Source organism: Cydia strobilella, chromosome 8 (assembly GCF_947568885.1).
Source record: "Cydia strobilella chromosome 8, ilCydStro3.1, whole genome shotgun sequence".
Taxonomy (NCBI): domain Eukaryota; kingdom Metazoa; phylum Arthropoda; class Insecta; order Lepidoptera; family Tortricidae; genus Cydia; species Cydia strobilella.
In genome coordinates, this window is record NC_086048.1 from 16,492,540 (window position 1) to 16,564,628 (window position 72,089).

At 35.8% G+C, this 72,089-nt stretch overlaps 1 protein-coding gene across 1 annotated transcript; it reads left to right on the forward strand.

Annotated features, from left to right (window-relative positions):
- Positions 1-9,906: 9,906 nt before the first annotated feature.
- On the forward strand, positions 9,907-42,712 carry LOC134743726 (protein artichoke). The gene is made up of 5 exons (XM_063677338.1): positions 9,907-10,115; positions 36,519-36,738; positions 37,055-40,177; positions 40,406-40,698; positions 41,012-42,712. The coding sequence occupies exons 2-5, from the start codon at positions 36,588-36,590 to the stop codon at positions 41,582-41,584; spliced, it is 4,140 nt and encodes a 1,379-aa protein (XP_063533408.1). The 5' UTR covers positions 9,907-10,115; positions 36,519-36,587; the 3' UTR covers positions 41,585-42,712.
- Positions 42,713-72,089: the final 29,377 nt, after the last annotated feature.

Consider the following 72,089-nt stretch of genomic DNA (forward strand, 5'->3'; position numbering starts at 1 on the left):
TAAAAAAAAAAACAAAAAAAAAACAGGAAAAAAAACTTTATAGAGCTGTATCTCCTAAACCGTGCGTGGTACCGCAAAAACAATAAAATTTTCGTTCCCCTTTATGCAACCCATAATTTATATTTAAAAAAAAAACCGCAAAATTTTAAAAAAAATCTTTATAGGGCTGTATCTCCTAAACCATGCGTCGTAGCGCAAAAATAATAAAATTTTCGTTCCCCTTTATGCAACCCATAAATTATATTTAAAAAAAAAACGCAAAATTAAAAAAAAAAAAACATTATAGTGCTGTATCTCTTAAACCATGCGTCGTAGCGCAAAAATAATTTAAAAAACCCCTTTAAGAAACCCGTAATTAATACTTAAAAAAAAAAACTAAAAAAACCAGGAAAAAAAACTTTATAGAGCTGTATCTCCTAAACCGTGCGTGGTACCGCAAAAACAATAAAATTTTCGTTCCCCTTTATGTAACCCATAATTTATATTTAAAAAAACGCAAAATTTAAAAAAAAAAATCTTTATAGGGCTGTATCTCCTAAACCATGTGTCGTAGCGCAAAAATAATAAAATTTTCGTTCCCCTTTATGAAACCCCAAAGTAATATACAAAAAACACAATGTAAAATAGAAAAAAAGAAAAAAAAACAATAAAAAAATCTTTATAGGGCTGTATCTCCTAAACCATGCGTCGTAGCGCAAAAATAATAAAATTTTCGTTCCCCTTTATGCAACCCATAATTTATATTTAAAAAAAAACCGCAATATTTAAAAAAAAATCATTATAGGGCTGTATCTCTTAAACCATGCGTCGTAGCGCAAAAATAATTTAAAAAACCCCTTTAAGAAACCCGTAATTAATACTTAAAAAAAAAACAAAAAAAAAACCAGAAAAAAAAACTTTATAGAGCTGTATCTCCTAAACCGTGCGTGGTACCGCAAAAACAATAAAATTTTCGTTCCCCTTTATGCAACCCATAATTTATATTTAAAAAAACGCAAAATTTAAAAAATAAATCTTTATAGGGCTGTATCTCCTAAACCATGCGTCGTAGCGCAAAAATAATAAAATTTTCGGTCCCCTTTATGAAGCCCCAAAATAATATACAAAAACACAAGAAAAAGAAAGAAAAAAATAATAACAAAAAAACTTTATAGGGCTGTATCTCCTAAACCGTGCATCGTAGCGCAAAAATAATCAATATCCGTTCCCCTTTAAGAAGCCCCTAATTAAGATTTAAAAACGCAAAAAAGAAAAAGAGAAAAAAATCATTTTAGGGCTGTATCTCCTAAACCGTGCGTCGTAGCGCAAAAATAATAAAATTTTCGTTCCCTTTTATGAAACCCCAAAGTAATAACAAAAAACGCAATGACAAAAAAAAAAAAAAAAAACAACAAAAAAAACTTTAGGGATGTATCTCCTAAACCGTGCATGGTAGCGAAAAATAATCAAATTTTCGTTCCCCTTAAGAAGCCCTTAATTAAGATTTAGAAACGTAAAAAAGAAAAAGAAAAAAATCTATATAGGGCTGTATCTCCTAAACCGTGCGTCGTAGCGCAAAAATAATCAACTTTTCGGTCCCCTTTATGTAACCATTAATTTATACAAAAAAAAACGCAAAAAAAAAAGTTTTTTTTTTATAGGGCTTGATCTCCTAAACCATGCGTCGTAGCGCAAAAATAATTAAATTTTCGTTCCCCTTTATGAAACCCCAAAGTAATATACAAAAAACACAATGTAAAAAAGAAAAAAACAATAAAAAAAACTTTATAGGGCTGTATCTCCTAAACCGTGCGTCGTAGCGCAAAAATAATCAAATTTTCTTTCCTCTTTATTCAACTCTTAATTTATATTTAAAAAAAAAACGCTTTCACTAAACTGCTGTAACTCGGAAACTTAGAATCCACAAAGGGGACTTTACTAAATTATGACACATATTAAAGCCTGACCAGTAATATATGATCATTGTCAAGAGGGCGCTGTTCATTCTCATGTATAGGGTGACAGTTCAGTATAGTATGAAAAAATATTGTATTTAATGAACATCATCATCAATGTAATTAATGTTGCTTGCCACGCTTAAACATAACAAAAATCACAATAAATTGCGTCTTAAAATAAACTTAAAAAGTCTACTAAAAATCGAAACAAAAGTAATTTTTAAGTCGCTGTTGTGACATTCTCAATCAAAAGGTAGGTACCACTTTGTCGTTTACCATAAAGACGAAATTTGATTATATCTTTATACAAATAACCTGTCTGAGAAAGTGGTACCTTTTGATTAGGAACGTCACAAATGTTGGTCAGTATGAGGAGTGCAACCTACAGTTTATTTTTAATTATATTTATATACCTACTACGGTAAGATTGATAAGACAATGTAATTATGCCTCCGAATGAAATAAATACACTGTATCGCAAAACTAAGTGGCGAGACAGCTCATAATGCCATCTCTTTCACTCTTGGTTGGTCTTAACAAGGGTAAAGGAGATAGTATTAAGATCTCAATCGCAAGCTGATATTGCGGCAAGTATAATAAGCACCCCACCCGCGTAGGTACCCTTCCCCGCGCACGCCCTTCTTGCTCAATTGAGTTTTATTTTGCCAGATAGTAAAAAAACCGTGAATCAAAATGACCCAAATTATGAATGATGTCTCAATGTGGTATTATAATATTGTAGACGTAAACTTAATAATATGAATTTTTTTTTGTGGCAGATACAGTGTGTTAATTAGAAAAAAATTTTTTTAAATAAAAGCGGTGGATGAATTTGACACAGATTTGTTTGAATAACATATAACAATGTTCTGTAAAGTACAACACTTCACTTACCGACTCTAATATTTTTTTAGGCGTTTTAGGATCAATATTAGGTATTTATTAAATGCCATTATACCCGTGGATGAAAATGACACAAAATGCGTGTGTACGTCGGAAGCCACTTTGCCTTTACAGGGAAACAAAGAATTTCGTCTCGAATATTTTTTTTACAGAATGCTGATTGAAAAAAGAAATACCTAAATTTCTACCTAAGCAAATACCTAGGATGACACAAAATATTATTTTTAGGTTTAGTATATGGTCTGGAAACTATATATAAAAAATAAGCAACATTAATATTCTTATAACCTCAGAAGTTATTGGTACAGGTCTATATGACCAATTTTATTTAAATACCTAAATAAAAACCTTAAGTTCGCATATGTAACGCGTATTAGTTTTTCTTTTACTAATGAGCTGTAGTTTGTTATTATAATCACTATAAAAATTCTTCCTGATGTGGTATAGAGGACATAATTATATGAGTTCAGATATTATGATACGAAACAGCTGTAAATACCAGTCAATTTAAAAAAAAACCACGGAAGCACGGTGTAGCGAAGGTGTATTTATCCATTAGGTACCTACTTATCTAATCTCTCTTATATAATTGTTGACAAAAAGATAATTATTTAACTTCACACTCCTGAGTAAATTTCTAACAGTGTAAACGTTACAACTCAGTTACTTTATTATTGCCAAGTTACTGTAATTTTCCAAGAGTTTTATGTCAATATCGGTTTGCGAGTCAAGAAAGGAGTTAATAAACAGTTACACGGAAAATAAACGCAGTAGTGTGGGTAAAGACGAGTAAATAATACAGATTTTTAATTATGTTGTACGTACCAACATAATTAAAAATCTGTATTATTTAGCCATGTATATTTGTTTCAAATGTTTCCAATGTTTTCACGCAGACAGAGTCTTCATGAAAATGGGGGTTTGCAATAGTGCCGAAATATCGGTAACTTATTGAAACAAATATACGTAATTATATCGTATATACCTCGCTTCTTAAAGTTATTATACCTACCGTTTAAGCTCCATATTTTATACCTGAGTAGACTAAGTTGCATTTCCCATCATAGTTGTGGAATTTTCCACATGGGTGAGATCTTATTTCCATAGGTGACCTTTGGTTTAGGACACTTGCAAGTAATCGAGCCAAGCGTCATCAGCGTGAAATCTGTTCGCCACAGGCACATTAAACCTGCCAGGCTTGTGGTCGTGTTTTCTGCTCCCGAATTGGCTCATACAGCCATGAAAAACGTTGTTGCCCTACTGGCACTGCTTGTATATTATTATTTATTTTAAACTTTATTGCACAAGAACAAGTACAAAAGGCGGACTTAATGCCTTGAGGTATTCTCTACCAGTCAACCACTGGGCCGAACAGAAATTAGTTAAGGTGGGTGCAGTGCGATGCGAAAAAAATATGTTCTAAATATAAATGCTAATACTAACGCCAATATACAAACTAGTAATATTTATATACTATAATACCTTTATAAACTATTATTGTATTAGTCTGTAATAGACTCGAAAGCCATTGATGATGATACCGTCATACCGTGGGACCTAGTTAAGTTAAGGCACTTCGAGGATTCTGATAAATAATACTAAAATAAGCCTTCACTCATGAGGAAAATAATACTACTGTTATTTATTTATTTCATAAAACAAAATAGGGTAAGCTAAATTAAATGGACGTATTTTATTTTTGTCAATAACCTACGGCTTTATTATAAAATGATGATAAACGCAACATGGTATGGTCTTTATAATTGGCTTGTCTTCGATGCGGGTAATTCCTTGGTACTCGTACAAAATGGAGTAATGGAGTGCGCCCGGATGTTTGCGGAGCCGAGTACCTAGTTTTTATCGACGTCGATGGCTGTTCCCCTGTTGCAACGTCGCGTTAGCGGCGACCGTTTTATAATTTGTCCATTCGATTACTTCGTAGCGACTTGTTCAAAGTTGCTTGTTGGAAATGCCGATAGAGAATGCAATTAATATACCTAGTTGTTTCAACTTCTATTGTGTATAGTTTAAGGGGAACATATTTAATCTACTTTAAAGACCTATGTGTATAGTAAGTGGGTTACATTGTTCGAAGATGGGCGCTGGAGCAGGATGGTCGTTGAATGGCAACCACGCACCAAAAAAAGCAGCGTGCAAAAGTTCTCAACACGGTAGACCGACGATCTGGTTGAGACTGTACGGAACCCTTAATGAGAGCAGCAGCATATTATTATTTGTGGTGGTAAGTTAGTAAACCTTTGTTTAGTAGTAATCGTAACTTAAATATGCTCGCTGTTATGACGACGACGATGACTATTATTTTCTATTTCTTTTCGTTGTGAGTAATTTTCCTATCACTTTTTATAAGAAGACGTAAGTTATGTAATTAACGCACTAAACGTACAGCCAGCTCCGATATATATATGATGATATCGGAGCTGCCAAGGTGCTCAAAAATATCTGATAATGCACTTAAACTTCCTGATAATAAATAGAGGCTTTCTTCAGATATTTGGCCACTCCGATATATCTGATGGCTGTACTTACATAATTACCCAGTTATTTTGCCAGGTAACGTACAGATAAAGTAATAGTTATTAAAAACCGGCCAAGTGCGAGTCATCGCGCACCGAGGGTTCCGTACTTTTTGAATTTGTTGTTATAGCGGCAACAGAAATACATCATCTGTGAAAATTTCAACATTTCGGACAGCGGAGTCTTAGTAATAGCAAAGATTATATAATACTATACTAGTGTAATAGGGTCCCGTTTTTACCCTTTGGGTACGGAACCCTAAAAACTGATATTCCATGAGTCATACAAACAAATAAGCATCCACTAAAAAACAATATTGGTAGGTACTCCGGACGTAAAGATAGTTGAAAGATTAATTGACTTGAATGAATAATTTTTGTCGAGAACTGTATCACTGTACCCCGGTTAACGCTCGAACAGTCGGATACGGCACGAATGGACCTATAATATTTATTTGCCTTCGGCGTACCTACATTCAGAACAAACGACTGTAAAACAGATTTTATAACCACGCATCACTAAAAAAGGACAATAGAATAAAATTGTTCAAGTGAAATCTTCGTGAGAGCATACGGCTGTAGTGAGGAATAAAACTTGAGGAGATATTTTGCATGAGTTCTCAGGCGTATTTCCTGCTTTGCCTTATTTCCCTAGGGATAAGTCAACTTATAGAGGACATAAGTTGTGCCGATATCGGGCCAGGTATACGTACACAATACAAGAATTTCATGTTTGGATATTCTTCCAAGGTCTGACCGTGCAATATTTTGCCTCAGTTCCAGTGATTGCCTCTAAATATTTGATGATTCTGTTCTATAAAGATTGCATTCCAGTCAATTTTGTTGATAGATTACTTTTGTATTGTTTGACCGAGCTGTAAATAGGAGGAATGTTATAAATTTAACTTGTGTATCTGAGTGTTTGTGGAACCAGAAACAAATCACACACGGTTTTTAAATTTAACCGGTTTGAACGTATGTAAGACCTAGGTATATTCGATATAGATGTGCGCCCATTGCTGGCCCCAACGTGAAGGCTGTCACACTTAATTAGGTACCCCGCAGCCACACTTACTCGTATTGACTTAATCACTTTACATACATAAATATTGTGTACAATTATTGTTAGTAATCTTATGCCGCTCAGCTTATAAACCGCAAATGAATGCAAACAAAATTACTTACACTAGTTAATGACTTTTACTGTATCGTAGTAACAAACTTGTTTGATTAACTAACATCGAAACGGCCACTCAAGCCAATGACAATGGCCCTCGTGATCCACTTAAATGGAGCATGCAAATATGTGCCGATGCACCCTGATGGGTTCGGTTCAATGAGTGTGTTTAGGCGATCGTAATACTGACACGCCAAGCCCATTATATCACTGTGGTACTAGGGCTGCTTAGCACACAAAGCAATTAGTCGTCCTTAAATAAGCGCTTTGCTAGAGCGAACAACTCGCGAACGCGAAGTGAAGCGGCGCGGCGTGGCGCGGCGGGCCCACGGCGTTCCATCGCATCCAAAATTTGACGAAAAGATGCACTGCATTCATATCCAAAATTAGATACAGGGAACTGATATTTAAGAACGTGTTTTTAGGTAGTTGCCGCGTTATGGTATAATAAATCTCATAGCTTTTATTACACGCCTTTTACTACGCATAATGAGTACAGTGGCGAACCAGAGTTCTCGGCCGAGCGCTAGCGAGTGGGGTCGTGTAAACACACTATCGAGTTTGCCAAGTACTCGCTGAGAAGATGACCGAGACAGCCACTCAGTCCCCAATCTTTTTAACCGACTTTCAAAAATAGGAGGTTTTAAAATTCATCGGAATCTTTTTTTTACCAGCTTTTTGAAGAATGTTTTCTGATTTATCGCAGACGGCGGGCCGATTTTAAATCTTTTTCTTTTTAGGGTTCCACATCTCAAAAGGAAAAAAAAAAACGTCTGTCCGTTTGTCCATCCGTCCGTCCGTCTGTCTGTCTGTTACGCGTGGAGGTATCGAGTTGAAATTATAACCATATACTCAACTAAGGAATTAGGCAAGTCTTACACTAAAAGTACAGGCAAAAATCTGAAAATTCAATTCGTACAAAAAAATGTGAAATTTGTACGAAACCCTTTGTAGGCGGTTTTTTTTATTTGTAACTCACGAGGATTTGATAAGCGTGCAAAGTACCGTGTTCCTACCCACAAATGTACCTAATAAAAAAAACTGTTACTTTACCTATTCTCTAATCCATCCATTCCAACAGTTAGTTACTCCTCTGGCGCAGCGACCCAAAGTGTGTCTTGGCCTCCAACACGACTGCTCGCCACTGATCCCGGTCCTGTGCAGTTTCTCGCCAGTCTTGAACCTGGAGCTCGCGCAGATCAGCGTCCACCACATCCGCCCATCGATACCTAGGTCGACGTGCTGTCGGTTTTCCCTAACACGCTCTTTTCACCGCCCGATCGCCTCCCATTCGCTCATCCATCCTAATATTCACTTCAAAACACACACACACCAAATTCAGAAATGAGAGCAGGATTCTGATTTTAATTTCTTATTTTGAAACTTATGGATTTGGTCTGTCTGCTATCAACAGTAAAATTTGCGGACCTGCACCGGTATCGTGGTCGCGTTTTTGTCACTTGTCATATCATGCGTCACTTTCGCGCTTACGTACTTGTTAGAGCGTGACAGGTATGGTGACAAATGATAGACAGCCGTCCATCTTAGCCTCGCAAGTGGCCTAGACAAGATGATAAACGTTGATAAAAAATGCCAATCGAAAATTAAAAAATGTATGGAAATAGTCACGTGACTTTTCATAGCATCTGTCATCCCGATATATTTTTTCTATTCGCTTGGCTCTTGTCAATATACAACCAAATCCATAACAGTTTCAGTACAAGAAAATAAAATCAGAATCCGTCTCATGGTCTACGCAGAAAGAAACTTGTAGTTCGCAACATCCTAAGCCGGCCCGAAAGAGCTTTGCAAATAACCCGTTTTGCATTATGAAAATACAAGAGATGAAACAAAAACATGTGCCCAAAGTGTATCAAAAGGCCACCGGGGCCCGTTCGTAAGCCTTTATTATCCCATTTTAAATTAACGAAATGGCAAATTTCAATGGCTGCCATTTATCTCCATGATTTCATACGTAGTTATGACCGTCGATACAAAACGATTTAGGAGTGAACTCGAAACAATAAGTTTGTAATTTGTTACGGACGAGTATATCTTTCGGATTAATTTTATTGAGGAGGGTTCGTTTGGTGTATTGTATGGTGTTGGTTAATTTGCAACAGTAAAATAGATTGTGTATTTTTAGGAATATTCAATGGTCACAGAGTATGCGATATTGATTGCATTGTGTAACATAATTTTATTACAGTATCTATATGGTTACACAATTTTATTCGTTTGTTGACATTTGATTATAAAACCGTGGTCGCTTCATTGTTTACGCATATTCAACACCAGGCCGCGTAGCCAACATGACCATCGCTTACGCTCCGTAGCGATCGAAACGCAACTGTCACTGTCGCACAGTGCGACTCGCACTTATATGGAAGAGTGATATAAGAGAGACACAAATCGTTTCGAAGCGATAGCGATTGTCAGCTTGGCTAGGCCGGCAGTACCCCTAGTGTAAATTTCATTCGAAAGCGTGACGTGACGCGCATTTGCGTTAAGTAATTTTCTATGGGATTTTGAGGTAATAAAACGTCGCGCAATACCATAAAATAAGATGAATGAAATTAAACGTATTCGTACGTTTACAGATCGGTTTGCAACGTAATACGTGTTATTCCTTTTCAGAATTTTACTATTTTATATTGTCATGTATAGATTAAATTTTCTCTACTGAGCTCGTTCACTTACCTGTACTAACAATGGCATTCTGTTAAACAAAAGCCATTATTTCTTTTGTGTGCGCGCGTGACCATTGTGCCTGAGGCTCACACTCAATGGCCACGCGCTCAGGCACAATGGTCACGCGCGCACTCGAAAGAAATAATGGCTTTTGTTTAACAGAATGCCATTGTTAGTACAGGTCAGTGAACGAGCTCAGTAGAGAAAATTTTATCTTTACCTATGTAATCATTAGTCATTCGACTTGAAATTTAGATCAGGCTATATCAGATACGAACATAGTCACGAGTCGGGAGTAAAGTTTAGTTTAATTAACATTGAATTGTTTTTCTACTAGAAACTGCTATAAACAGTAACTTGACACTATCATAACAAGATTTATGCCTAATAGCCAATAAATAGAGCAACAGCAATAGACGAACTTTCTCAACTGAACTACAAAAACTAAAATGCATAGTTGATGATGTCACCGCCATAAACTGAGCAACATTGGGAGCGCAACGATCAAACGAGCTAATTCCGCTGAAATCGCATGCAGAATCTTCGCTCGCCTCTTACTAGCGGGAACTTCAAACTAATCAGGAACACAGCACTGTTCGCGTTACGCGTGTGCGATGTACGTAATTTATTAGCGTTTATTCTCATATAGCGATGTGTAGGGATGTTCTACGCAGACTCCGTCGAGATGGCTGCTCCAGTGTGTTTCGGGAACCTGGATGCGGCGGTCGCTCCCGGTTCCGACGTCTCCCAACTTGCCGAGCTCTCCGTTCAGTGTTTGAACGTTCCCGCTTTCACGGATTGGATATTTGACAGCTTTGAGTGCCGGTTTGACTGTGGAGATGATAACATAAGTGCTAAATGAGTGTGCAATTGGTAAGTTCAACGATGTAATGTTTGTTTTAAAATTAGAATTACTTACCTATTATAATAGTTACTATTAATAATAATAAACGGCAGCTGCGTTAATAATGCCGCAAAAACTTATGTTTTTATTTTATGATTAAAAAAAAAACAATATATTTTGATTTCTCCTACGTATCTTTACTGGAACTGCATCTTAAAGAAATTAAAAACGATTAGGTACAAGTTAGTTTTGTTTTTGTTGTAAAGTATAGACGGATATGTATCTTCTATTAAGCAGTAGTAGGGAGATTATAATGATTTAATATTACCGATATAAAAAATGATGAAAAGTAGTAGTAGACATTGAACTGGAGTAGAAAAGTAATTAATAATTAGCCAATAATTAGGCACTTTTGTAGATTAACAAGTAGGCAAAGAGTTGAAAGAGTGAGTGAATAAGTGAGTACCTACATGTACGATTATTTTAGTAATTAGATAGGTAAGCAATTGTAATTAGTTTGTTTCACAGTCGTACATGGTAGTTGACTTGTTAAAAATTCTCAAACAGCATATCTGTTGGTGTAATCGGGTAAAGTGAATTCGTCTTACTGTAATTTTTTCAAATAGTTTCTCTTTAAAAAAAATCACATGTACTACTAACTAAAAACTTAGCAAATATATCCGTGATGTTTTTTTGAGCATAAAATATGATCGATAATTAAGGCCGTTTCATCGGTTTGCCACTATCACTGTCACATTTTCGCCAGAAAGAACGGGAAAGACCATGCGCGCCAGGTGTCAAGTTTGATCGAATTTTGTCGATTTTTATTTATTTTAAAAACGTTGCCTTACAATATCGAAAATCGAAAACGGTCAAATTACTATTCGAGTTAAGATAGTTTTTTCTTCTTTTTTGTTTATAGTGTCATATAATAAATAACCGAGTAAAGTTGGATTAAAAGTCCGAGTTAGAGGTTACTTTGGGAATTAATTGTATCGAGCGAAGTGTCATAATTCGTGAGTCGGAAGCTTATAAATTAAAAATAATATAACCAAGAACTAGGTACATATATTTTTTCAACGTCTACGAATATCAACGCCTCTTAGAAAAATATGATCATATAAGGAGATTTTTCGCCTTCTGGCTTAGGGAACGGCCTTAAAATAATGGAACTATAGGTAATATAGGTATCCCTTCCTGCAAAAGTGTATTAGCAACTTTTTAAATAAATTCCATTCATGATATGTCCATGCCATTTTGCAGCTCGCTGTTAAATAAAAATGGGATTATTGCTACGAGATCCAAAAGCGATTCGAATTTTCAGGAAAATGCCAATATTAAATGGGAATCGAATTCTGAGTGGGGCCCCTGCAGGCAGGGCTTAACTTGTCAGTCAGCTTTGACTAGACGTGTGCGCGTTTATCACCTTTCCTCAGGTTGGTTTGGGATTGCTTCCATCCTTGTCTCCATTATAAAATTTTCATTATAAGTAAGAGTAGAGATAAACAGATAGGGTAGTCTGAGAACACATCATATTATGCCTAATGAATAACGACCTCACAGTGAATTTTATACACACTGCTACAATTCTACTTTCACCACACAAGCTGGTAAAGACTTTCGAGATCTTTATCTTTCAAAAACGGAAGAGAAAGTTGCATTTCATCCACAAGTGGCGAAGAACCTATTATTTTAATGCAAATTTTAAGTTGATTGAGGCGAGTAGACTTGATTTTTAAATAATGATTTTGAATGATAGGTATGTTTTTAAAGTTAGCAATGTTTTTAAATAGCGTTGTTGTGGTGCAAAAAACTATTTCACTTGGTAGCAAAGTTTATTAAAATATAAAACATATTATTTATTAATTTAATTATCATTAATTTTTTAATATTAGGTAGAAACCTGCTAGAATACATTCTGTTTTTTAAGTCGATACCTACTCTTTGTATGTCAAACATTCACGCACCGAAAAGTCTAGTATTACAGTAAGCATAGTCCACAAGTTTAAGACGTAATTAAATATCCCACCAAAAACATTTCCATGTAAAATGTGGCCAAGACGAAACCATAAGGCGCGCACTGTCAAAAAGTTATCAGATCTCTTGTAGAGCCAAGCTTCTAACTCTACAAGCCCTAACTTCACAAACTTCTACACATTATTTATTCATAAACAATGTGAATTGTGTATGAAATATAAAAATATACATAAAATCTTCACATTCCTATACAATAAAAACAAAAGCATAAATATATTACAAAATGTCAAACAATAATAAATTATGTGGAAGTAAGTACTTAATAGAATAATTAATAAAAAACTTAAATACAATAATAATAATAACAAAAACATATTTTTAATAAGATTGTATTGGTTATTAAAAATAGCAAGATAGATTGGTAACTAGCACAGTACTTGGTCACTGAGTTTTGTGATGCCTTGTAGCGGCAAGTCTTTCCGCCTTGTCGCAAGGCGATTAACCGGTCAATTCGAAAAACGTGATAATTACTAGATACGAGAACAATACAAGATTTAATAGATACGTTATAGTTTAGTTCTCAACTAGTTATCTTTTGCAGAGTTAGATTTGAGAAACCAATTGTCATTTTCACGCTACAATTATTGTGACGTTTTGGGATATCCATTAGATGTCTAAGTAATATCTTTAGCAAATCTTAAAGCGATCGTTCAAAAGGACACAAATAATTGGTATTATAAGCACCTGCGAGGATATCGTGGTTTACCTTTTAGTTCCAGAGAATATCCCATTATTCCCATAAGCTTCATAAAAATTTTTCGACTTTTTAAATTAATTATTTCTACATTAAATACTATTATCAGACTTTACGACAGGTACATGGCTTTTGATTTAAAGTACAAAACTGAAATTAATTATTTGTGTAGCTAATTAGGCGAACGTTTAACGTTAGAACCGTAACCGTGGATGGGGCAGGCCCAAAACGATAACTTGGACAGTTTCCTGAACAACTGGCCGGAGGAAACACCAAATCGGGAGTCGCGGAAATCAAGGGGAGGGGTCTTTGCCCAGCAGTGGATCACTCAAATATCGCCTATTAGGAACACTAAATTGAAGTAAATTAGTGTCTTCGTGTCAACTAAATAATCTTTTCCCCTCACTAGCTCGGAAAGCCGTCTTTTATCCTTTAAAACAAGCGGGGGAAAAACGCATTTTATCCACTAGCGGGGAAAGTAATTTGACCTTGGATGAAGCGTGTTAAGTAGCTTTTGACATATAACAAAACGTAAAACGCTCATAATAATGGTTCGTTCGATATTAATTGTCATTAAATAAATGGTTTGAGAATTTAATAAAAAATACCAAATTTAGCTTTATGTAATGATTTTAAGTCATTAACCCTAAAATTCCATAAGAAAAATTTGTTTTTTTAAATGATGTTGAATGTAATTCTGAACGCACACGTTGAGTGGATGCAATTTCAAAACGCATCGTCAGAAATGGCAACATTGTCAACAAACATTTTTTCACCGACTCCGACACGTAAAAATACACAACTTCCAGTTTTCTGTTATAATATCGTTTATTGTAAAAAAATTAGTGATTCCAGTGATGAAGATGATCTAACGCCTGTGGATGTTGCACTTTCCTCGCTATAGTGAGGGGAAAAGTTTTGTGTTACACACGGGTGCTTTAGCTCGTGAAGCTGACTTAGGTATAGGATCCCTATAGATGGCGTTAGTAAGTAAAGATTAAAATAAATGAAACCGCTAATATTTTATCATCTAAGGTTTTAATTTTTATGTAAAATCATTTGAATGGTAAAAACGCTTTTATACAACATAAAAAACTCAATAATTGATTTAATAATTTCAAACCATAAACTATTTCTAGAGTAAGATGGAACATTGCTCTTTCCTCTTCTAGCTCGCTAAATTGTATTTTTTTTTGTCTATGGTATACTTTTGCTGCCGCGAATCCGCCATTTTTCGGATCCTGTTGTTTGACATATGTTTATTGTAGTTTTTTTTCTTCAAAGATACTTTTACATATTTTTTATTTATTTTTTTGTCGCTCGTGGTTCAACTATAGAATCATTTCGCTTGCTCGTGTTTTAATTCCACACTCGCGGGTAAATTACAACTTTGCACCCTTGTATAACAAATAACTATTTTGAGGCTACATTGACAGAAATCAAGCAAAATACAAAGTATTATTTATTTAGAATACAATCGGAATACTCGTACCTTTAAATAGCTCGATAAAGATAATTTGTTTGGCTATAGAGACTGCTATCTAAATTTAATAATCCTTGAAACTTTAGGGCAAAATGAACGGTGTTTTAGAATTTGAAAGTTGAGAAAGTTAGGGAATGAAGCACCTCAAATTATTTATTTTATAAGTGCTTACAAGAAATAATCGGCCGAAAACCTATTAAGTATTTTGTTAAGGTATGGTTCATTGGCCTGAAAGCCTCCCCTTTTCTTTGGCACGTTCTCCTGACGAATGTAACTGCCTCCAGTCTCGCAATGAATAGTTGCCAGTCATCACAAGTTCTTCTCGGTCTGTTTGCTTCGGTGACCATCAGGATGAAGCTCATTTTCGGCTCTTGGCTTCCTTTTTTGATTTCCTGAGTTAGTTCTGTTAAGATGAATTATGTAACCAAACTTACCTATTGTGGTTACATAACATGAGTTGCAGATAATTATGTAATGTGTGTATTTTGAAATTAAAATAAAACAAAAATGCGCTAAGCTTACGTTTTTTAAAAATGAAAAAAAAAAAACAGTTTTTAATTCAGCTGTAACAAATAATGCCTGACTCATTTTCATTTTTTTTTTGCCAGATATGGTCGATGTATTTTGAACCTCAGAAAATTATCTATTAGACAGTCAATACTGATACTTCGAAATCTACTGATGACTACTGATAGGTAAGGTTTACATAAGTCTCCCGTGAGACTTGGAAGTTGTTAAAAATATTTTAAACGGGTTACTCTAATCACGTATTATTAAGTCAAATAATCGGTCGGCATGTTTCGATCCGTTTTCGAGGATCTTCAACTAGGAGCACCAACTGCACCGCCTCTATTAATCGAGCGCGAGACGTGTAAATAATTGATCCTTCCTGTACACACAAAATACAAAGTAACTACCATAACTTCATCTATAATTGGTTGTCTGAATGTATAGAGGTTTATTGTAGTAGCGTGTCGGCTATGAATATTAGTTTGGATATAAAAGAAATTGTTGCAAGTATATTACTTAACTTTATTTCAACTTAGGTAAATACTTTTATTTTCATAAAGGGATGGCTGATACTTGCTGAACATATTTATTAGCTTGCCTCCAAAGTAGATTAAATAGTGCATTTAATCATTATAGACAGTCCTGTCTAATTACACTCGTCCAATATAATTGTTCAACCTTAATTTTGCTAAACCTTTTAATTGAAAAGCAGATTTAGAGCCCGTAGCGCGGTGTACAGTTGCGCGGATAAATGGCTTTCATTCGTCACTGGCCGCGATGTACGCGCGACGAGAGCAGTGTCGAGTGTCGGAACTTACACTGGGTACAGTGAGTACCTACCTACCCAATATACAAAGGGTTTTTGAAATACGTTGCAAAAGACAGGTTTCCGTTCTTATTTCACATTCGTGATGTGTTCAATTCTCGCGAAAATTTTAATGTTTAATATTATTTATAACTAATATGTATAAAAATAATTATTTTATTATCAGTTTGAAATATTTATCATGACAAATGAAAGAAACCTAGGTGTTGTCAATCCAGGATTTACCAAAAGGTAATTTTAGAAAAATATAAAGATTGATTTAAGAACTTAAAACTTACAAGAAGAAGAAATTCAAACATAGAACAACATTATTTCTGCGATTATGTTAATCTTTTAAAAGCAAAATGAAGTATAAAACGTGCGCTCAATTTCCCAAGACGCTGGTAAGACCAGACGCCTTCTTATACCTACACCGCTCACTTGATATTATACATTTAACCCTATTGCCTTGATAATAAGGGTGACGGCTATAATGTTAACTATGTAACAGAACGTGATCCCGGGCACAACACGTGCCAAATGACAGCCCGAGGGTCACCCGTCATGCCCGTATCCGCAAAATAGTGAAACAAGAGGTTTGATTCGTAACAGGCGCCATGACATATTATTAGTATTTCGTCGCTATACTTAGTCAACCTCATATCTGCAACAATCATTTGATGGAAATGTCGCTTTTCTTTTATTCGGAATACGGGTGTCTTTGTCATCAAATGAGTGTTGCAGATACGAGGTTGAGTAAGTATAGCGGCGATTTTGTATTATTTATAGCAACATTTTGTTTAGACTGCAAGGAACATTGTTTATTTAAATTTGTAAGAAAATAATTTATGCACTTATTGACTACGCGCAGTTCTTGGTCTTTAAATGGTCTTGATATGAAGAGATTAATATCGGTAGCCATCAAAGGTTCGTCGCGTTTAGAGAGGGAAGGGGGAAAATTAACCTCCTCGGCGCTTCGTTTGAATCTACAAGTTTCGACCGAAGTTTCGGTTTTGGCATGTTTCGGCTTAAAAATCATGTTTGGACTGACGGTTGGGTTGGCCAAAAAACTGCCGAAACTTACGGCCACGCCGAAACATACAAGGCAATTGCAACTATATATAGTAATTGGTGTCCGGTTGCAAGAGAGATATCATTTCGCCAGATCGAAACTTAATAATATAAAGTATATTAGTGACATACTTAAAGACCATTCGGTTAAAAACTGTATCCAGAATTTCACTTATTGGCTTTGCCCGTCTAAGCCTAAGCAAAAACAGTCTTAGGGCCGGTACAGACGGACTGCAACCCGACTGCAACGTCGGCGTGCAGTTCCCATACAAATTGCAGTCTGGTTGCAGTATGTCTGCTGTATCGGCCCTTATTTAAACAACAGAGCATGTGTCATGATTTATCTGGGGGTACGGCAGTGCCCCCGCCAAGTCGAGCAAAACAAAGAGACACGGCCGTACCATCCTTTTCTCGAAGCCATTCAGGCCATATTCAACGTTCTGTAATTTTGTGCTGGCTAATTTATGTGTACATGAATACCTGTTGAATAATAGTTTTAATATGGCAACATTATTGCGTTACCCCGATTAATACAGGGGTAGTTGGTAAAATAACTGGCAACACGGTGTATAGTGGGGGACACGGAACAAGTTGGGCAGGCTCGTGACGCTCGTTCACTTGGATCGAGGCAGTCAAAGAGACACATCGTGAAGGATCAGTCAGATCAGAGTACCAGCAAGTACCTCCATTGTTGTATTAGTAATAATTAGAGTATCCTATACGAGAAGAATTTTCACACATGTATCTGTTTCTTTATTAAATACAATTCATAGTCAGATCAGAGTACCAGCAAGTACCTCCATTGTTGTATTAGTAATAATTAGAGTATCCCATACGAGAAGAATCTTCACACATGTATCTGTTTCTTTATTAAACACAATTCATAAAATATTATGTTACATGATTTTAAATACCCCTGATTACATGTATGTTAATTTTTATTGCTAATAACATCGATATATTTTTAACGATCATTTACTTCGTCGTAAACTTTCACAGAAGATTTTGTTACAAGATAACAGAGCGTCTTTGTTTAAATTGGAATAATTTAAATGTGTCTCCTAATGATTTCTTAGGCTCCTTTTGGGTTTTTTAAATATTGTATCGAATTATCTTATGGTATAATAAACTATGAAAACGGACTATATCACCCACCACCACCCACCGCCGTCGACGTTGACCACGAACGCTGTAAAGGGTTTGAAATGCCGGGATGTATTATAAACTCAATATACGCGATATAATGAGTCACTATCGCGGTAACCAAAGACAATATTATCTCATGGTATTTCCATTCTTTTATTGACTTGTAAAAATCAATAAAAACCTTTTGCTGTAAATATAGCATGTAATCCATTTACACAGTTACACAAGCTAATTCGAGTTTTAGTTATTATCTCATAACTAAATCAATCTAATAACTAAAACTCGAATTGGCCATTGGCCTCACGAGTGTGATAATTCGAACTGAAATACTTTTGAGTGTGACAATTGTGATAAATGTATAGTTGACTTAAATATTTTGCAAGTTTAAAATACCAACCCAGAAACATAATTTGGTTTGACCACATAATCCGGTTTTATTCAAAAATCCGTTTAAATAGTTTGAAGCTGCCCATAAACGCAGTTAGAGCTTTTAAATAATCAACTTAATCAACAACCTATTTAATATTAACAAAAACAAGAGATTAAAGAGTTCAATCAATTCTGTCCCAGGATATAAATAGCAAGGAAAATACAATGAATGTTGATGACGCCATCTTATCGAATCTCGAATGGGATGCCATTTATCAAAATATCCTTTTTACTTTTCATGCTCCTAAAATTCGAGCGTTAATGTTACAAACCATCTGTTTAGTCGGTATTATTTTATGTCTAGCAGATCCTTTAATCACACAGTCATCAATTTGACAAAAATATTGTACAGAGTGGGTCTTTTGCATTTATTTTATTTAACAAAATTTTTGAGCCTGGTTTGTACAATGGAAACAATTGTCATTAACCTACATTCGTATATCGTTAGTGTTAATACGTTTGTATGTTATTACTCTCTAACGTGTAACTTCGGACTGCTTGTTAATTTATATAAGTTTCATTTCGTGCGTGCTTAAAATAATCTATTTGTGTCGATAAAATCGCCTTTTTCATTGTCGCCTGATTGTTATGTTTGATCTTTGTGTTTCATACGGGAAAGCGTCATGTCGAGGAGAGTCATGTTTTTTTAATCAATGATAGCCTCTTGAGAATGCATTGTTCTTCGAATCGTTCAAAAATGCACCAGTTTTTGATCCTTTTTCGTTAGGTTAAGTTATTATTGTTTGCAATTAAAAACGCGCTTCATCAATTTTCTATACAATTTAATTTGATGTATCAATCTTGTCTTATAATAAATTTAATTCAAATTGCATGTTTTTACCAAAATATTATATGATATTATAATTCAAATCTCAATATTAAAATTTTACAATGGCAACTTTATATTTGAAGCTATTGACCGTTAGAGCTTTGAAAAACTTACCATTGTCTTCTCGATTCCCATTGCCACTTTTTGTAATTTTGTAATTTGGAAAGTAAACCAGCGTTAATACTACAGTCCACTATTATTTCACTACCTTTACAACGCCTGAAAGCAAATAAATAACTGAAACTGAAACCTAAGACCAGCGAAGATTTTACAACTAGTATGACTGACCTAGTTTGCGTGAGTTAAACCTGATTAGTGATTCAGCACTTGCTTTGGCGTGAAGTGTCAATGACTACTGTACATTGGTACAGTTTATGTTTCCAATTCAGGCCACAAGATGGCAGATCCTCTAACGCGCACGTCCCTTATACCTGTTTTTCCCGTATCTTCTCTGACAGTGACAATTGTAAGCAACCCACCGTGTAATTTGTCTGTGTTGTGACGTTATCATTTGCGTGATTTATTGCCCTACCACATGCAAAAAAGTTGTGACTGTTTTTCTGACAACGTTTTTAGCGTTCCGTATACCCAAAGGGTAACAACAGGAGCCTATTACTAAGACTCCGCTGACTGTCTGTCCGTCTGTCACCAGGCTGTATCTCATGAACCGTGATATGTTGCCGCTATAACAACAAATACTAAAAACAGAATAAAATAAATATTTAAGTGGGGCTCCCATACAACGTGATTTTTTTGCCGTTTTTGAGCGTAATGGTACAGAACCCTTCGTGCGCGAGTCCGACTCGCACTTGGCCGGTTTTTATTATAGAAAAGTTTATCCCCAGGCGCACTTCATTATAATGTTTGTTGTTTGATGATTGCTTTAACATTTTTCAACGTCTTAAAGTACCTAGTACATTTTTATCCATCACCATAATTCAATTAGTGTAGAAGATATTACTTTAAATATTTTTTTGTTATTTAAAACCACTATTATTAACTGACTGACAATACAGAAATGGTCATTACTCATTAAACATAGGGTAGGGTAGGAAACAGCGGCTCGGAAAAAAATAGCCGGGTACAGTGGCTCACTCAACCTAATTCCAACATGATAGAGGCGATATTGGGGCGACTGAGCCACTGTTTCCTACCCGACCCTACGTAATTATATTAGGCTAAAGAAAAATGGCTCGACGAAATACTTGCTACAGCCGGTCAAGACTGGTCACAGAAGGCCAAGGACAAGAAAAACTGGCTGAATCTGGAGGAGGCCTTCACCCGAAGAGGGTGAAACTCTACAAAATAGAAATATTTTTTAGTTTAAAAAAATATTTTTAGTAAAAAAAAAAATTTTTTTTATGTATATTGTAGAGAACTAATTAAGGCTTTTTATTTATTTATTTATTTATACCTTCCCATACTACATACAAGACCTACCAACTCATTAAAAATCGCTCTCCCTTTATTGTCAGACCAAATAAAGCTCAATTGTACTAACACAGATATTAGTCATAGTTAATTAAAGCCAAAAAAGATCACGCAATTAGAGCGTAAATCCTATTCTCATAAGCTTCGACCACCCAATTACATCGTTACAACGTATACATTCAGAATATTTAGATCTCCCCAAAGCATTTGAAGAAAGCTAAACAAATCATTGCCCATTGATATTAAAAAGAAAATTAATTGGCTACTCTCGGCAGTAGATTAGTGATCTGGAGCCCGGGCGAGATTAGTCAATGTAATCATCTTTTCATGCGGACTAGGGGCGATCAAGGGAATTTATTAATTGTGCTGTCCGCTGAAAGGTCGCAAAGATGATAAAGATCAGTCTTGGATTTTTTATGCATGCGGTGTGGCTGTGATTTGCCAGATATCACGACTCGGTTGTATTCTAGAAGGAATTTCTATATTTTTTGTAAAGTGAAGACTCAACATTTCTATACACATTTAATATTACTGGCATCAAGTTTACATGGTAAACTTAGAATTATTTTTAAAATAACTTTTGTAATCCCTATATAAATTTAGAAATGCGAAAGCAACGAATAATTTAAGGAATAACCCGTTTTTCAAAACATCTATATATTTTGCATTAATTTGGCGATCAAATGGTAATCAGTCGCATCGATAAGTTATGTGACGAAACCAATATATTATGTATCAACAGCGACATTCATGTTATTTATCTCTTTCAATCAAGATTCACAGTAACTAATCCTACTATAATTATTGTAACAGTGAAAGTTTATATCGTAATTTATATGTTTGAATTTTTGTTACTTCATTGCGCAACAGCGGCGTGCAGCGCCTTGAAAATTGGAACGAGGCATTTTTTTTTTGTTTCATAAGAAATCATCCCTAATGAAGGTATTGTATTACAGTTTTTTGTGAAAATCCTGATATTAAATTTGTCATCATAATAGATCAACTTTTCCATCCAAAATATTAAGGGTTTTAATAAAATTACATGATACTTAGAGGTCTACTCAAATAGTAATTTCTTGTTATAACACGGTTGTCAGCTAGCTGTCAACAATGTCATTTTTGGTGGAAGAAATATTACTGTTGACAGCTGACAGATTTATAACAAAAATGTAACAGATTTAAAAATGACGGACTTCCGGTTCGAGCGCCATCTTGATAGTTAGCATCGTGATTAATTACTTTGTTTTTTGCTTATTAATATTGTTTAAAGTGTAATATCGATAGCTTATTATACAGTAAACTAATGTGGTAGTGTGCAGTGAATGGAGAATTAATTTTGAAGCGCGTTTAACCACCATCTTGGAGTCAACGGCCGGTAGTCCACGTGCTTCTTGTAAAGACTAGCTATCGATTTACAAGAGCTAACAAATCACCGTACACTGTCTTGTACAACCGTACAATTTTTGTCGTTTGTAAACCTCTCAATACCTTGATACTGGCGAAATAGTCCCACTGGGCTGAAGCCATAATTTTAAAAGGAGAAGAAGAAGAAGAAAAAATGACGGTTTAAAAATATAAAAAAGTATGTAGGTATGTACCTGAAATACACACAATTTCATATCAGCATTTGTGCTTGTTTTATTTGTATAAACGATCGGTTTTAATTAATGAATTATGCGTATTAATTAAAGCGAATTATTTATTTTCTGTTTGGTTCTGCCGGCAAACCCCCCACTCGCGTCCCATATGATAGACGGGTGTTATTTCGTACTTTTGTTATATGCCTTATTATTATCTTCTACCCACATTAGGGTGTCCCGACGTTGTATGAAAAAAAAAACTTTTGTCGTATACTAATGCAAGAGGTGTCAAAAGTTGCGTAAATTTACAAACATTACGAAAAATTAAAAAAAAATTGAATTACGTGTTATCTTGAGGGCTCTACCAGCCTTTGAATATTCATTATTTTTTCGATTTCGCAGAAATATACCGTACGTCTAAAATAATACAAAAGAATGGTCAAAGGGGTATTGAATTGTCAAAAGTAACAGAAATAAACTAATATAAACAAAATGGCTATTATAATCAATGACAAACCCTTAGAATTTAGACTAATTTTTGTGTCCAGAATGTGGCATTTCTGCACGAGACAGCAACTTGTTTCTGATTAAGCCATCTCTAGAAGTAGCGTCTGTTACACTTTGTGAGACCTCTGTTACCACTTTAATACATCTTTTTACAGATTTTGTGTGACAAGAAAAGTCAACTGCTTAAGTAAACTTATCTTTCGTCATGATCTTAAGATTCTCGTTAGAGACATGTCGAAGAAATGGTGGTGCTGAAACATTACACTCGCCCACGGAGTAGGATGGAGATGGCAAGTGGGCGTTCCCGTCTATCCGACAGTTAGTAGCGAACGACTCACTTTATGCACAGACTATGCTCAGTTGTTGTGTAAACTTCATGCTCGAATGACATTCACGTCTTACGTACGCTCGTCTAACAAAAATTGATAATTAAATTTAAAATGCCGTATTGTGCAGTATTAAGCTGCAGAAATCACAGCGGTTTAAAAAATCTTTCACGTGGAGGTATTTCCTATCACCGGTGGTTATTTATTTAAATATAATCCGATAAATACGAAAAAACTGTTTATTTGCATTATTTACGAATGTTCGTTAAGTAAATCTATATTTTATCAGTTAGAACTTAGAGTTCACAATCCTTTGTCACTATTCTTTACGTTGATCTGGAATATTCGCTATCCTAAATGTCAAATAACTTCGCTACTCAGATGCTGCGCAATGTCGATATTTATATCGATAAAGTTAAAGTTACGATATTTCAAGTTTGATATTTGGTTCGGTAATAAATTATTATTTTAGACACGTTTCTAATTATTATTTGGGATAATCAATGTCTTAGTAAATATTGCAGCTCTGGTCATCAAGCACTAAGTTAAGTCGGGGTCATTTCATGGCAACCTTTCAAACCTTCGTATTCTTTTACATACGTTTTTGTTTTTTACACCCATCATATTTTCATCGTTTATATAATTAGACTAGCTACTTAATGCACTTATGCGTACAATGCATGCAATGTGCCATGCATAAACGTTTTATATTTTCTATTTATTTATTATTAATTATTGTCGGTTACCACAAGATGCCGATATTAAAAATAAATGGATCAATGCTACTGGGCAAGAAAATTAGTTTCCGCAAAAATATAGCACCATTTGCTAGGAGCATTTCTTAGAGAAAGATTTCTGGGGATAAAATTGCCATACATCTCATCTAGCGTCCACACGCCTAAAACTTAGTTACTAATTTAGTAATTATTAGTGACATTCGGGCTTACTAAATTAATAAAAAGTGTTCCGTACCACGCAAACTAGCGTCAAATATTGGAATTTTGCCGCCCCCCTTTCTGATTTGATAGGTCACAATCTTACAATCAAATCAAGTGGGATCGATGAGCCAGTTTCATGTATGCTTTCACACCATACAATTAATTTGACAATTTAATCAGGTTGTCCCGTCTAGATTGGCCTTTAATGCTGCTACAAGTAAATATATTGTTAAAGACGAATACTTACGTATGTAAGTAATTGCAGATTTGTGATTACAAAATAACAGCAATACCGAGTTAATAGACCTTTAAAGAACTATGATTTTATCTGTTTGACTTTAAGATATATTTAATGTTCACATTAACAACCTAGTTGGTCAATTAATAAGAAACAAATTTCTAGTTAGATATTTGTTGTACTGTACTACATATTATTTTTCATACAATCACGATTATCACTACCTATATTATAATCATAAATAAAGTATCATCTAAATGTGTTAAAACATACGGTAATTAAATATAAATACCTAACTGAACACACAAATATCGATAAAACACTCCGATTACACTGTCCCCTCCCTATATCGTCGAATGGAAAGAAGTTCCAACGGTTAGCTACTCGCAGGCGTGTAGAGATCTCGAAAAGACCAGTGTAACGTGACCGTGAGATCCGTAACAAACCATGCGTAATTAGACCTTACTTATACTGGTTTTTTAGCCCTTTTCTCGCCTGTAATAAGTAAGTGATTTTAAAATTATATAAAATAACGCCATCTGGTGTCAAGTAGTTGTATTAGGTGAACGTTGAGCGAGCTTTTGTGAGATGAATGAGATAATGAAAGAGTCGTATGTCATCTAGCTTTGACATTATATTTTAAACCGTCACTCATGTAGCCTACAGTTGATATTCGTTCGAGAAATGTCCACCGGTAATAACCTTTTGGTATGGAAAGTTGCTACGAATCAGAGCAATTTTGTAAGTGTGTGACGTATTTTAACGTGGCTATGAATGTGTGAGTTTAGCGACACTGGTTTTCATACTAAATAGGAGTCATTTCACATCCACTAGTTTATTAATTCGTGCACTCGCCATATAATAATATCGTTGTAAACAGTAACAGAAAAGTTTATTTTAGGTGGTCTAAATATCCTGCGTTTAGTGCCATTTTCAGCTTCTCTGGCATTTATTATTCTTTGCAATGCAAGGTCCCGAATGTGATATCTTTCTAGTGAGTAGTAAGTTTTCTGCATGGGCAAAAAAGAATTTCTCTCGATAAAAGAATGAATCCACAACAAATCTCAGATTTTCGGGAAAAAAATCGAGAATAAATAACTATTTGGAAAATATGTTTGGATCCATCTATAAAAGACGGATTTTTCTTTATTAGGAACTAAATAGGTGCGTATACTTTAACCGAGAAGTTGACAAGCAATTTCAATTCTTCGGATGGATTAAGAGTAGTAAGAGATTCAAATGAAGTGCATTTACAAGCAGCAACATCAAAAAACTTCACAGATAAACATAACTTTAAAACTGCTTTTAAAACTGTCATTTTGATTAATTTTGGGATATCTTTTCAAATTTTGGTATTTTACGAAATAGTGTTTCAGTAATTGAATAACTCGTTCCTTAGTGACAGTTGGAACCGAAGCTTTGGTCCAAATATTATGGATCTCTTCAGAAACAATCGCATATACATCTGAATTTGATGAATCTTTTCCATTACAGCTCGATTTCAGGTTATTTTTGACAAACAAAATAAATCAAATGACGTCCTTTATGGTTGGTAGCTGTCGCGCATCAAGTTCTTTGATCGATCCCAATATAGCACATTTAGTGCCACTACGTTTTGAACTTATACTTATAAATCGAAACTAATGAACACAACTGTACTTTTATAACATAAATAATAACTTCGACAGAAAGAAAACACTCGCGAGTCAAGTCATAAACGTACTAGACAAAAGTTGAAATTTGAGGGTAGTTTTAAGTTAAAACGTGACAAATGCTAATGCAATGGTAACATTTCATTTCACGCAAATCATAATATCAAGTATGTTATACAACTAAATAAAACAAAAGGTTATTTGTTTTGAAAAATTAGCTAGAGATTAAACATTTCATATAGAATAAAAAATGCAATTTTTTCAAAACTTTGAACGTCTGTAGAACCCTAATTCCGTACTTGTATACCATTTTTAAGTATATTTTTGTAATCTACATTTAATTACGCAACTTTTGAGAGGTCTTGCGTTAGTGAAAACTAAAAAAAATATATTCGGGACACCCTAACCCACATACCTTTCGTACCTACCTCGATTTATCAAAACGAATATTTCCTTGTATGTAGGTAGGAAGGTTGCTAGAAATAACAATCTTATTGTATAAGAATGACAGTATTTTTAAGTGGATGTTGCCAATACCTACTATATCTACATTATTATGGTCATCATCATCATCATCTTGCCCTTTTCCCAACTTCATTTGGGGTCGGGCCTTCTTGTGCATCTGCGCCAGGACAATCTGTCCCGTGTTGTCAGTGGTGGGATGTTTTGCGTCTTCAGGTCTCTATATCTACATTATTAAGGTATTTAGTACTTACTTATTACCAAAGATGTGAACAAAAAGAAATTAAGACATAGTTGTTTCACATAACTGGAGTCAAAAAGCAGTTGGTTTTCCGAAGCTGAATAAGTTGTTTTTTATACGTCATGTCACCTAAAGGGTGTAAAAACATGGTTTCATGGCAATTCAATGAATAAGAATATCACAATTCCATTTTTTTTACGTCCTTGGGTAGCGCCCTTCTAAATGCGTGTGTTTGCTTTGATTTTTCGTTCACCGTAAGTAATATTAAGCGTTTTTGTACACAAATATACCAATTTTACGATATCCGTTTATTGTTACCTACTTGAGCTATGTATTTTTCATGTCACTGTATGATGTCATTGTAAATGTTTTATTGACTTGTATAAGAGCCCTTGAGGCTTACTTACAGAATACATTTTTGAATGTTGAGCTCCCTAAGTTGCTACTGTTGCGTTGCGACATTACTACGGCAGCGTTGATGTCCGACCGCTGCATCTATTAATTTCCTAATGTGACAACATGCAGCTGCAGTTGACATGCGAATATCAATATCAATAATCATTTATTTCGAACAAAAGTCCATAATGTGTTAGTAACATAGTACATACTAATACATTATTGCAGCGCACAGCCAGCGCTCTGCGTTCCCTCTCAATATCCATATCCCAGTCATATCACCTTACATCGATCTATATCGTTAATCGATCTAATACTGCCATCTCTAAGCGACCAATCTTGAAAGGTGACAGCTATGCTGACAGTAGACTTGAAACTACTAATTTTCCCTTTATTTGCCATAAAGTTCTTGTACCTATGTTAATTGTTATGAGATACATATGACTGTTACAGTGAAAAAGTTTTCGGCTATAAGTAGGTAAGCAAAGTCCCAAGTTACATTAACGAGACTTAAAACGGAATGAAATATGGAGCTACACAGCATATTTTTCAATGAAATTAAGAGGAACTCGTGAATAATAGAGCGATGAACGACGTGCCTCAGACTTAATTTTATGTAAACGAAATATTTTTTTGCTACTTGACTACCCACGCTCTTTTAGGTTAAAGCATAAAAAATAATAATATCGCTGAGTTTATTAAATTATGATCTAAACAAAACCCGTGTTAGTCGAAATTTACCAATTCTTCTATATTCTTGAGTCAATTTTGCCTTAAGTAAACGCTTAAGGATAAATTCGGATTCGCATTGTATAATTCGGAAATTATACAATGAACCAAATTAAACTTAGCTCATGAGTCATGACTTATTACGAGTAGGCCAATCAAATTGGATAAAAAAAAAACCGTTTTGAGGAATCAATACCCAGCAAGCTGGAAATCGTTTTAATACCTTCTAGCAAACTCGCATTTAGGACCAAATGAATGTATTAAAACGATTTCCAACTTGCTGGGAATTAATTCTTCGAAAAAATCTAATTTGGTTGGCCTATATCGTAACAAAGATAGTATAAATGTACCTATAAGGTTAACGCTTGATATGTTTAAAATATGTTCATTAAAATTTCATCAAAAAACCGGCCAAGTGCGTGTCGGACTCGCGTTCCAAGGGTTCTGTACATAACACAATTTAAACAATGTATTTTTTATGTGAAAAGTGAGTGAAATGTCTTTAGAAACCCCGTAGGGGTCAGATCAAAAACTAAGTAATTAAGTCCGACTCACGCTTGACTGCACATTTTTAATAGGTTTTCCTGTGATCTATAGGTAAAGATATAATTTGCGTATTTTTTTCAAAATTTTAGACCCAGTAGTTTCGGAGATAAAGGGGGGGGGGGGCTGGTCATTTTTTGCCTATTTCCTTGAATAACTTCTAAACTGTTTATCCTAAAATTATAAAAAATATATATTAGAGATTCTCACAATGAGCTCTTTCATTTGATGTGTAACACGATATAGTTTGAAAAACTTTATTTTTTAATTTTCTCATTTACCCCCCAAAAGTGGCCCCCGTATTTAAAATTCATTTGTTTACGTTACATGTTCGTCTTGGGGTCACAAACTTACATATGTATACCAAATTTCAACTTAACTGGTCCAGTAGTTTCGGAAAAATAGGCTCTGACAGACGGACAGACAGACGCACGAGTGATCCTATAAGGGTTCCGTTTTTTCCTTTTGAGGTACGGAACCCTAAAAAATAATAAATATTAATTATATTTCATAAATAAATATTATATTAAATAATTCTGAATTATACTGGAGTTTCCTTACTGTGTTTGATCATTAGCTACATGTAATTGTTTTGAGGCATTATTCTATCAAGATGTCATATCAGACTTATTCAGACCCATTATAATATATTATAACTATATTCTTTCTTTATCACAGTATTAACCTGGTTTTCCCACATAGCGTCCTTTTCTGTGTCACATTAAATAAATGGAGCAGTTAGAGGGGATCACGGGCGTTAATAGCATAATAGCCGATATCACATGACGCGGCGTGCCAGCTTACCGTCTGAAAATATAGAATTATAATGACCGAGCTACACGATTTATGTCAGGGCCATGTCGAGCATGTAATTTTTTTAAAGCCTGATTTTATCATGCGGATTTTTTGTTTGGATAAAGTGCTAATATCTGCCGCTTACACGTGTATCTGAATTCAAGAGTGATTAACAACAACAGGCGTTACGTGTGGTAGAGGGTTCGATAAGTTATGAGTCAGCAAATCTATGCAATTAAGTGTCAAGGAACGCTTTTAATTTTACTTGTCTTTTAAAATAAATATATATATATATATAAACTGTACCGTATTATAATTGCATTGAGGTAGGTAACAAATAAAACAATGGAAATTAGCTTTAATATGGATTACTACAATAGGCATCTTATTATTAGGTTCATATGTAGTCATGTAAATCTACTCTCAAGAAGCCAATAATATGGTAAACACAACACGACTGTTACTCATTAACAGTAACAGCATAGAGTAACTGATACTAGAGCGTTACTGTCATAGTAAATTTTGTAAACCCAGTAAATTCACTGCCATCTGTCGACACACTTTAAAACTAAAAATGAAGATTAAAAAAATACGATAGAATGTATTTAAATATAGATAAATGATTTTTTTTATTTGCATTAATTATTTTAATGATTTTGACCCATGTTCTTTCACTGATATGCGTTAATCATCAGTTACTCATTCACTCACTCATCAAGTATCAGTTACTCTATGCTCGTTACTGACTAAATAGTAGTGAATAGGCTCCTAACTAAAGTATCAAACAATACAACCCAAAGCCACACAGCGAAAGCTACACTTATAAGCGCCACTTGCACCATCCCACTGACCCAGGGTTAACCGGTTAAAACTTTTTTTTTTCTCGCATGGGTAAATACATTAACGTATCTCACCCCCGAGCTGCGAACGCCACTGGGGATGGAGTGGTATGTGGGACTCGCTCCTCCGGTACTCCCTCTGTTACTCAGAGGGAGGGGAGGAGAATATCCACTAACCTCCCCTGCGGCGTTACCCTCTCTGCCGTTATTGGGGAGCATTGTGAGGTCACGAGTATTCTATCATGATGCTCCCCAGGCTGCAACCGGTTAAACCTGGAGTTACCATGGTTACCAGTACAATTTGACACCGAGTTAACGGTTCAACCGGTTAACCCCGGGTTAGTGAGTGGCGCTAGGAGTTATAAGCTTTCAGGATATCCTATAAATATTATTCGCGTATAAACCAGGGCTTGGAACCGGTATTGATATACCTGATAAAATCGTTCCAAACCCGCTATATTATTTCGAACCTTCAAGAACCGGTTAATTGATGGAACACGAACTAAAAAATATTGTTCTCTCTTATTACTGGTAAGTTAAGAGAACTTTTTTTGTTTGGTTCTTGAGGAACGATATAATAGTTACCGGTTAAACCCACAATGTTTGAAAGAGATACCAATAATTACTCGTTTTATTTAGCTTTGACATTTTCAATTCAACCGGTTTATTTTGTTCCACAAAAACGAAAAAAATTGTCATCATCAAATATACAGAACAGCGGTGGTGGCCGAGTGAATACGACGTCCGACTTTAATTCCGGAGATCGCGGGTTCAAATCATGGCTGAACCAATGAGTTTTTCGGAACTTATGTACGAAATATGATTTGATATTTACCACTAGCTTTTCGGTGAAGGAAAACATCATGAGGAAACCTGCATACATCCGCGAAGAAATTCAAAGGTGTATTTGAAGTCCCCAGTCCGCATTGGGCTAGCGTGGGGACTATAGCCCCAGCCCTCTCGCGCATGAGAGGAGGCCTGTGCCCAGCACTGAGACGTATATAGGCTGACTTTACTTATTATAATATTATATACATAATTATAGGTACATATTTCGATAGAACAATTCTTTAACCGGCAACCGCAAACGGAAACCAAATCCTTTTCTTTCGCGGGTGAATGAACGAAACCGGTTTGAAACGGTTTCCGAGCCCTGGCATAAACTGCTGTTATAATTTGTTCCATCCATCCTAACACTCACCTTTAGCCAGTTATGTTTGACTCCTTCCCAATTTCAATGGCAAATATTAGGCATTTCAGAAAGAAAGTATTCCATTCTCGTTAATGTGCTACGACTTTTACTCAACATTTACCTCGGGGTAACCAGTACAAGCTTGGTCTCCGACTATACTTAGTACTTACGGATCTTAAGGACACGTTTACGCTGGTTTTTATGACGCTGAAGCATTAAATAGGATCAACAGATGTGTAATGCAAATAGAGCATAAAGGTAATTAAGATTGAGTTGTAAACTAAGCAATTTGAATGAAAGGCGCAGACCTTACAAATTGAAGAAATCTGCTTGGCTAAAAGATGCGTATTGAGGATACAATAATATTTTACTAACAAATTAAAGCCAATTAGGCTAAGTAATCTGTTGGAAGAAAAATATGCCATTTGCAAATAAATGCATAACATTTATAAATGCATTTATAGAGTTTAAAATAAGCTAACTAGCGAAGCTAGTAAGAAAGCAAACGATTTCGAATCATTCATCTTAAGTTGGCAAAGTTTTCCAATCTCGGAATAGATGTCTCGGTGCTCTGAGTAAACCTATTTGTTACTTTAATGTCAAAGAAAAGTGGTTAATACCGTTCGCATTGCTGCATATCCAATAAGAAATCAGGAACATCATTTTAAGGGTTCCGTACCCAAAGGGTAAAAACGGGACCCTATTACTAAGACTCCGCTGTCCGTCTGTCCGTCTGTCTGTCTGTCTGTCACAGTTGAAACAGACAGTTGAAATTTTCACAGATGATGTATTTCTATTGCCGCTATAACAACAAATACTAAAAACAGAATAATATAAATATTTAAATGGGGCTCCCATACAACAAACGTGATTTTTTTGCTGTTTTTTTCCGTAATGGTACGGAACCCTTCGTGCGCGAGTCCGACTCGCACTTGGCCGGTTTTTTTAACTTTATGGTAGCAGAGCTGCCCCACTGACCGCCGACGATAAGCGAGAAAAACGAGAAGCGATGAGCGGGTTCTTTTTACACACTGTTTTCTCTTAGAAAATTCTAACCGGTAATGTAAACAGTCCACATCTAAGATTATCGCACTCAAAAGCAGTGAAAACCGGTTACGTTTTATGGATAATTCTAGAGAAAATGACTTCATTTTGCTGATCTAATAATAATTATATTTAACAGTTTACGAGTTTACGGAATATCTTCCAAGATCCTTGTATTTATGTAATAAATTACACCTCAGATTCTTTAAATAGACGAAATTATAAACATTAGGGCATTTAATGTTTACAATTATAATGGGGAGAGTATTTTGTATTTTACTAGCTATGACGTTTTCAGTCATAAGGTACAGCTTACAAATCAAATCAAGTCATTTTCTGAATCCGATATTTACGATAGACGCTGCTTCATAGACTGTCAGTTATGTACCATTTTACTTAATAGTTTTATATGTATTATTGTTGACGGTTATTAAAAAAGAATGTCCTTGGAAACATTATCGAATGAGTGAGCGAAGTGCAGCAAAGTTCTTACATTCAACTTTGAACACGGCTAGCTCCGCACCTTCTGGCATTTCGAAGATTTGTTATTGTTGATAGATTGTTGCGCGATTAATTTAGTATATTTGTTTTTATTTAAATGAATACTAGTTATTTACGATACAAGTGCGGAAGAGAGGAAATTCGAAACGAATGGCGATAAATTAAAACACGACCGCAGGGAGTGTTTTAAATCGACACGAGTTGCGAATTACCTTTTCGCACGTGTATCGTACAACGTTTTACAGTACATATCGCCTTTTAAACTTTCGACATATGCACAAAAAGTGCTCTTTACGCCCTAGTGCGAGAAAGTAGCACCATATGTACTGTAAAAGTAATTGGCGAATCGCTACAGCTCGGAACAAGCTACTAGTTTATAAAGGTTACATTCAGATGGCGACTACAAACAACTGGTACAAAAAATAGACTGAACGTTCTAATTGCTCAACAAAAACGACAGCAACGCAATTTATTAACCCTTCAAGTGGCGCCAGCGAAAACGCAAAAAGTAGTCAAGTGGGTGGTCAGTGCAGATTAAGAGAATTACAAAAAGAACCTAACATACAATTTATTTTACAAAACAATGTCTTAAAATTCAAAACTGAACTCTGACTAGGCGGTCGCTCCCAAATCAATGGTTCCTGACCAACAAATTTTATACCAAGTGTTTTTTTGTTTCTTACGGTATGCTATCCTTTTATTTTTGGGCGCTAGAAGAGCGTAACTATACTTTAAAGCATTCGATTTCAACTCTAAATACGACAACACCTCTTTGATCACTCACTGGTGGCCGACAGTTTACTGGTTTTCGCATCGACCCGTTAGTGGTGGGCTGCCAGTTTACTGCTTTTCGGTCCGACCATTCACGGGTTGGTCGGGTTGGCCGCCACTTGAAGAGCTAAGTAAACTAACACTGACATCACCCGCGTCCATGCTGCAGCTGTCACACTGCAACAGCAACGCTGCTACAGTCGCTATCCGAATCTTAAAACACATAAACTTTAAGTGGATTCGTAGCAGTCAACCGTCCGTAACTTTTAAGTTGTGTCGAACTGTAACTTTTTCTTGTTTTTCGCAATCTTTAACTCAGGAAACGCTTCACAAACTTTGCGTAAATCTATCTCAATAAGCCAGACTTTACTGACATACATCGTTTATTACAATAAAAATGAATGAAAATTGCATTTTCGGAAATATACGGCCAATAACATTTAATTAGACGACATTAATAATATTCATTAATATTGTATTTTGTTTATTTTTAATTTAATTTAATTTTAAGATTGGTTTTAATGTACCTATTTATTGTTATTTTAATTGTGCTCGTGATTTTAATGTAATATGGATCTTGTTATCTGCAATAAAGAATACAATACAATACAATACAATTAACAATGACGTATAGCCGGCTATGCTCCGGGCATTAGCGTAATTATATTGTGATTTCGAAATAATCGCGTGATAAATGACTTTTTCATTTCTCATGCTCTGAAAACGGGTCATTGTTGTTCTAAAAGGTGTGCAGATAGTGATACGTTTCTGCACTAGAGCATTTTACTTTCCAAGTACGTTTTTTTTCTTCATTTATTTACGATAATCAATTGCAATTTGGTTTAAATGGATTTGTTACACAATTTCCATTCTGATATTTAACTCCCCATTCCATAAATAACGATACTTTTACCTAAATGATTAATTGACAATACCCTCAAGAAATGCTATAAGAAATTATACTGTCATGTTTTAATAAAAACACATGTATTTTACTTTCCTTGTATTCGAAATGAAAAGTAGTGTTTAACTCGGGTGAAAATGCATCCCTTGGTTAACAGTCTACTATTACCAACTTCAACTTTTGTTACCTAGCTGTAATAATAATTCAGAATCGCCATTGGTGATATCAAAACGACTTTAAAAAGTGAGGTGCCACGGATCTAGTAATAATTTGATGATATGATTTTTTATTTTGATTCAACAGTTTGCTTTATAGTGCAGGTCTCTAGAACAGTATGATATGCATAATTATTAGACCGCAGTTTGATTTCTGATCATTGTAGAACAACTCCCAGGCTTCAATAATCTGAAATCTGAGTCTAGCATTATCAGGTTTCTTGAAGCCTGGGAGTCCGGCTACGAGCAGAAGTCAAACTGCGGTAGAATAGAACAGTTTTCATTCGTAAACACGCAGACAAATAGACATACATAAAAAACAACATAGTGAAATAAAGTGTCACGAAATAACTCGATCTCAGCATGCTGCTGGCGAATTCCAGCGCTGAGCTTCCGATGAGACCATCAAGTGAGAAATAATCACGGAAGGTAACAGACACAATGAAAGATACATAAAGGAAATAAACATAAAATATGGCGAAAAACACACAGTTTACACAAACTTATACAAAAAGGAGATACAACATGACGACATAAGTAGGGGAAAAGGGGGCAGCTATCACTAATCGTTATACATCCTACATACGACACTGTCTTAGAGACCCTGCACTATTACTTTACATAACAAACCACGCTTTCTTGCCTTCTAAATTTTTGATGAAAATAAATTTAGTTGAAAATGAGATTTCAAAATATTATCATTCGGATAACGAGAGGGTGTAAATTCCTAAGTTCGAGACGGCTACAGTATCGAAGATATTTTCCTTTTGAAAAGTTCTGGGCTTCGCGCTGAGAAAAGTTAAGCTTTCATGTTTTTTGTATGTAATTTTAAGTGCCCTCAAGGGATCGTGTCTTCATTAAAATAAACACTTAGAGTAAATTGATAAGTTGTTTATTTTATCCTGTCTTGTAAGTACTAGTAAAGTTAAATAATTTCACGGTTTAGACTCACTTGCTTTAGTCACTCGTGCGACATGTTTCGGAGAGCCTAGGTCTCCTTTGACCGAGTCCTTTGGGCGAGTGACTAAAACAAGTGAGTCTAAACCGTGAAATTATTTAATGTTAGTAGGTATGACTCAAAACAGTTTAAATTCGATTACTGGTAAAGTTGCTTTATTTAATCATATAATATTGCAGAGCTAATGAAAATACACACCATCGAAAGAATACAGATTATGAGGTCGATTCGAACGTACATTTATGTTCTTATATTCATGCATATATATATATATAAACTGCGTATATATACATACTACGTGTGTGAGTAAACTTTAACACATTTGAAAGTTAAGGCTGACAACAAACAAAAATAAAATTAGAATGCCCGACATAATCTAAAGAATGGATCCACCCGTCCACCTTTTTGAAACAAATGCTAACCAAACAAACAAATAATGAAAAGTTTATTTACCATTATTCAACCTAAGCACAAACTCCCAAAAGCTGCTCTATATGTAAATTGTTTCATTGATATACAGCCGGCTACTAATCTTTATTGCATGAATTTAAAATTGTTTGAGCGCCCGTTGCCGACAGCCACTCGTTAATTTAAGCAATATTTTATTAAATTATCTCCATTGCTGCTCGATATGTTTTTTTAATTTGCAATATTAATATTTTGTTCACACTATACTGCATTGCACTTCCTACTTTTTGTAATAAACCATTTCAATAAACCAAATTTAGGCCGTAGGCGATATCTACTGTGAAATTTGGCAAATATAAAACTAAACAGAGATTTTGTGGATGTTCTCAACTAAATATTTTCCTCGTCAAAATCTAATAATAAAACATTATTAAAAGTATAATTCCAGTTAGATTTAAATTATTTTTATTAATTTTGTTTTAATTTAATTTAAACCTATTTTAATTATGAAAATATCTACCTACATACTAGTTACGAAAGTTTATGAAGCATTTAAATAATATGTAATGCTGATATTAGGGCTTGTAGTTAAATTGTATCATTTTAGTAAACCTCGAAAAATTTTCCATTCGTTGTTGTGGCAATATTTGTCTTAGAATTAAATAAACGTTTTCTAAATTTAATTCGAATAACAATAGTAAGCAACTAACCAATATATTCGCAAACACTAATGCATAACTTTTGTTTTGTCCCTTTAGCTACAAAACACTTGACGAAGCACACGGAAGATCCAATGCACGATGTTAGTGACATGACGTCGATTCAGGATGGCTATTTATACGCAGTTCTCCGGTGCAAAATGTGGACTGTACGCGTTTCTAATGATCATCCATATTCCGATACTGCAAGGCGAAGAGCAACCCATGTGCCCTACTCTAGCAGAGAACCCAATCTGTCCGTGCTATAGCTTCAAAGAAGGTGAGTACTTATTATTAATAAAACTCATATATCTATGAAATTTAAAAACAGTTTGTAAGCCATTGTAAAAAAAAAAACATTTTCACACAGTGAATATTGTTTTTCAAATAGAGGTGTGCCACTACTTCACAATAATATATTTAACTACTTTCAAACAAAACAAAAGGTACAGTTTTCTAACGGCCTAGTCTCTAAATTAAATAATTTCACTTCATCAGTATTTTCAACAAAAAGTGAATAAAGTAATTCATTCTTCAGAGTATTCAATTTGATTTTTCCGTTGCGTGAACAAATATAAAATATTGGTTTATTTCAGGTCTATTTTTGGAGTGTCCCAGTGCTACTCCCAGTGCTGTAAAAAACGTATTATCGAAAATCAGGGGCAGTATCCAATCTCTGTCCATTTACGACCTGGAGCGCTCCACCACCGAACTAAAAGCCGATTTATTCCCACAAAAAACAAAAATAATCAACTTACAAATTTCACAGTCTGGCATAAACCAAATAAGTTCTAATGCTTTCATGCCACTCAGCAGCTCATTGGAATCCCTGAGCATAGTTTCCAGTAAATTAAACCGAATACCACAGGAGTCTTTCTTTGGCTTGCAGAGTATCGAAGCACTAGATTTACAACTTAACGACATCGAAGACATACAAGCAAACGCATTCAAAGGGCTTAGACTTAAGAAACTTAGTTTGAAAGGAAATAAAATAGTTAATGTTTCCGAGATTGCGTTTCATAATTTAGAAGAGTATTTGACTGAGCTGGATATTACTGAAAATTTTCTGAACTATTTTCCTTTGCAAACTTTAGGAAAGTTGAACAAACTAAACATTTTAAGACTAGCTTGGAATAAAATCAGTTCAATCCCAATTGACTATAATTTTACTATATCAAGTTTGTTAAATTTAGATTTAAGTTCAAATGTATTTACTAAATTAGAAAACAACTGGTTTCGATCTATGCCTAATATTAGAACATTAACATTTTTTAGCAATCAGATTCAAGTTATAGATGAGAAAGCATTTTACTCATTAGAACAATTAGAAACGCTCGATTTAAGTCGAAACAAAATTACAAAAATAGAAAAAAATACTTTTCAAAGGAATAGAAATATACGCACAATTGATTTGAGTCATAACCATCTCCATTATATTAGAGGTGTTTTTGCAAACCTTCATCATTTGTCAGAAATATTTTTGTCGGAAAATAATATTCTTGAAGTACCGAGCGATGCGTTTAGCAACGCCTTAGGTTTGACAGTTCTTAATTTAGAACATAATGCTGTGCAGAGACTAGAGGACGATTGCTTCGCATCGCTTCAAAATTTAACGCAATTACATATGGGAACAAATTACTTAAGGAAACTTCCTCGTAACATTTTTAAATTCAATAGCAAGTTAGTCACTTTAAGTTTAGATAATAATAAAATTAACGATTTAGACGAATTATTACTCGATAGCTTAGTCACACTAAGAGAAATCCGGTTACAAAATAATAAATTAGAACATATTAAACGAAACGTATTCAGTCCGTTACCAGGACTTTTAGAATTACATTTACAAAACAATCTCATACAAAATATAGACTCGCAGGCTTTTATCACTTTGAAAAATCTTCAGCACATAAATTTGCAAGGCAATCGACTGTCCACTATTGGAGACGTATTCCCAAATAGAAATTCGTCTTTAGTCTCAATACAACTGAGCGTTAACTTTTTGTCACTGTTGAAAAACAGTTCTCTCAGAGGCCAAGTAAATGTGCAAATAATGTGGCTTAGCCAAAATAACATAAAAATATTAACTGCTAATTTATTTATTGATTTATTAAATATTCAAAGGTTGTATTTGAAAAATAACAGCATTGTACATGTAGAAAATAAGACATTTTTTCAGCTAAAAAAACTGAAATACTTAGATTTGAGTAACAATAATCTAATTAAGTTAAACAATGAAACATTTTTCAAGATTGTAACGTTGGAAGAACTGTATTTGCAATGCAATAATATTAATCAGGTGGCAAAAGATACCTTTAAGTTTTTAACCAAATTAAGAGTTCTCGACTTATCCCAAAACGAAATAATTGTCTTGGATTTCGACATTTCGTCACTCCCGATTAAACAACTCAGACTTAATAAAAATTCAATATCAATAATTGAAGCGGACTCACTCAAAACTTTACCAAACTTGAGTGAGTTGGAAATGAACAGTAATCTCCTAACTTGGGAGGATATCATTCAAGTTCAGATACCTGGCCTGAAGTCCTTGATTTTATCCCGAAATAACTTTTCGCTATTAGAAAACAAAACTTTTTCTCATTTACCCTCGTTACAAGCGCTGTCATTGGAACTATCAAACATATCCCAATTGCCTGCGGCAACTTTTATTAAGAACCAAAATCTTTTACGAATAAACTTGGCTTTTAACAGTCTGAAAGATTTGCATAAAGATGTTTTTGCGTACACGACAATTTTACAAGAATTAAATCTTAAAGGCAACAGTTTTACTGATTTTCCTCACGTAGCTTTATTTAACGTCACGTCTCTTGAGCACTTGGACCTTTGTCAGAATCAGCTTAGTAGTGTCGACTTCTATAAGTTTATTGGTTTACAAAATTTAAGAACACTTAGTTTATGCGAAAATAAAATATCAGTTTTGAATGGTTTCAGTTCACCTGCATTGAAAAATCTGTTGACTGTAGACTTAAGCAAAAATATGCTTTCAGTTCTTCCAGCGAATTTTTTTCAACATTCATTAGGATTGAAAGAAATAGATTTATCGCATAATCTTTTTAAGCACATACCTAGTAACGGTTTGTCAGATGCTGTTCTTCCAGCGCTCACGACGCTGAACATGTCTTCTAATCCTTTAGTGCAGTTGTTGCAAACATATCCATCACGGCAATATCCAGCTTTAGAAGAATTAATTGTAAGGAAAACTAACTTGACAATTATCACGAGCAAAGATTTTGAAAATTTCCCGGCTCTCAAAAGGTTAATCTTAATAGAAAATTCAATAGACCGACTATCTCCTGGTGCTTTTGCTAAACTGCATAACTTGAATATACTAGATCTGAGCCAGAATAAGTTAGACAACATCCCCAGAGAGAGACTGCAAGGATTATATTCGGTACGATTATTAAATTTATCTCGAAACGACATTCGGGACCTCGAAGAGTTTACAGCGGACCTGCATAGTTTGCAAAGATTGGATCTGTCGTCTAACCACATTAATCGAATTAATAAGGATATATTTCGGGGATTGCAGAGCCTTACAGAGCTGTATTTAAGTGGAAATTGGTTAGCAGCAATATCGCCAGATGCCTTCCGATATTTGAATAAAATAACGCACATCGATTTGAGCCATAACTACTTCGAAGTAATAAGAATGAATATGCTTATGTCTCTTGAAACGCAGGTCAAAAGCATTTCGTTTAACGGTAAGCATACATTTTATTCTAACTCTTTTAAACTTCGACTTGTTGTAGACTAGCTAAATTGAAAACAATATTTACTTACTGATAAAGAATACTCGTTATTATGTAATGTCTTTGCGCATAATATATGTGATAAAGGAATAATTAAAATAATGCGCAAAAGCTTTTGTGAGTTCAGATGTTTAAAATGTGAGTAAGAGGTGAGTTTAATATCCGCTGTTTGTATTTCAGATAATCCACTAACTTGTAATTGTGAATCTCAAGATTTGTGGAGGTGGATGCAGGAGCATCATAAGATAATATTAGCCGGCAGCGCTAACCTAATCTGCGAACACCCCGACGAACTACATGGGCACAGTTTTATGGAGTTACCGTCTCAGAAACTTTGTGACTTACCCATTGTGATCCGAGTCGCTATACAAGACATCACAACCTACACTGTCAGCGTTACGTGGCAAAGCCGATACCAGAATGGCTTAAATGGCTACAGAGTGGCTTATTTTGGAGATCAAAATCCTAATGTTGTAAGTTACTTCATTTTTTCTGGAGATTCCACCGGCAATCATCATTAAATGCGTTCATAAATAGATTAAGCGTAGTAACTTGCCGGATAACAAGTTATGTAAAATACCTACGTACGGCAACCTTTACAACAAACATTTGAATACAAAGGATGTGCATCACTTTAATGGTCCATAAAAAATATTTATGGTGCTACTGTGATTCCATTTAAATCTTCGTTTCAGCTACGGCTCATATGCGCAGATTTTTCATCTGCCTAATATGAAAACTTGAAAATTGTGCAGCTTTGTTTACGTTACCCGTTATTTGTTGCAGATTCGCGGAAAAATTGTGAATGCAACACAACGGTCTATACGGCTGAACCACTTGACCCCAGGCGCACGCTACACTGTCTGCGTCATTGCTTTTGGAAACTTCGAGACGTCAACTCTCTCCGATGCTTCCATGCCAGACGCAAGAATTGCTCTTCTACCAGAAAATTCCAGTACCAATTTGTACAATGATGAACAGATATTTAATAACCTGAAGCCGTTTATGAACGATTCTCTTATAAGTAAATGTACTACTGTAAATACAATAGAAATTTTCGGCGCAGCTGTAGATAGCCCGTTCTCTAATACTTACATGGGAATTGCTGACATACTAACAAGAAGGCTTAGCTTAGTGGTTGGGTGTTGCATGGGATTCATTGTATTTGTGGTCTTAGTATCGGCTTTAGGTTACATAAAAACAAAAAAACGTCCAGTTATCGCTAAAGTAGAAGTGCAGCAAGCACCGCAGTATATATCATACGATGAGTTTTCTGCGCCAAGTGTAGAAGTACAAACTACAGACATGGATGTAAATACAATAATTACAGATAAAAACAAAAACACAATGCAAACATGAGTGTAATAAAAGTTTCTTTCACACGTGAGTATCCCTTTATGAGTTGAAGGGATTTTTTCATTTTGGTTCCCTTATGAATAGGACTGAGTATCACTCACGATAGGTAGGAACCTTTTATAACCCTCATCGTCTTTGAAACTTTTCTGGGAAGTTTGACAGACGCGAATGAATTATTACGATTCGGGGCTATCAATAACGAAATGTGTGATAATCGAAAAACTTTTATATTAAAGAACACGCGGACGGCAACCTGGTCTGTCAAACAGAACCTATTTTGTTCTCTCTAGCATTATAAGGACATGAAGCACCGACTATATGAAGAATACAGTCAGATCTTGTTATTTATTTATGTAATCTGACCCGTAAAAACTACGCAATAAGCTACCCTATGTTCACTTGTTCAGATCTCATAGAGCCAGATACTCTTAAAATATAAAAACGTAAAAGCTGTTACGTTACAGAAATAAATGCCGCCTGTGTATTCTGCCTAATCATTGGAGTAATTTTTCACAGTGGCAGTCGCTTGATCCTTGGAAATGAAAGTAGGTATTTGGCATCAAAAGAACAAGAAATGCTGAAGCTGTTTACTCAACCCCGCCTTCTCGTTTATTTAAATTGTGACGAAATTTTGTAAATTGTATTTGCTTATATGGCGATAATTTTTTGACACATTAATATTAATGCGGTTCCTAGCTTTATTTTACAACGTTTAACGTTGCATGTTGGTTTTGATACCAATGGTTATATTATTGTGATTATTTGTAACTGATTGTAATTATTTAGGATATTGTAAAAAAATGAGTAACATTATTATGCATAATCATTTATAGTTTATATCCAATTCGGTAGGTGTTATTGTATTATAAGATAATACATTGTAAATAACTAATGATAATACGTGCGACACAGAAAACGAATATTCACCTAGCGAGATGCAAATTAGTAACGAATAGCTAACAACTGAATAATTAGTATATTAACTGTATATAAAACGAAGATATCAGGTGCATTGTATATAAAGCATTGTACCAAATAATCACAACTTTATACTCTGTTTTTGATTCATCACGATCTGTTTAAAACTTGTACAAAGACTGTAGTATTGATATAATAAAACTCCTAAAAATTTATTGTTTTATTTAATATTTAGAGACCTTGTTATTTATGGGTACAGATCAGGTCATGATTCAAATTAGTTAGCGGCAAAAAATCTATCATATTGCTATTTTTTTGCAGGTATTCATTCGAAAAATAATGTAAACAATGATTGTATCATTATCATGACCATATAAAGGGTGGCTAAAAATTAAGTGCATTTCCGTTGCCAGGGAGGTTATTGGATTATACTGAGTAACTTTTAGTATGGAACCAACCACGAAATCGCGAAAAAAAATATACCATCCCATAGAAAATGGACTAGCCAAAGTGTATGAAACAGGTTTTTTATGGCGATTTCGGGGTTGGTCCCATAATAAAAGTTGCCGAGTGTAATCCCAAACCTCCCTGGCACCGGGAATGCACTTATTTTTAGCCACCGTGTATACTTAGGTGGCAATTAATATAGGCAGCCATGTTGGCACAATGCGGATTGGGGACTTCACACACACCTATTAATGTGCTTTGCTATTATTGAATTTATTACATATTTTAAAACACTCAAAAGCGAATCTTACCAACAATAAAACCTAGATGGATCGATTTTTCACCCTCGTTAGCCTCTGGTTCGAAAATTAAATCAAATCAGTACTTTACAATTTAATACCCACCGATTTACCTCAACTCGGACATCCTAATTATTTTTAAAATGTACCCTAGTTTGATAGAATTGTCGTTTTCATACGCCCCTAAATTGTAAATTTCATCGAAGTAGAGCCGTTTTTGATAAATTACCAAAAATATTATGCAAATGTACCTGAAAAAATATGATAGATTATTTGCCGCTTCTGTACCTGCTTTTGTGTTTATCACCGGTTCAAGTGAAAATCAATGTCATGGTTATTAACTAGACAAGGAGTTAAAAACCCTATATCCCTGATACAAGACGTGTCGTTTGAATTAAATGGATGAAATGAATAATTCAGTACTCAGACGATACTCTGCATTCAGCGTAACATCCTCATATCCTTGGCTATACATGTGGTAGTTCCCCGAGATTGGAAAATCGATTAATTAATAAATATTATAGCACATTTTTACACAAATTGACTAAGCCCCACGGTGAGCTCAGGAAGTCTTGTGTTGTGGGTACTCAGACGACGATATAGGTACTTATATAATATATAAATACTTAAATACATAGAAAAAAACCATTACTCAGGAACAAATATGCGCTCATCACACAAATAAATGCCCTTACCGGGATTTGAACCTGGGACTATCGGCTTCATAGGCAGGGCATATCGATTGATTGAACAACAGTCTTCTAGTCTGCAATCAAGACAATGCTGAATAAGAAAATATTATGAGTCGTCGTGTTAGGTGGTATGAAAAAAAAACTTTAAGTACGTAAGTGCTTATACCCTCCGATACATCAATCACATCTTACAAGCAAAATTGAAAGTTGAATTTGAAACTAATAGTGTGGGAAATAATATTTTTGTTGTTCAATAATGGAATGAAACAAATTAAATTCAAAAAATGAAAATGGTTTAAATTTCAATAAAGTACCTAGGTAGTTTCTATACTTATACAAATTCTAACATCATAATAACGGCTGTACGGCGTGCACGGCTGAGGAATGTTAGGAATGTTGGGCGTCATGACAGTGGTGTCAGTTTGTACGTACTGGCGCGGCGCACACCCCCCCACTTCCTCGACCTCCGAATGCACGGAATTGGCGCGCGGACAGTATGTATATGGCCGGTTGAGACAAAAAGTTTCTGTACTGGTAAATAGTAGGATGGCCAACAAATCTTCAAGATTCCAAGGAATGAAGATATCAGACAACCGGTAGCTCTGGAAATCTTCTGGGGAGGCCTTATCGTAAACAATGAAAGTATTCCTGCTGATATGTTTACGATTTTTTCAGTGTTGGTCAAATCGGCCTTCAGGTAAAAACAGGATTTTGGTCAAAGTTAGTAAAATCCATGTAAATATTAAGGGTAAAGGTACGAAGTAATAAATTAGACAAAAAGAAAATATAGTTTCCTGAAATCTGAATCGAATGACGCGCGTTTATGCACACAGGAAAGGCCTCGATAAGAATGAGATTGTTCCAGTCGGGGGTGGCTCCGATGTGACTCAGAATGTGATATTGGTTTGATGCTAGTTTCCGCTCACTAGCACCGATGTACTTAGACTTATATCTAATCAAATAATCGAAATAAATGTCCTAGTTAAACAATCTGGTCAAATTAAAGGCCTATGCTGTGGTAAGGGTCGATCAATATCGGTTAAAATTTGTGAAGTGGGACCATGAAAATATTAGAATTGAAAGGAAAACCAAGTTTGAATCGAATCTCGCAGTAGTTGGTCCACAAAGGAGTGTGGCCATTGTTAAAAATGGGATTGTTTCAGGCGAGTCGAATATAGGAGAAGCGCTGATTTTGCACTTTTAAATGATTGTTTGCGATTCAAATACAGTAGAATCCGCATATAATGATATCGAAGGGAAGTGACAAATACGTCATACTAAGCGGATGTCATATAATACATAGTGGATTAACTTCTTATTTTTGTTATTTTTTCCAAATTAATCTCAAATTCCTTTGTGAGAGATGAGCTTTATTAACCGTACCAATTATAAACTTGCCACTGAGAATCAAAATTAAAACAATTTACACGCCTCGCGCACCAAACGTCCTCGCAGAGAAAGACGTGGGGACGGCCACGAAAACCAGCGAATGTGTCAGTATAACCGGACATAGTTTCATGAAAATAGAATTTATAGGTCATAGTAAGCGATTTGTCACTAAAAGCGAAGTCATCTTATCCGACTTTGTCACAAAGAGTTGTATGAAACCCAAACTTCGCAGAGTAATTACGTCATAGTAAGCGATTGGTCAGTATAAGCGGAGTCATAATAAACGGATTCCACTGAACGAGTAAACAGAAGCTCATTCTGTGTCTGTGCATGCTTATAAGTTTGGGAACTTTGATATGAAAGATATAATGAATGTAGAGTGTAAGTACCAATCTAAGAAAGTGAGTGTAATAAAATATTATTAGCAGCTTTTAACCATGTCACATCATAAGAATCGTGTAAATATTAACAGAGATAGGCCAATCCGTTAAAATACTGGTTTTATCTAAACTCCATGAAAATATTGACGTAGATACAGCATCAGCAATAGACATGAAAAGAAAACCCAGTTCGCATCGAATCGTGCAGAAGTTTGTCCACAAAAGTGCGGCCACGTTAAAAATGCGATTGTTCCATGAGAGTCGGATATAGGAGAAACGCTGGCTTTGCGCTTTAAATGGCTGTTTGCGATTCAAATACGAATAGCTAGAAGCTTTCTCTGTCTGTGCTCATGGAACTAATAACATAGGTAAGTTGAAGTTTGAAAACTTTGATCACATTCCTACGATACGATTTTAGAACGTCTAAATATGTGCAATGAATTTATTGTCCACGTTGACGTACGAAATGCGTGCTACAATAAATACTGGTGAGAAACTAGTTACATGTTTATAAAATAAATGCAGTATGCTGGTTCGTTTCGTACTATTTCATTCCCGTAACACCGGATTGTTTTATATTCAATCTCGCAGAAATAACGGATGGGTTTGGATCAATAAGTAACTATTGAGTATTTACAAGAATCAACAGGCAAAACTCTGACAAAGAACACCAATAGTTTATTGTACTTTTTCGACAAAATTATACTATGTTCTTATCAGTGATGGCAACTGCATACACTCAAAAAGTTAAATCAGGGCAATAGTTATAGACTTTTACTATAGAAACGCGTTTTCATTGCCGGTAAGTGGACTAACTCGTAGATTTTCACAACCTCAGTACAAATGGCTGCAAATTAATATGATGGACATCAACAAACCCCATTCTGTTGTAATTAATTTGTTCCTAAAAGTATCTAACGTAGGGAACCCTCACTTCACCGTTGGTGCCCAACTTCGCCCAAGTAAAATATATAAGTAATAATTTTGATTTTACTTCATATTCTGCTTAACTTGGTATGGTATGTATGAAATGATTAATAAAGGTAAAAACACGGACCCAGGTAAGTACCTAAACGTAAGACCGAAACAAATTGAATATTTAATAAACAACCCGATAAAATTGTTGTAAGAACTGTTGTTAATTAATTATGCATACAAAATTGGACGCGTATTTCATAACATTGAACACCAGCCCATCTCTTCGTAAATTGCCTCAAACTCCCGAGCAGATTTTTTTACTAACTGAAATAATTCATTAATGTTACATGGATAAACCCTTTACTAATCATGATACCAAGAAGTAATTTTATAATAATGTTTTCTTAAGTAAGCTGGAAACACGCTGGAAAATATAACCTATTAAATGATTTGCAACATAAATTAAACCTTTCCGCCCCAAAAATATTAATGGTTTAATACTGCACGCAACGCGTTATGTCACTTGTCAGTTTCTGGTCAGTTATTGCAGGTACTGTACAGACCACACCACAGGGTTAAATCGATCACCTCGTCAATCACTGTCATCGTGATTTGATTCTTGAAAATTTCTAGGAAAATTCAAGGGTAACCAACAATGCCTTATTTCTGCAAAGAATGAGGTAGTTAGATACAATCATTTTTGCAAGTAACGCTATTTTTGTAAGCATATAAATTAGACGCTAGGGAGCTATTTTCAGTTGTATGGTTATTTGAATTTCGTACTGCTTGTTAAAATACCTTTTGCGGTTTTACAATGTTTGTTTAATGGTTGAATAGTCAAGTTAAAAGGTGCTTTACTGAGGTCGCTGAAATAGAACGGTTAGGTTAATTAATTCGAATACTTCTATTAATTAAACTCACAAAGCGCTTGAATTTACTCTTTGACGTTTCATGATTGTTTTGAGAAATATATAATGTACCTATTATTACTTTCCCATGAACACCTTCCGAAATACGAAGACGAGGTGTTAAACATTAATTAAATTCCTAAATTATTGTAAGCAAAAAATGTATTATTCTTACAAACCTAAAACAGACACTAAGAACAAATTAAATTATTTTCTATGAAAATATTTTAATTTGTGTTTTTTCAAGTAGACACACTACTATTTAATCTATAAACTGAAAATAAATGTCATATACGAAGGAAAAATTTACCAAAGCCTCCAGTGTCCAGAGCTGGAATCGAACCAGCGTCCCCCGTTTACCGGACAGGTGCCTGAACCGCTCGGCTATCCGGTCACGGTGGCATGGGTCGAAATTTCCAAGTATATGACAATTTCCCGAAGGCTTGCGGCGGCGGCGCCTTGGTTCGACGTTCTAACTGAATCAACTCGGGTGATTACGGGCTAGCGAAACAAAAACAGAAAAATAAGTAATTAACTAAATTTTATATGGCATGTTAAAAACTCTTAGATGTTATAATTTATTCAGTAACGAGCATGGGGAAAGAAGTTAATTGTATGGGACGCGTGACTCGGAAATGCCTATAATTAAAAACAAAAGTACTTTTAACTTTGGTACCTACTATTAACGAACTTTTCAATGTTTTTTTGTGGTAAAGACAGCAGCAAGCGAGCTTTCGTTCGTTACCTATAAGTCAGTCGACGATGACCAGATAATACGAGTATAAAAGAACAAGAGGTACCTATATTTATTTACTAAAAAAAGTGTAACATTTCAGACTGTTGAATATTAATTCAACTTATTTTTAGGCAGGCACTGCATTAATTTTTTACATATAAAAAAAATCTTTCAGTTAGTAGGTAAGTATGTATATGTTTTAAAATCCGTTTGTCCAAAAAATTGCAGAGTGGTAGGTACGCCGTAATATAAATCGCAGGAAACGCCCAACCTGTCACAGACTCACAGTATTTTCTGGAAAGCCACCAAAGTATAAAAGCAATATATGTGGGAAGAAAAATACATCTCAGCCAAATCTTTATGATAAAAAAGGTAATTAAAGAGTCACGAAGAATTGTTTTAGGTAAGTACCGGAAATCTGAGGCGAACGTTTAAATTACCATGACGGCAAATATTTGTCTTGTTCATTTGTCCGCGATATGCCTGCTGCTGCATACATGTTATATTAAAAAAATGTCACTGTCAAGTCAACTTGTGTACACTTTCTCTAAAATTACATGAAAATGAATAGGGTCTGGATACAACCTCGGTTTGACTTATTATTTTTGTGTATTATGAGATTTATGAGTCGTCTATACCCATAGTTTCATGGACTGCGATTTTAGGTCATATCATATAGAATAAGAATAGAAATAATTTACTCGTAAGCACAAACACAGACGAGAAAATTATACTAAACAGAAAAACATAGGATGGAGAAAGTGCCCCGAAATGGTCTGATCTCAGCATGATGCTAGCAACTTCTAGCTTACAATTAGTCCATTCATTGAAAGAATCACGACAGGTACCGTATTAATTAACAAAAAAGAAAAAACATACAATAGACAGATATAAATGATGTATTATGTATCATGAATACTCTGGACTTTTCTGATATCAAAAATGTACTAAGCAGAAATAAACCAAACCGGCTAGACGGCTGTCCTACTTTTCGCCAAACACATTTAACAATATATGTTTAATATGTTATATATTACTATAGAAAGGTACAAAAAAGAAAAAGAAAGGTAAAGGTATAGAAATGTATTGTATTACACCTATAAAGCATACGTTAAATTCGCCAGGCGAAGAAAATCTATCTCCTCGCGATGAGCCTGATGCGTTCCCCTACAGAGATGATTATCGTATTAATGAGACAACCGCAGCTGTTGCGGCAATAAGACCCGTACATCACTCCAAATCGGGCAAATGACGGCACATTAGTAATGAATGTATGGCACGCTTATGCAACTTAATAGGTTTCTGATGACGTCTCATTGAAAGAGCGTTGGGGTAACCCTATAGGGTTAGCGAGAGACCAGAGAAGAAGAAAGTGTTGGGATAATCAAGGTTTTAATTAAGAGAAATAATAGTCGAGGGACTCAAAATATCCCCATACGAAATTTCATCTAAATCTGTTCAGCGGCTTAAACATGAAGAGGTAACAGACAAACAGAAAAGTGAAATTATGGTTCAATAAATAGTTTGAATGAAAGCTGATAACGGTAGTTTTCTTTTTAAGATCCAGACTAAGTGCTCCTGATTTCTTTTTATTCGCGTCTTTGTCTTATAAAATCTAGTACTCGTGATTGATGTCGTGAGCGTTTTCACATTATCCGATCCGATATCGGATGTAAGATCCGACATCCCCGTAGTCAGGCCGCGGGCGCGCGCCCTGGCGCCGTCTTTAGCGGTCACGCAACTACAACAACCATTATGCCTACACACGCGCACACAAACAAATATTATCGGTCCGACAGCTGACGGGGGGCTCCGACATGACTGAATTTTAACAACAAAACTTCCGTGAGACACAGACATATTAGTAACGGGTCACTCACGTATTTTAAGTCGTAAATCCGCGCCCGATGACCGCCGGTGGCGGCAGGGGGGTCGAGAAACTACCCTCGTTTACGGCATTATTGTCAAATGATGGGTTGCACACAACACTCACTACGTCATTCGCTAATGGTTCGTCCACACTGTCCACCGACGTAGTACCTAAAACAGTTTTCCAGCTCGGAGGCACTGACCAGCCACATTCACGGTTAAAATTCGGATTCGGAAACTTTTCTTTCGCCAGCACGGTTACCTTATCGAAACGTATATAGTGAGTCGAATCCAAATCCAATACGTGTTCCGTCACCGCAGAACCCCGGCTATCCCTGTTCTTCAAACTACGTATGTGCTCGGACAATCTGGTGGAAATGTTTCGGCCCGTCTCTCCTATGTAGTTTTTCCCACAGGAGCAAGGAATCATGTATACACCCGGACTGTTCAAAGGCTCCCTATCCTTTGGCGAACGCAGCACCAGCTGTCCTAGCTTCATATGAGGACGGAAAATCGTCTTAATGCAGTATCTCCGGCGTAATAAGTGTCCGATTTTATCCGTCACGCCCTTAATGTAAGGTAGGTATAGAGGCAATCTCTCTGCCGTAGTTAAACGGGGACGCACTGATGCGTTCGCAACACGACAACTCTGTCTCCAGTTTCAACAACAACAACAGTTTCAGTTGCAAAATGTCGAGCGTTTTTCGGCTTAAAATACGTGAGTGACCCGTTATTAATATATTTAATATGGCTGAATTTGTCGGAAGCGTCTTTCCGATATCGGATGTCGGAAGGCGCCTATGACAAAAATAGCTACAGGAGATGTGACATTGGCATTAACTCCGCCTTTTTTGCGTTATTAATCGTGTTTTAGTAATAATGCATAAATAAATACTGAGAAATACATTTTACTTCCTATCAGATCGGACAATGTGAAAACGCTCTTAGGCTACTTATCGTTTCTACTTAGTCCATTGTTACACAGCCGGAATTACTTACCTACTAAATTCAGTAACGATATTTCGAGTTCGAAATGTTTAGACGAGAGCCCATTCCCGGAAATTTTATATCCAATATTATTATGTTAATGGAATCAAAACCACGCAACATGATTGTTACAAATCAATTTGAAAAAAATGCAGACCCTCAAATAGAATGAGTAAGTACCTAATTAGAGTCGGACCACGCTAAATTTTCCTGTCAAGTGCTACGTCAAGTATGGCACTTCTTTGGGATATGTTACTGCCACGTCAATGCAAAGTTAGCGTGGTCAAAGTCCAGGTAAGTACCTAAGTCTGCTCAAGTGAGTAGTGTGTAACATGTCCTACCTGAATACAGATGTCAAATTTCATTTTTAAATCCAGCTAGTCATTCCGTACGTCTACACCCAACCTTATACATAAGGACAAACGCACATTATGTAGGCACTTCTAAGCACTTGACCTATAATACGCGTCGGCGTTGGAGTGTTCATATTGTATTACAAATGCTCGCCAAAGTAAACCAGTCCATTAGTCGGTCGTGCCCGTCAGATCTCTTGCATGCAAATATCAATAGCCTAATTAACTGCTGTTGATTTGTTTCGCAATACTGAAATCGTATTAATGGAACATGATGCACCCATTAAATCAGATGTATGTACCTAGTTTTTACAAGATTATACATTATCAAACTGTGTTCTGTAATATAAATTATTGCATTTTATTGCTAAAGTATAACTAAATATAACATTTAAAACTTTCGCGTTTTGAACACATATTAAATCACATTTACAATCGGGTCTATCGCGAATTTATTTTGTTACCTTTATTTACCGACGTTTCGACACAGGTTTCACTGGTCGTGGTCGCGGCTAACTGAAGTCCCAGCAAAATGTCAAAACAGAGATTTGTGTGACTACCCGACGAAAAGTGTATTTAAAGTTTGGGGTAGACATCACATTTTCACAACGGTAAATAAAGGTAACAAAATAAATTGGCGATAAACCCGATTGTAAATGTGATTTAATATATAACTAAATAGGTACGAAAGAATATCTGAAATTAAACCACCGTCGCCCAATGCTAAAAAACTTGTTGAAGAGTAGCACCAACTTAAATGAGCTTTGCCCAAGTTGGTTCAAAGTTAGCATACTTGCCTTGCTGCTACTTATATAGCCAAATATTATGAGGAAAGTAGTTATATTAAATAATATGTACTTGACCTTTTAGACGCTATAAAAACCACATTGGTACGAAAAAATTGCAATACTTGTTTAAATTGTTTTCCTTCTTTCCCAAAATCACGGTATAGAGCGGTAATGTAAGCGTCTTAATGCTTGACATGCAAATGCCCATAAATGCCCAATGATACCCTGCTAATACTTGAGTTTAAAATTTTTGTCATTTACTAAGACAGTGACGAGCACATTGGACATGTCCATACTTTAGTAATTTAACATTTTATTGCACAACATGTACCAAACCGATATCGGATCGGTTGGAATGTGTCCAAAACGGACTATTATTTCAAGGAATAATTTTCTCAAACCTTTGAGCAATTAAGAATCCCCGGCAAACTACTTGTTGGATTGTAATGAAACTTTGTACATACAATGACATGAGGTATATCTAGGTCTGTAATTAATTTATATAACTAGTATATAAAACAAACGAAATAGAGTAAAAACAAGTTTTGTATGAAAAACTTGAAATTGCTGTATTTTTTACTATTATATCTGAACCTACATAAACTAATTACAGACCTAATACCTTATCCTATTGTAAGTACAAAGTTTCAGAGCAATCTAGCTAGTCTTTATAAAATGAGAGCGTAACTACGTTTGTATGGAGAACCGAGCTTGCCGGGGACTCAAGATAGAAGCAAAGGCAAAAGCAAACAATGTCATGTGCTAAATAGCAATTAAATAATCAAATTAGATCTTTATAAGATTAAAGCTGTAAATAATGTAAATAAATATGCAGCACTTATTCATAAATTATATGAGCTTGCTTCTTAGTTCTAAGACATTGACGTGTAAACTTTATTAATGTATGTTTATAAATAAAAAATCTGAATCTGAATCTAAAGGTTTTACAAGTTTTTATTTTCCTTTTCACACTAAATCTGAGAAATCCTATTATAGTATGCGACCCATGGCAAAGTCATATGTCAATTGAATTGCTAACTTATCGCTTTTACATTTAATCTGTTACGCTTGAGAGAAACTGGGATGCCATAGCAATGGGATTGCCCTTTTAATTTGATTGAATATAAACTCCTCGTTGTGGGACATCTATAAAATTATGGTGTATCATCGTGATGTAAAATGATGGATTGTATTTACAATTTACAAGAGGGACTGGCAGCTTCTTCTGCCAAATTTATATTTAATAGAGGCGCGTTAAATTCAAAACAATTGCCTGCGAATAATTCTGCAATGGAACCTGCGTAGTGCGTAGCGAAGGATTATAGTATCTTGTCCGAGATGGAACAAATTTTACACCATGTAACACTTTTCACTCTTCATAAGCGCCCTCCACACAGCCTCCTCCTCAATTGTGAGTGGAGTGGGCTATAGGCGAAAATTTTGAAATAAATAATGTTTGTGATGTTAAATTGTGAATTTCTATGCACACATCCTATTGCGTACTTGCAAAATCCACCACACATCATTACCCACAACACAAGCCTTATTAAGCTTATAAGCTAATAGTATACTGTGGGACTAGGGCAATCCGTGTAAAATTGACCTAAATGGTCCTATAAAACGTCATTGCTGTTTAATTTTTTTTAAGTGGATACAATAGATACAATTCTGATTTTTTATTTGTAATACCTAAGTTACAAATACAAATATATAATAAAAATAATCAAATCAATTTTAGCATGATTCCTTAAAATATTACTGCACAACTATACTTCCCCTGAATTCAAAGACGACCACAACATCGCTTAAAACAATAACATCACGTCTCAGACCTTCTGTATTATTTGAGTACGTATTTTCCTCGTTTCACCAAATCGTGACATTGCATAACGATTATTGATTATGCCGCGCACCGAATGTTGTGTTGACTATACCGCTTCGTTTATCGAATTCAGATGATTTGGTATTGAATTTTTTTGTAGCGCTATTAGGTTATGTTGATATTGTTATTGTGCCCAACCGTGCATAACAGCCGCATCCGTTATAAAACTCATTTAATTGTTTATCGTATTCTTGTGCTATACATTCAAAACTCAAACTGGTTTTCTAATAGCTGGTATGTTGGTGGGCACTATTGTTAAAAGTATGGTATAATTATTGCCTAATAGCTATACAGTCAACCAATTTTCTTTCTGCGCCATTTCAACCTTGTCACAAGGACAATTAATATGAAGACCACATGGGATCTCGCCTCACGGCCCGATTCGAACTTTAAGATAGGTACGTCAAATATTACGTCTAGATACGATATGGACTAGATATGTCAGTGTCACAAGTGACGTTTCTTCAAACAAAAATGTCACTTTTGACACTGACTAATCTAATCGATATCGTATCTAGACGTAATATTTGACGTATCTTAAAGTTCGAATTGGGCCGTCATTATTTGGTATTAAGTGGTCTAAAAATCTGATTATACAGTAGGCTATATTTCTTACGTAAAACGAAACATAATGGCTACGTTTTTCAGGTTTGTGATGTCTACGACATGGAATGAAAATGTATCTATAGTCAAAAACTTAAGAACATTTCATAAAACTACATACATGGAATACCCGATATTGAACTAATTTGACACAAGACACGACAAACATGTCCACTTACACTGGCAAAATCATAACCTTTTCTTTGGAATTTGGCGTAGTCGGGTAACAAAATTACCATTTTGCAGAAGGATGCGATTAAAGAACGCGTTAAAATCACAAACTCGAATAAATTATGACCTGATTCAAAAAGGAACTCCAGGCCAAGTATTTGCTCTAGAAACTTTTTAAAACGCTGACCTAGATGTCAACTAAATGTTTTCAGCAATAAATTAAAATGAACGACTAAAGAGGCTCTAAGAGACAGTCTGCTTTTCATAAAAGTAGTTAAATATTCATTTAATACTATTTAGCGAGTCTTGATACACTGATGCTAATAAAGATATTATTATGTACTTCGTACCACAGCAGACAACGGAGGTGAGCTGAGCGTTTAGTTGCATTTTCTTTTACATGTTTATTTAGATAATGTACCATAACTTAGGGACTGCCAGTTCAGACTAAACATATTAAAACGAGTGGCACAGAGGGCCATGGAGCGCGCCATGCTCGGCATCAAGCTTCAAGACCGAGTGAGGAATATCGAGATCCGACGCCGCAACGAAGGTGCAAGATGTCGAATACGTTAACTACCAAACTTAAATGGAGCTGGGCGGGACATGTTGCTAGACAGAGTGATGGCCGGTGGGCCAAAATATTGACGGAATGGTGGCCGCTTTCAGACGAAATGAGTGCCTGCGGGTGTCCGTTGGCTTGTTGGGTGGACGTCATTCGGAAGACTGCGGGTCACTTCTGGATGAGATTGGCTCAGGACCGGGATAAGTGGCGTACTCGAATAAAGGCCTATGCTCAGCAGTGGGCGATAAAAGGCTGATATGATGATATTAAAACGAGCAATTGTCGATCGATATGTTTTAACAGCCTTTTAGCAAGTGACACACTGAGTGTTGTGTGCAATTCGACACCTCAGAAAAATTGCAAAGAAGACAGATCGTCACCGAAAAAAGCGAGTATAGCAGTCAGCAGCAGAAGTTGCTAAGTGGGCGAGGTATTCAAAATTACCTTGAAGCGCTTTTATTCTCATAACAATAAAGTCGCGTCAAGATAGTTTTGAACACTTCGCCCGCTTAGCAACTATTGATGCTAACTATCTACAGAAGAGCAGTGCATGCCCACAGAGCACGCTGAGCATTGGATGTGTTGGTCCTGTTGATGATCTTCAAAACGGATAGAAACTCTTAATTCACTCTCATTCAATAATTTGAACATTTATATTTTTAAGAATGAGTGAAAGAAGGCTAACAAAGAAAGTGTATAAGGGAGAGGTAGAAACGGGAGTTGGAAGGGGCAGACCTCGGCGGACTTTCTTTGATCAGATCGGGGAAATCCTGAAGAAAGGCCAGGTCAAGAGCACCCTAAACCGGCGAGCGTGTATGAGGAAGGTTATGAAAGTGAAGGAAGCGAAAGAGGTATGCCAGGATCGTAGCAAGTGGAATCTGTGATCTCTGCCTACCCCTTCGCGAAATAGGCGTGATTATATGTATGTATGTATATTTTTATATTTGAAGTTTCTTATTGCAATAATATGTAGTCGACAGCATTAACTACTGCTGCAGTATTGCAGCGCGACATTGCTGCCGCAAATCGATATTGCTGGCCGAATTTTTGACATTTACGGCAGCAGTAATGCTGGTTAAGTCTTCGCTCGAAATGATTATTTTTCACGACTATAAAAATATTTAAACGAATTGAATGAAATGAGCTTAAATCAATATTAAATTTTTGGTCGACTTGAAAACGAACAAGGCACCCAATTAGGTTTACCCTGTGACAATACTGCCAAAAATATGTAATATATAATTGATCCAGTTGGCCCAATAATATCTAGAGAATTTACATACGTACTTTTGATTTTCTACGCAGATATAGGTAGATATATTATGGTGCACTAAGGTATTTTTCTATGAATATTTTCCTTCAGTGATAACCACTTTTTAAATTCATTTATGTACATACCTAGGTATTTTGTTTACTTCCAGTGGATTAGGTTTTATCAGTTTTTTTTTTACTTTCTAGGAAATTCCACTTATACAGCAACATCTACAACAATATTTTTGAGCTCTCACGAAACACTAGGTCTTTCATTAAATTCGGATAAAATAATAAAGCTATGAGCCTAAAAGTTATAAGTAAAAAAACCGGCCAAGTGCGAGTCAGACTCGCGCAAGGGTTCCGTACCATTACACAAAAAACGGCAAAAAAATCACGTTCGTTGTATGGGAGTACCCATACATCGATTTTTGCCCTTAAATATTTATTTTATTCTGTTTTTAGTATTTGTTGTTATAGCGGCAACAGAAATACATCATCTGTGAAAATTTCAACTGTCTAGCTACACGGATCATGAGATACAGCCTGGTGACAGACGGACAGACATCGAAGTCTTAGTAATGAGGTCCCGTTTTTACCCTTTAGGAACGGAACCCTAAAAATTAAGTTCTATGAAATCCCTCACAAATTTTAATATTTTCCCCGTCAAAGTGAAAGCTGTCTTGGAAATAATAACAGATCATTTTAATCTGGCTAGCAAACGTTCGGCCGGCAGCCCCTGGCGCAAAGACGTGATCAATTACCCATGTATCCCTCTGCCACCCGCCACGGCCAATTTCGGCTTAGAAGAATTTTAATTTAAATATATTAAACACTTTTTTTTGAGTAGTTACATCAAAGAATTAGGTCTAGGTTATTTTTAAGCAGAAGATTTATTTTCATCATAAAGTAGTTTAACTAAGAATACAATGATTGTTAAATAAATGACAAATCCGCTACAGAAGGCCATCATTCCAGATGACAATTGAGAAGCATGCTAAAATTATTATATAAGAAACTACTTATATTGAAAAACTAGAAAGAACTTACCTGAAGAATGGCTTAGAAAACGTGCTTATTAAAAGTTTTGAACTCGGGGACAAGTCAGACGAATAAAACTATTCTCCCTAATAAGGCTTCCAAAGAATTTTGTTTTGGTAGAAGGGATGTTCATACTAGTGCACTATATCTACTTTTGAACTTAAAGGATCTGTTAAATAAGTGATAGTTCAACGTACTAACTTGATACACAAGTGAGTTTGTTGTGAAATTTGTGACAGTTTTTTTTTATGCTTTTTGTGTGGCGATGATTAGTTTGTCGATTAGATTGTACAACAAGACGATAAAACAATATCTTTCACAGGGCAATTAGTGATTTACTGTCAAGGATTTTGACTTTTGAGTATGTACGATTATCACAATGACCTTCAATATGAAATCCGCTAAAGATCTGCATGATATGACTCTCGAGGAAAAAAAAAACATAAGTTGTTGATATATAAACGTCCTGAATACTTTTTAGGGTTCCGTACCCAAAGGGTAAAAACGGGACCCTATTACTAAGACTCCGCTGTCCGTCTGTCTGTCCGTCTGTCCGTCTGTCACCAGGCTGTATCTCATGAACCGTGATAGCTAGACAGTTGTAATTTTCACAGATGATGTATTTCTGTTGCCGCTATAACAACAAATACTAAAAACAGAATAATATAAATATTTAAATGGGGCTCCCATGCAACAAACGTGATTTTTTTTGCTGTTTTTTTCCGTAATGGTACGGAACCCTTCGTGCGCGAGTCCGACTCGCACTTAGCCAGTTTTCATAAATGAGTCTTTTATACCCGTACTAAATTTATACTTGATTTATGTATTCTGCTTCTTACTTTGATTGCAAAGTAAATTTTATCGTTTTACTAAATTGGCTTGACACGGTCGGTTACCTAACATGGCGACGTGGGTACTTAAGTTGGGGCACCGACCGTACTTAGAAGCCCAGCAGTGCAGAGTAACCCTAGACCCCGTGGGTGTGGACTGTGGACTATACCTACATAAATTCTAATAGGAGCGATTTCATATATAAGAGTGCAAATTAAAATCATCATCATATACTTAAGAGTAAGTCTCTTGTCGGTGGAGCAATTTCCATGTTTCGCGGTCCTCTGCCTTCTCTTTGACAGCCTGATACGACACGACGTTGAGTTTTTCCTTAATTTGATGCATGTACGCTCTCCTTGGTCTTCCCTCCTTCCTCTTTGCTTCAACTTTCCCTTCTATGATGTTTTTGATAAATTCGTCGTGTCGTATCAGGTGCCCAAGCATCTTTCCTCTTCTATTATCTATAGTTCTTAACAAAGTCCTCTTTTCTCCTACTATACGTAAAACCTCTTCGTTGGTTTTTTTTTTTCAGTCCAACTGATCTTAGCCATTCGACGCCAGCACCACATCTCAAAAGCCTCCAGCCTCTTCCTATCACGTTGCCTCATTGTCCACGTTTCGCTTCCGTACAGTGCAATGCTCCAGATGTACACTTTTATGAGCCTTTTGCGTATATTGTCTGATATCCGGGCTTTAAATAGGCACTTCTTTGTGTTAAAAGCTTTTTTAGCCATCGCTATTCTAGTAGTAATATCTTGTGTACATCTGGAATCACTAGTAATTATGCTGCCTAAATATTTAAACGATTTTACCTGTTCTATTGGACTATTATTTAAGTTGATTGGTTTTTGTCTTTGCAGGTTATTGGAGGTATGTTTTGAAGCTACAAGTATTTTAGTTTCCTTAATGTTGATTTTCAGTCCGAACTCGTCAAAAACTGTATTCATTTCAGATAATAATTCTTCTAGCTGCCCAGGCGTATGTGCCAGTGCAGCGATGTCGTCAGCAAATCGGATAAACTGTATGTTCTTTCCATTAAATGTAACTCCTCCTTTTCCAGACTCTACAAGTTTCCTGATGGCACACTCTATAAAAATGTTGAAAATAAGTGGCGAAAGTGGACAGCCTTGCCTCACCCCTTGTTGGATTTTTGCTTTTCTTGTATGTCTCTTCTCCTATTTCTATAGTAGCTTCTTGATTTTTATAAAGTTCAAAAATTACTCTACGGTCTTTATAATCTAGTCCAGCTTCTTTTAATTAAAATCATACTCTCTTCTAATACTTTCAGGCATATGGCAGCGTCTAGCCTAGTCCGATAGTGACCCTGCCCATAGGCACATAAAGCAGTTCGAATCCTGGTAAGGGCATTTATTTATGTGTTCATCACAAATACCTATTTATTCCTGAGTTATGATTGTTTATAAATACTTTGTAGGCATATAATAATTTAAAGATATACCGGGTGTTTCCTGTAACAGGAGCAATAAATTAAACTGTAGGCTGTACTCCTCAAACTGACCAACAATTGTTCAACGATTTTTAAAAATTTCTTGTGTTTTGATTTTCATTACACTTTAAAGTTTATTCTAAGACGCAATGTATTGCAAAAATGTTTAAAGGGTGACATGCAACGTCAAACACACAGATGGCAGCGTACATTGAAAATAATATTTAATTACTATGAAAAAGGTATGATGTCACGTTACTTCCTCCACGTATATTGGAGGAGTGAGTAACGGAGCTGGGAGTGAGGAGGTAGAAAGGAAAGGATAGATATAACAGGGCTGCCGTGTCAGACGTATCTCTGCTATCTCAAAAAACATAGTTTTGAGTAAATCGACTTTAAAGTTTTTGGTGAGCGTGAAAACTAATAAACTCATATATTTCGTGAGTTTATTGAGTTAAGTCATTTTTAATATGTGTTTTGTGTTTCAATAGACGTGAAGAATAATATTTCTTTACTTTTTTTTTGTAAAAGTACATAGTTTTTGAAATAAACGCATAAACATAGTTTGGCGTAACCACTGTTTCATACATTTGGTGGTTGCGCGTAACTATGTTAACTTATAGTTAGACGAGTTCGTTGTATGAGCGCTCATACTATTTCGCGTGGCCACGGCTCGCGGGCTTATTGCGGTTTTCGTTTATCTAAAGTTAGAAGACTACATTGTATCAACTTCTAGTAAAACGTGTAACCAGGGCATGGAGAATATTGAGGTGGTCACGCGTAGTTCTTTTATCTTAAGTTGTAAGAGTTCGTTGTATTAGTGCTCTTAGTAAAACGCGTAACCAGACTACACAAGATAATCCATTTTATATTGTGCTAACTCACATTACATACAAGGAGCCCGATTTCCATCAGTCCTTACATCATTGGTTATAAAGTAGATCAATCGTATGGTGGAAAGAGCCTTATGTTTAATAGCGTTTGTATGTATTGCATGTATGTATGTATGTATGTCTGTATGTATGTATGTGTGTGTGTGTGTGTTTGTTTGTATGTACTTTATTTAATATTTAATCCCAGTAAGTGTAAAAGGGAATTAACGGCAGAAGGTCAGTTACTCCAAAAATTTTAACCGCCTTAAAAAAAAGGTTCTCAGTTTGACCCGTATGTTTGTCCGAGATTATCTCGCGTTTGGCTGAACCGAGTTTGATGCGGTATTCAGAAAAATGTTTGTTACATTTTGGAGAAGGTTTTAGTATACATAGATCTGAGCTGATGCTGAACCCTGGCTGTACCTAGTGGAACTCAGGTTTGGTGCAACATAGGCACACGCTGTTTTGGTCATCCAACACGTCTTAATGAGTAGTTGGGGGAGCAGTACCCAAGATAAAGCTGATGCTGAACCCTGGCTGTAACTAGTGGAACTCAGGTTTGGTGCAACGTAGACAAACGCTGTTTTGGTCATCCGACACGCCTTGATGAGCACTTGGGAGAGCAGTACCCAAGATAGAGCTGATGCTGAACCCCGGCTGTACCTAGTGGAACTCAGGTTTGGTGTAACATAGGCACACGCTGTTTTGGTCATCTAACACGTCTTAATGAGCAACTGGGAGAGCAGTACCTAAGATAGAGCTGATGCTGAACCCTGGCTGTACCTAGTGGAACTCAGGTTTGGTGCAACGTAGGCAAACGCTGTTTTGGTCATCCGACACGCCTTGATGAGCACTTGGGAGAGCAGTACCCAAGATAGAGCTGATGCTGAACCCCGGCTGTACCTATTGGAACTCAGGTTTGGTGTAACATAGGCAAACGCTGTTTTTGGTCATCCGACACGCCTTGATGAGCACTTGGGAGAGCTGTACCTAATAGTGGAACTTAGGTTTGGTGCAACGTAGGCAAACGCTGTTTTGGTCATCCGACACGCCTTGATGAGCACTTGGGAGAGCAGTACCCAAGATAGAGCTGATGCTGAACCCCGGCTGTACCTAGTGGAACTCAGGTTTGGTGTAACATAGGCACACGCTGTTTTGGTCATCCAACACGTCTTAATGAGCAATTGGGAGAGCAGTACCCAAAATAAAGCTGATACTGAACCCTGTTAGTACCTAGTGGAACTCAGGTTTGGTGCAACGTAGGCAAACGCTGTTTTGGTCATCCGACATGCCTTGATGAGCACTTGGGAGAGCAGTACCCAAGATAGAGCTGATGATGAACCCCGGCTGTACCTAGTGAACTCAGGTTTTGGTTCAGGTTTGGTGTAAATTTATTGTGGGTATTAGAAGATATATAGTAAAAATATTAAGGGCAGTTACTCCAAAAATTTTATTCAGAATCAGAATCATTAACTATACGTTTCTATGTATTTCATAATAAGACACTCCAGCGTTCCAAATATATGTTTAAACTAATATTTTGCCTCTACTGACACTTTGAAACTTTTTCTTGCTTTTAGTAATAAAAATGAAAAGAAGAGTAAAAAAATATGTTTTATAAATTATGTTCATAACTTTACTTACTTTTTATGCATTTATTAGTTATCTTCTACAGAAGAAAGAAACTACTATAGAAGTATGTAACAAGATAGTACTCGTGCATTACTTATATTATATTGTCAGTTATTTCAATTAATTTTGTGTTTGTCATTTTTTATTTTTTATTTACGTTAAGATTTTTGTAAGTAGGTACCTGTCGGGGCTTCTAACCTCCGTGGCGACCTGACATAGACCGACTGACTGACTGGCTGACTGACATACATATTTGGAATATTGGAACATTTGGAACGACCGACATTTAAATTCAAAATTAGACATGACAATCACAAGACCAGTTGACGACTAGTTCATGACAGACAGCGGACGACGATAAACAGGTTATCTAGATTTAAAAAAAAACGAAATAGTTTAGTTTTTCACAGGGTTTTCAGCAATGATTACAAAGTGAGATTAGCTAAGATAATTAGTCGCACAACCTTTGTTTTCTACCACATTTCTATCACTACACATTCGTAACAAGGCTTTACTTCGTAAAAAACTCATTTCAAAGACTAATTTATCATATTTTGAACAAACAACATAAAAAAACACCGGAACGCTAACTTAACCGGGTCAATATTACGTACGTAATGAAATGTAAATGTGACGTTTTCAATCAAAAGGTACCACATTGTCGCTTACCATAAGAACGAAAATTGCTTGTATCTTTATACGAAAAACCTGTCAGAATGTCCTTATGATAAGCGACAATGTGGTACCTTTTGTTTGAAAACGACACAAATAAACAAATACACGTGGCAAGGAGCGACGAGCAGCTCCCTCCGCGCCCCGCGCCCCGCCTCACCGCGAGCCGCCTATCGCCGTACTACCTGCGTGTGGTTACGCGAAACTATGATAACTCGAGATAGTAGATATCCAGTTTGCCGTAAAAAAACTGCGAAGAGTTACGCATAATTATTCTAACTTGAGTTAGAAGAGATACGCATAACTCAATGTCCAAAAATTCGAAAACGTCTATCTTAAAACATGAAATATCTCAGTAACTAAAGACATTTTTTGAAATTTTGTTTAAGTATTATATAAAGCATAGTGTCTAGTTTCATTTTGCACTGGTTAGGCGTATCTCTGCTATCTAAAGATAGCAGAGATACGTCTGACACGGCAGAGGGGTAGGTTCTTTATTTATCGGCTTTTGTCTAAATATGACACGCTAACAGATGGTTTAAATTACAAAAAGAATAAAAATACGTTTATAGTCGCGCTAGTAGCACGCGCAAGGTGAGGCGCACGCACACGGATAGGCGCGCTGATAGCACGCGCAAGGTGAGGCGCGCTGGTAGCACGCGCACAGTAAGGCGCGCAGATAGCACGCGCAAAGTTAAGGCGCGCAGATAACACGCGCAAGGTGAGGCGCGCTGGTAGCACGCGCACAGTAAGGCGCGCAGATAGCACGCGCAAAGGTAAGGCGCGCAGATAGCACGCGCAAAGGTAAGGCGCGCAGATAGCACGCGCAAGGTAAGCCGTACAGATAGCACGCGCAAAGGTGAGACGCGCTGGCAGCACGCGCACGGTAAGGCTCGCTGGGTAAGGCGCGCTGATAGCGCGCGCACGGTAAGGCGCGCTGGGTAAGGCGCGCTGATAGCACGCTCTTCGAAGAGGCGAGGCGCGGTGACAGCACGCGCCTGTTGAGGCGAGGCGCGCCGATAGCGCGCGCCTAGGAGACGAGGCGCTCCGTTAGAGCAACCGCAAAGCACCACCGGACTTGGGCGCGTGCAGAGAGAGCGCCAGACTTTGCCAGGAACACAGGTACTTTTAAGGAGCGCGAGCGAGGGTTTCTTGATGGTGCGGGGCCTGGCTTGGCCCCGCACGGACCCTTATAACTGACGTTCCTTTGTTGGGAACTAGAAGCAAACTGAATTCAGATGTCCGCTGGGCCGCTTATATAGCTAGCGATAACATTTTCTAGAATTAATCTTTACCTTATAATTATTTTTGAAAATATTTTTTCACCAGTAACAATTTTTTAGATAAAATTCAGAACAAACTACTTGAAAACTATACGACCTAAACTTCATGCTAAAGAATTTAGAGTAAATTATTAGTTTGACGGATAATGTCAAAACAAAGAAACAAATATGTCAAGGAAAGTTTATAGTGAATTTTAGGTCGATTAGCTTCGAAATAATTATAAAAACATGAAGTGATTAGAAAAACAGCAAGGTAAGTAACCGGACGGGTCAGGGCCGTAATAGGGTAGAAGGAGTTAAGGGAGAAATTAGAAATGGTAGCCAGAAAGTAAAACATTTTAAATCAAAAGTTTCAGAGAGTAATTTGGAAGACGAGAATCAGACAGGAAGACAAGGCAAAAGCGTTAAGGAATTATAGCCGATTGGAGAATCCAGAGGATCAGCCCGTGGGAGTAAGGACTGGGAGTTAGGATCCAGGTATGAGATGCTACATTACTGTTACACTTTAAGTCATCAAGAAAATTAGGTTTTAGTAAATCAGGAATCAAGTCAAAAGCTTTAAGGAATTATAGCCGATTGGAGAATCCAGAGGATCAGCCCGTGGGAGTAAGGACTGGGAGTTAGGATCCAGGTATGAGATGCTACAATGATCTAAAAATTTCATAATCATAAAAAGTTGCTGAACAAATGTTGGCCAGTTTGAGGCGTACAGCCTACAGTTTAATTTATTGCTCCTGTTACAGGAAACACCCGGTATAAGAACTATATTATTATATTATATATCGTCGTCTAGTACCCACCATACAAGCGTTATTAAGCTTAGGTCGAAATGTGTGAAATTGTCCTATAATACTTATTTAATAATTTATTTATACATACACCTGCAAAAACACTTTATAAACTTAACAACCCTAAATTTAGCGTCGCACGCATATTTCCTTATATACACCGGAAGGTCATTATCAAAATAGGGCCTCGATATAGTTACAATTTGTGTTTATCACAGTCTCACTAATTTTGGGTTATTGTCGAATAAATACAATCTAATAAATTGTAAACACCCATAGCTATAAAGGAATAGGTACTATATGAAAACAATCGTTCAATTAAAACATGCTTGTACAACAATAAGCTGCTATTGAAATAAAACTATGAAAACGGATTATATCGCGTATATTGAATTTATAATACATCCCGACGTTTCGAACCCTTTACAGCGTTCGTGGTCAACGGGTGACTGAGGAAAAATTAGTGCAAAAATATATAACTTTAAGGCTGGTTGTACATGCAAAATGCACTTGGTATGGTTGCACTTTGCCCACGAACGCTGTAAAGGGTTTGAAACGTCGGGATGTATTATAAATTCAATATACGCGATATAATCCGTTTTCATAGTTTTATTTCATGAGTAACTATCGCGGTAACCGAAGACAATAATAAGCTGCTATTATTTAACTATTATAATTATCTAAACGAAGTAGGTATCTATTTATTATTGAACAAACGCCCCGGCCGTGGCCGAGCAATGTATATGTATACTGTTGATGAAGAACAAACGATCGACCAGACCGCGTTCTAATGCTCAGTAATAAAATGATAATCAACCTAAATTTATCCAGGTGCATATCCACCGAAAGTGACCTCTATACTCGAATCCAAGTAAAAGCACTAGACTGGCGGTTGTTAAAACCGCACCACTTAGTTTCCTAATAGACCCATCTATTACTAGCTAAATTTTCGATAGGCAGGTACACAACTTAATTTTGAAGGAAACACAAAGTGATTGATTTTAGAACTGTTATATTGTCTTCTAAACTAATTTAATTTAAATGCAAAACATGATCGGCAGTTGCGTTCCAGTTTCGTCCTTCCATTGTTGTGAAATATTACTTAACATATGATAAAGTAAAGAAAATAACTCTCATTTGTAGCTGACGGAAAAGTTTTAATAGCAGTTTTGGATTTCTTTTTATTTTTTTCCTGAACTTGATTTTTTAGCTCCAAAACTAAGGATATAAAAACTCTTTTATGCTTGATTTTTATTTTTAGTTACAATTACCTATAACAAAGGTTATATTATAATTCTTTCTTACACAAAGTTTACTTACAACTGTAAAGGCTTTAAATAAAATAAGTAGTAACGGTTTTGGTAGTTTAGACTTTGACTTGATAATCAATTTAGTTGCTAGTCATTTTTGATTTGATTTTCTTATGATACTTAAGGCCTAGTAATTTCTTGTTCTTCTCTCACTCTCACTGAGCGCAAGCGTGAGCGAGATGGATGTGCGTGCCTGAGAGTGCGAATATCATGTTTTTAATTTAAATTTTTCGTACGTTTAAATTTAAAAATAAAATACTTAATACGTTCCCTCAAACATGACATTGTCGATTTTTAGAAGCTTTTTGTGCATAATTTGTTACAAACGTTTAAACTGCATTTTAAACCTGTTTGTGATTTTTTTTTCTGCCGAGTGAAAGTCAAAAACTCAGGATTAGAATTGATACAGTCCCTCACGAAAGGCCACAAGATTATACTAATTTTAGTTTAGTGTGACGTCCGTGAAAACATTACACTTTGGGGGAAAAAGCGTAGGTAGGTAAGTAGGTTAGACGTTTCATCGCATTTTATAAAACAATATCTTTTATAGACCGTTATTATTTGTCTTAGCTACGAAACGTTCCAATTGGCAATTAGTTTTAGTATTTTTTTTTCTATTTTGCCACTGAAATTAGCGCTAATAATAGAAAGTTACTTTATCTTCAGCGGCTGAAAGTTACAAACGTTTACTAATCGCTGCCAATGACTCGGCGATTCCGAACACTGAGCAATCAATTACACCGTATATCCTTAGTCACTTCGGCTACCCCTCACTGCATTCACTTTTGTATAAAAATGCTATAATCAAAAGACTCTCAACAGAAATAACGGTGTGATAAATAAGAACTAAAATGGGCACAATCACATGAGTAAACAAGTTTGAAATGCGCTGGGAAAAATAATAATGAATGACTATAAGGCCCACTGCTGGGCACGTTAGCCTAATGCGGGTCTACTTCACTACTACACATACCTTTGAATTTCTTCGCAGATTTATGCAGGTTTCCTCAAGATGTTTTCCTACACCGAAAAGCTAGTGGTAACTATCAAATGATATTCGGTAGGAACTTTCAAATAACTCGGTTTTGAACCCGCGGGCTTCGAATTGAAAGTCGGAAGTCTGATCGAATCGGTCACCACAGCTTCCACAGTTCCACAGTCGCTGTGCGCTGTAAAAAATAAAATAACATAGCTTGTATTAAAATTTCCTTTTTAAAAATAATATCGTTTTCCTGTTCACCTGTCATACGCAAAATGTCAGACCGTGAGTGGCACTCGAAATTCCCATTCGATTGTTTACCATATTCCCGCGTAATAAATTGTAACTTCAAACTGGTTTTGCAATGGGGTTGGCAACTGTCAAAGGTTTGCATAGATGGCGCCATCATAGCTTGCCCCTTTTTTATGAGATTTGGCTCAAAGGGCTGGCATCCAGGGCATAAAATCCATTTAAAATTACACAATTCTAGGGATTGACGGGGCAAATCGACCGGCCAACCCCATTTCACTTACCGGACGGAGTTTCCGCCCGTTTACCTTGTGCCAAAATTATACAAAATACAAAAAGGTTTATTTACATATGCAGTAGGTTACATACCGATACCTATAACTTGGCCATCTGCACTGCGAGTGCGGATAATAAATATGCAATTTTAGGATAGGTGGATGGATAGTTAAATATCTAAATCTAAAATTATACTTCGTATCCAAATCCAAGACAACAAATATAATTTACAAAGCAGCAGTGCATGGAATCATGCCGTCGTTGTCACACATTTTAGAGATATAATATTTAAAAAAACAAGTTCGTCTTGTCCCTCTCTTACTATGCCATAATCCCCTGCCATCCCCCAAATAAATCAAGAGAACGTCAGCAACAAAGAAGATTCATATATAGATAACGTCGGAAAAAAAGGTAAAATAATGAAATTTAATCGCGTTTGACCCGGTAATGATATTAATTAAGATTTATATCGGCTTCGGGATTCACTTCATACTGTCAAAAGCAGATTTGACGATTAAAACTATCACACCAGTAAACAGGCGGTAATTTGGCTGGTATCGCTCCTTTAATTGTTTTTGCACAATCATAAATGGACACGGTAAAAATAAATTTAAAAAATGTAAACACTGTACAAAAAACCGGCCAAGTTCGAGTCGGGCTCGCGTTCCAAGGGTTCCGTACATTACACAATTTAAACAATGTATTTTTTATGTAAACCTGGGTGAAATGTCTTTAAAAAACCCATAGGGGTCGGATAAAAAACTAAGTAATTAAGTCAGACTTACGCTTGACTGCACATTTCTATTAGGTTTCCCTGTAATCTATAGGTAAAGAACTATTTTGTGTATTTTTTTCAAAATTTTAGACCCAGTAGTTACGGAGATACAGGGGGATGGTCATTTTTTGCCTATTTTCTTGAATAACTTCTAAACTACTTATCCGAAAAGTATAAAAAATATATATTTGAAATTCACACAATAAGCTCTTTCATTTGATATATCGCACGGTATAGTTTGAAACACTTTATTTTTTCATTTTCTTATTTATCCCCCAAAAGTGGCCCCCATGTTTAAAATTAATTTGTTTACCTTACATATCCGTCTTTGGGTCACAAACATACATATGTATACCAAATTTCAACTTAATTGGTCCAGTAGTTTCGGAAAAAATAAGCTGTGACAGACGGACAGACAGACAGACGAGTGATCCTATAAGGGTTCCGTTTTTTCCTTTTGGGGTACGGAACCCTAAAAAGGTAAGAAGGCACACGTAGTCAGGTATAATACCATTATAATACCAGCCTCTTTCTCCAAAAACACAATATGACTATATTTTAGCAACTAGTTTCTTTAACGACACTAAACATCACAGTTCGATTTCCCAATCATCCTGCTTTTGAACTTAGGTTACAAATCTGTTGGATAATTAGGGTTAATCGATCCCTCGTTTTATTATTTCAGATATGAAACGAGGTTTAAGGAAAAATTCTGAAAGCGATAAACACAAAGTAACCAATTTCACCTGAACACATTTCATCGGTGATGAATTTCATAATTTCCAACACTACAGGTATTTACTATTTACCGAAACACCTCAACTTTTTTGCTAAACTCCCTACACTCCCATTCACCATTTTAGCGCAGCCATCTGCAATTTTATAGCTGTTTAGACGCCATCTTTACATTTGCCGTCAAAAACATTTTCCTGCGAGTGAACATAAAAACGTCTTCGTGTCAAACCGATTCACCGAATGGGTAAAGGAATTCTCACGTTTGCGAAATGTGGCAAGATTTGTACAAGTGGAAGCCCGTTGGGAGATCCAGTGTAACGAAGTCGAGGGTGGGCTGGAATCCAATCTACTCGTATAGCTGCAGCACAGATGAAATAATACTACAATTATACGTTACTCTGAAAGAATATGTCCCTGAAATCATTATGAACACCACTCCTTATATTTTCTAGTTTAATTAATCAAAGTGACATTGACTGTATTAATTTTGTATTTATTATGTACAAATATGAATAACTAGCCTGTGCTCGCTATAACGTCCGCTGAGAAATCTATCTATCAGAAATAAAAAGTTCTTATAATATGAATGCAATGTTTTTAATTGACTCCCTACTTGTTCAGAAATTTGGTATGAATAATTGAATAAAATCAATGCAAACTTCATTTGTTATTAGTAATATACGACAAGAGTTAATAAGATATAGTACCTAATACTAATTACTCGTACTGAGCGTATCTGCTGTAGTAAACTTAATCCGCAACTGCATGCCTATTACACTATAGTAAAGGGTTACGGCTGAGAACTAGTCTGCCTTCTGCGATAACTTTTAATAAATACTTTTGAGCTTGTAACTTCTCAAAGCGGCAAATGGAATAAACGGATTCCCGAGTGATATTTACGTTACGACTTACGTTTAGTCTTGGCCTAGCGTTTATTAGCAGTGATGTAGCGGCGGTTTTATACATAATTTGCCGCCGGGTTAACGCTGGTAAAATCAGTTGTATTACAATCTGAAATTTTTGGAACGCCAACTATGGAGATGAAATAATATTCATTTATAAAACTGTACGAGCTTGCTAAATGCGTAAGGTTTTGTAAGGGGCGGTCACAATTTGAACCTTCTAATTTATATAGGGTGTCCTTAGCCATTGAACAAACCCTGAAATCCCACGCAGGGTTACTTCTCAGGAATGCTCTGACGTTAATATTTATAAGGATCAAAAAATAAATTTTCAAACAAAAGTTGTTTCCAAAAATCGACAACAAAAAGAAATATACTGTATTAATCATTGGCAGTGTTTTTGACAAGTTATTCGAATATGTGTGGCAATGATGACATTTGCCAATAGTCAGAATTATGGATGGTATAGAAAGGATCGCAATCTCTTATGGCAGAATTGTTGTAAAAGTGACCGCGTTAAGCTTTAAATAATAGTTCCTAATCTCTCCGGTGGCGCTAGTTAGGCTCTGGGACATGAGTATAACATGAACCATATAAGGCAACAAATAACCCGACCAAATTACGTAGGTTGTTTTTGGTAGTATTTCGGTGTATGGTGGCGCCGCCTAATTACTGTTTTTTGATGGACACTTTTCATACATAGAGATTTGGCTCCTTTATACAGTCTCCATGGTCAGAATCTTATTATTGTCATAAATAAAACAGATAATCAAAAAGGTCGAAGAAGGTTTCATACTATTTAAAATTACCTCAGGAGCTACTGACACGTACAGGCTGCTCCAAGTCCAGAGTAAAAAACCGTAATTTGTTAATTTCTTCATAACCGCTTCACCGGTTATTATGATACTTTGTATACTGGTTCTAAATACCCTAATGCATATGTACATTTCGGCTTTGTCGAATGGCTAGGGACAGCCTGTATATCAAAGTCGTTTTAATGCCTTTTATGTCAGAAATCACTACATCAAATAATTATTTTCTCCATACCTAAGTCCGGAGTTGAAAAAAACATTCCATAAAGCACCTGTCGTTCCCAAATCGAACTCATCGCGTCCTAATACCCTTTATTGTATTTTTAAATGGAAAGATTTTATGAAAGAGAAGTCGTATTCGAGAACAATATTCAACTAGCAGTGGCACTTCAATTTTGAAAAATTCGCATCTTACTTTTTGTGTAAGAAATCCATAGTGTGCAGGGGCTAAGCTAATAATTTTACTGACTATATACGAGTATACCCAGCAGTTTTCTGATGGTATCACAGCACAGCGACCCTGAAAGGGATATAGGATATATAGGAACACAAATACAAGTAAATACTATATAAGTTAAATATGTAGTTTCTTAACGTTAAATAGGTAGTAGTTTTTACAATCCTTAATCTAACAATACCTATATAACAATATAATAAATAGTTACGTAACTAAGGTATGTTGTTTGAGAACCACGTGAAAATTTGTGGCATGTTTTCTTTACTTTCAATAACTCGAATGTTACATTAC

Coding starts and splice junctions, on each gene's coding strand:
- LOC134743726 (XM_063677338.1), top strand. CDS start 36,588: ATGGCTATTTATACGCAGTTCTCCGGTGCAAAATGTGGACTGTACGCG. Junction 36,739..37,054: donor GTGCTATAGCTTCAAAGAAG/GTGAGTACTTAT, acceptor GGTTTATTTCAG/GTCTATTTTTGGAGTGTCCC. Junction 40,178..40,405: donor CAAAAGCATTTCGTTTAACG/GTAAGCATACAT, acceptor TTTGTATTTCAG/ATAATCCACTAACTTGTAAT.